Source organism: Helianthus annuus, chromosome 10, assembly GCF_002127325.2.
Source record: "Helianthus annuus cultivar XRQ/B chromosome 10, HanXRQr2.0-SUNRISE, whole genome shotgun sequence".
In the NCBI taxonomy this organism is placed as follows: Eukaryota; Viridiplantae; Streptophyta; class Magnoliopsida; order Asterales; family Asteraceae; genus Helianthus; species Helianthus annuus.
This window is the reverse complement of record NC_035442.2, coordinates 164,404,195-164,476,283: the sequence shown is the minus strand read 5'-3', so window position 1 is coordinate 164,476,283 and position 72,089 is coordinate 164,404,195. Positions and strand designations below refer to the sequence as shown.

The 72,089-nt window shown below is 38.7% G+C and overlaps 7 protein-coding genes and 2 pseudogenes across 8 annotated transcripts; 8 read left to right on the top strand and 1 right to left on the bottom strand.

The window, feature by feature from the left end:
* Positions 1-21,508: 21,508 nt before the first annotated feature.
* On the bottom strand, positions 21,509-21,898 carry LOC110883201. The gene has a single exon (XM_022131016.1). It carries the CDS (start codon positions 21,896-21,898, stop codon positions 21,509-21,511), a length of 390 nt encoding a protein of 129 aa, XP_021986708.1.
* A 1,767-nt stretch (positions 21,899-23,665) lies between these two features.
* LOC110886380 (probable receptor-like protein kinase At5g38990) lies at positions 23,666-26,091 on the top strand. Its single transcript, XM_022134165.2, has 3 exons — positions 23,666-24,714; positions 25,659-25,819; positions 26,014-26,091. Exon 1 carries the CDS (start codon positions 23,727-23,729, stop codon positions 24,465-24,467), a length of 741 nt encoding a protein of 246 aa, XP_021989857.1. The 5' UTR covers positions 23,666-23,726; the 3' UTR covers positions 24,468-24,714; positions 25,659-25,819; positions 26,014-26,091.
* Positions 26,092-27,441: 1,350 nt separating this feature from the next.
* LOC110883324 (LRR receptor kinase BAK1-like) lies at positions 27,442-29,111 on the top strand. 2 transcript variants are annotated; one of them, XR_002560431.2, is made up of 4 exons: positions 27,442-27,696; positions 27,768-28,002; positions 28,280-28,560; positions 28,687-29,111. XR_002560431.2 is itself a non-coding variant. In XM_022131112.2 (4 exons), coding segments are annotated over exons 2-4 (381 nt in total). In that variant the 5' UTR covers positions 27,442-27,696; positions 27,768-28,000; the 3' UTR covers positions 28,909-29,111. The 2 variants fall into 2 exon arrangements, 1 of the variants encoding a protein (XP_021986804.1); XM_022131112.2 differs by having other exon boundaries at positions 28,280-28,436.
* A 1,237-nt stretch (positions 29,112-30,348) lies between these two features.
* LOC110886381 lies at positions 30,349-32,285 on the top strand (annotated as a pseudogene).
* A 71-nt stretch (positions 32,286-32,356) lies between these two features.
* Positions 32,357-33,710, top strand: LOC118482746 (heterogeneous nuclear ribonucleoprotein A0-like). Its single transcript, XM_035978394.1, has 2 exons — positions 32,357-32,936; positions 33,558-33,710. The coding sequence occupies exons 1-2, from the start codon at positions 32,499-32,501 to the stop codon at positions 33,708-33,710; spliced, it is 591 nt and encodes a 196-aa protein (XP_035834287.1). The 5' UTR covers positions 32,357-32,498.
* A 207-nt stretch (positions 33,711-33,917) lies between these two features.
* Positions 33,918-34,337, top strand: LOC118482745 (protein FAR1-RELATED SEQUENCE 5-like). Its single transcript, XM_035978393.1, has one exon. The coding sequence runs from the start codon at positions 33,918-33,920 to the stop codon at positions 34,335-34,337; it is 420 nt and encodes a 139-aa protein (XP_035834286.1).
* Positions 34,338-40,424: 6,087 nt separating this feature from the next.
* On the top strand, positions 40,425-42,011 carry LOC110886384 (PKS-NRPS hybrid synthetase CHGG_01239). Its single transcript, XM_022134168.2, has 2 exons — positions 40,425-41,486; positions 41,569-42,011. The coding sequence occupies exons 1-2, from the start codon at positions 40,436-40,438 to the stop codon at positions 41,679-41,681; spliced, it is 1,164 nt and encodes a 387-aa protein (XP_021989860.2). The 5' UTR covers positions 40,425-40,435; the 3' UTR covers positions 41,682-42,011.
* A 7,048-nt stretch (positions 42,012-49,059) lies between these two features.
* Positions 49,060-55,576, top strand: LOC118482744 (G-type lectin S-receptor-like serine/threonine-protein kinase At1g61480). Its single transcript, XM_035978392.1, has 8 exons — positions 49,060-49,066; positions 50,908-51,068; positions 51,154-51,358; positions 51,464-51,546; positions 52,426-52,607; positions 52,872-53,010; positions 53,318-53,567; positions 55,494-55,576. Exons 1-8 carry the CDS (start codon positions 49,060-49,062, stop codon positions 55,574-55,576), a joined length of 1,110 nt encoding a protein of 369 aa, XP_035834285.1.
* On the top strand, positions 55,549-59,795 carry LOC110883203 (annotated as a pseudogene).
* Positions 59,796-72,089: the final 12,294 nt, after the last annotated feature.

Below are 72,089 nucleotides of genomic sequence, written 5' to 3'. Positions count from 1 at the left end.
TTTCCTAAAAAATTGATGATTAACCACTTTATAAACGGGTTGGGTATTGATTATAATAAGTAAGAGATTGCCAGCTTATGAGATAATTAGCAGTTTACACCTACTTGTATGTGGCCTGTAAGTAAACAGTTTTCATTGTTAAACCCATGTAATATCAACCCGTATAATACACAAGATTATAACCTAGTGAGATAACATTACGTGACATTGTTTGAAATACTAAAAGTTAGATTCTAACAATTTAAAAGATCTTGACATTTTTGGTTACTTTATAATCTTGTCTAGGAATATGTCTAAAACAATTGCATAGTGGATGTAGGATGATATTTTGTAGGATGATATTTTTTCATTGGAACATTCTTCTACGACTAAACACTACTTTATTGCCTAAAGGTATTAAAAGTTAATTGCAAACGGTTAAAGTCTTAGCAATTTATTCTTGGCTATTTAATAGTTGCTTTAAAAATATTGACATTATTCTTGGCTATTTACTAGTTGCTTTAAAAATATTGAAATACTTGAATCTAAATCTATAATATATAATTAAGAGTGAATTGGAAGTTTTGTCCTTTATTTTTATACACAATTTCAGACGATGTCCTCTATCTATAAAATTGATAAGTTTTATACTTAAATTTTAAAATGCAACACGTTATGCCCTTTAACTCTAACTCGGTTTACTTTTTCAATTAAAGTTAGTCATGTGAGTTACACACGAGGGCAAATCAGTCATTTTGTTCACCCTTTTCATTTTCCCTAATTTATACCCACCAAACCCTGGTTCATTACTTTATCCCCACCCCAACCACCCCCCACCCCAGCCACTGTTACAAACCACCAATACGATCTTCATAAACCACCACCACAACCTTCCACCCACCTCAGCCACTGTCACAAACCACCACTACCATCTTCATAAACCACCACCACAACCTCCACCTTCACAAACCACCACCACCATCTACTTCACCTTCATAAACCACCACCCACGCCTTCGCGCACCGCCATCACCACCGCTGGAACACGTCAGAATTTGGTTTACAGGTGAGACGGGTATGGCTTGAAAAACATCTCCAAAACAGATCAGATCTGAAAATCGCCTAAACAACGTCCCCCAGAAAAACGTGTGGATTGGAAACTTCATGAAACACATCACGGGAAAAATGTTGTGGGTTGATTCACCTTTTTCTTATGTTCATCAGACATAAGAGACGAGTGGCGGGGTGGTGCGATGGGTGATTGGTGGTGGGTGGTGCAATGGTATGGGTTGATTCACCGCCAGCCACTGACCTTGGTAAGCATTTAATTCTCCCATCCCACTCCTTTGTCAGCGGCCATGTTCAACACCATGACTCAAGTTTTGATTTTGACAAAGGGGCTTGATTTTATGGTTTCGATTTAACTAATGTTGGTTTATATTTCATGTTTCAAGCATTAATATATGGTTTTAAATAAATAAGATGTGATGAGTGAGATTTTGAATTAGATGAATTTGTAAAGAAAGTTCTGATCTTTGGGTTTCTTGAATTTGGGTGACCTGATGGAAATGACGAAGACGATGCTGTTGAGTTTTTAATTTGCTAACCGTAAATGTGAAGGGTGGGAAAAATGACTGTTTTGCCCTCATGTGCAACTCACAACTAATTTTAACTAAAAAACAAATTGGGGAGTAAAATGCACGGATAATCCCTGTGGTTTGCAAAATAACACCTATAGTCCCCAACTTTTGGAAATTACACTGCTGCTCCCTGTGGTTTGACAGTTTGTTACTCGGATAGTCCCTAGAGTGGATGACGGTTAGTTTTCTCCATTAAGTAGATGTGAAATGACAAATTTACCCTTCATCTTCTCCACTCTATAAAAACAAAACAACCCCACCCACCCCACCTTTCTCTCTGTTCCCCCGTGATGGAACGAAAGAACATCAGACCGAAACCGAGTTCGCTCGCCTTTATCACACTTAATCATTTAGAAATGTTAGGGATTACTAGTCCACCAGGATGCACAATGTCCCTACCTTCATCCTCATCAATTTCAATCAACGGATGATTCTGATTTTTATTATTACCATCATCCGAACAATAATCACCTTTCCTATATTTCAACTTCAGATAATGATATATCGTAACCACATTTGCAGCTTCTGTAGCCGGAAGCTTAAGCGCCATTTTCAACTCATTTTTGTTCAACAACCGTGAGTTTAATCGACAAATTCAACTCAATTGAATCGCAACATTTGTAGATTCGACACCTAAAAGTTTATATGCAATTTTCAATCTAAAATTGTTATAAAAACTGCGAGATAAATGAACAAATACGTCTGCTTCAATCTAGATGTGAACTTCAAATCGATTAATTCGCAACTCGAAATCATTCAAAAATCCGCGAGATTAATCGACAGATTCACATGGATTGAGTAACATTTGCAGATTCGACAGCTGGAAGTTTAAGCGTCATTCCAACTCGATTTTTTTTTGTCAAAAAAAAGTGGGAGGTGGGTAGTGGTTGCTGGTTAATGGTGGGGGAAACAGAGAGAAAGGTGGGGGTAGGTGGGTTGGGGTGGGGTTGTTTTGTTTTTATAGAGTGGAGAAGATGAAGGGTAAATTTGTCATTTCACATCCCCTTAACGGAGAAAACTAACCGTCATCCACTCCAGGGACTATCCGAGTAACAAACTGTCAAACCACAGGGAGCACCGGTGTAATTTTCAAAAGTTGGGGAGTATAGGTGTTATTTTGCAAAACCACATGGACTATCCGTGCATTTTACTCCAAATTGGGTTAGGGCTAAAGGGAATAACGTGTAGCATTTTAAAAAAATTAAATAAAAAACTCATCAATTTAAAAGACAAAGGACACTGTCTGAAATTGGGTATAAAGATAAAAAAAACTTGTAATTCACTCTAATTTAATCAAAGAAACGAAAACAAATAAGTTATAAAACCATATATTTTTATTAAAAAATTGTTAATTATTGAATTAAGAAAAAATAAAGTAATCGATAAATCAACAATGATATATTTAATTAATAAAATAAAAAGAAAGAAAATACAGAAATAAAATAAAACAACTTAAGTAAATTACAGGTCATGTCCTTTATAAATAAACTTCAGATTATGTCATTTGGGCAAAATGGCCATTAGAAGTTAAGATTGGTTAGCTTAAAGAACAAAAAATGTGCAAAACATAGAAATAAATGACACTTTGCGTACTTTTTAACGACAAAGGACAAAGAATACAATTTAGCACATAAATAAAGGACGATTTCTGTAATTTACTCAAACCTTTTTAAATAGAGGTAAGCAACCATTTTATTATTATTACTGTTACTGTTACCGTTACTGTTAGTGTTACTGCTACCGTTACCGCTACCGGTACCGTTACCGTTACCGCTACCGCTACCGCTACCGTTATTGTTATTATTATTATTATTACTACTAGGTTTTTATCAGTCACGCATTGCGGCGAAACATAGCAAATGGTAAAACAAACGTTATTTGAAAATGTAGCATGCTGTTAAGAAAGCCAAACCATTAGAATCGGTTCAGTTTATCACCGTATCATTGATAGCAAATAAATACTTTATTTTTTAATATAAATTCATTTTTAATTAAACTTATATTAATCGAGGTTAAAAATTAAGCTCAACTACGTACTTAAGTTTCTAGAAAATAAATTAATGAACATAAGTTATTAAAGAAATATCAAATTAATTGATAAAGTAAAGATAGATTTAAAAAAAGAAAAAAATATTATTAAAAACAAAATAAATGATAAAGGAAATATGGTTTTAGAAAAGTAAAAAATAAAAATACATTAAAAGCTAAAAGTAAATAGGAAAAGTTAAAATATCTTAAAAGTAAAAAGTAAATATTAAAAAAATATATTAATATAATAAAATATTAAAAAGCTATATAGTGTTTTAAATTTAAAATTACTATTCATGTTCATTCTTCATTCGAAAACTATATATAAAATTATTATTATTACTATTACTATTGCTATTACTATTACTATTACTATTATTGGTGAACTTGGGTTTATTTTTGTTGCTTATGGGTAAAATATTGAACTTCTGCGACTTCGGGATGAAATATAAACTTGCATTCTCATATAACTATCTGATGGTGATTAGGATTACAGCTGACATGGCATGTAGAGATGTCAGGTTGATGTGGCAAGAGATGAGATCCACTACCAGATCAGATAGCGGATTTAGAAGGTGACTTAGATTCAATGAGCACTTTAGATGGGTATAATCTCAAGTTAATATCATTGGCGCAGCTTTGAAGGGTCCGGGAGGGGCGCCCGACCCCCGAACTTTTCGCTTAGTAGTATTATATATGTAGTTTTCGTATAGAAATTTTTGGGTATATACGTTTTCGACTCCCGGGTTCTATAGAAACTTTTTGGTATATACATTTTCGACCCCCGTCGAAAACGTCAAGCTTCGCCACCGGTTGATATGAGATGTGCTATATTAGATCGCAATTCTTCTTAACACTTCGTCGCATTAGCAATGCCACATCATTGCTACGTGTAACATTGTTTACGTATATCAAAATATCCAAGAAACTAATATGCTTATGCATGTCGGGTACTATTACATGTTAAAGATATCCATGGTCACATCATTATAGGTGACGACGGGCCTGTGTGGGAGCCCACATTGCTCGCTTTGGGCCTTTTCTCTTTGGAAGCCCAAAGTACTAAAGAGTCCACTAAACGAACTATCCTTGCTCACCAAGGACCCTTCTAAATTTAAGCGGGAAACAGCTAAGAGGTTGCAGGCTCATTTAATGCCTGATAGGAGAGGCATTCGGTCACGATCACGGTACTTGTCCGGCGATGCATTAATGGAGACGGACATCACACCGTTGGGAGTCAGACACGTGTCTGACCTTCCCAAGGTAATGTAATTACCGTTAGATAGCATGAGAAGATCTCTCTTGAAGATAAGGGAGTGCTATTATATAAGAGGACACAAGAGTAAAGCAGAGGCAGGTATAATCATCTCCGACCATTACTCTCATTAACTACTCTCATTTACTTCCTCATTGACTCCGACCAAGAATCCTTGTATTTACTACACACAACACATTAATTAGATTCACACCAATATGGGAACTCTCCGGTGAATATCTTCATCGGAAACGTTCCTCTTCCTTATCCGGCAAGTTTACTTACTCTCACGCCGGAGCTTGGTCACGGATCCCCCTCCCGGGGTCCTCCTTGGCGAGGCTAACGGTTTGTTATTTTTGTAGCCAACAAGGACAGGAGCTCTCTACGTCAACGAAGATCCAACTGACGTCATTCGGAGGTTGGGTATTCGACATTGGCGCCATCCGTGGGACACAGGCCTGACCGGTGTTCCCACATTAACATTTGACGTCCAGAGAGCAACTCACCTTCCCAAAAAACAGCATGGCAACTCCACACAGTTCACGCATCACCCAAACGGCCCAAAATGACCTGGAGAAAGTCACCGTGGAGGATGTCACTCATGAAGAAGGTAATGAGAATCTGGTAGAAAACCTCGAAGAAACGGAGCATGTCACCCCTGGCTTCGTGGCCATGCACAGGGAAAAGATAACCAAGTGTCTTAATGATTTAGAGAGACAAGAAAAGTTGGACAGCCTCAGAGCCAGACTCTCTTTTGACACATCTCCTAATCAAGAAGGAACGGACCCCCAGGGTAAAAACGACAAGGGGGACCAACTGGAGACATTCATGACGGCCCTGAGGCAGATGTCTTCCGAAGAAAGAGAAGACTTAATCACCGGTCAGAAACGCAAGGAAAAAGAGAAAGACAACTCAGGTAACACTGGTTTGGACCAACCATACCTACCACGAGATTTGGCTGAAGTCTCAAAGTTCACGAGGAGAATATCAGAGGCACCCATGCCCCCCAAGACAAAGCTGCCTCCAGGCTTTGACCGCTATGACGGAACGAGAGATCCAGAGGATCATCTGCATGCTTTCCGGGGGGCAGGGCAACTGGGAAGGTGGCCCATGCCAGTGTGGTGCCACATGTTTGCGCAAACTTTAACGGAGGGAGCTCGGTTGTGGTTTGACAGCCTTCCCCCGGGAAGCATAGACAGTTACGAAGAGTTAAGCGAAAAATTCCTCAGGAACTTTGGCCAACAAAGGAAGGTAGTCAAGAATCCCAATGAAATCCTCCATATCAGACAAAGGGACAACGAACGGATAGATCAGTATATGGAAAGGTTTGTCAAAGAAAGCATGAGCATCAAGGATGTCCCGGAGGTCATGAAAATTAGCAGCTTCATAAATGGGCTGAAGGATGCACAACTATGTGAAAAGCTGGGAGAGGAGTTCCCATCCTCTTTTGACAATCTCATGGACAGGGTGAGGGCTTTCGTCCGGGGCAAGGATACGGTCAGCAAAGCTAAGGAGACAGACACCCCGTCCCGCAGGACCACTCCAACAAAGCCACTTGAGAAAGGTACCCCCTATACACGAAAGCCTCCCTTTGATAGAATGTTGCATGACAGGGCAAGACCCTCATACTCCCCCTACAGACCCCGAGGGAGGGGCCCTCCCCCTTACTCCGACAGCTTCACCCCCCTTGTCAAAACCCCAAGTGAAATACTGGCCACGGAAAGGGTGAAGAATTCGTTCCCTAGGCCACCCCCCATAAAGCCAGGACCCGAAGCACAGCAAAATGAATATTGTGAATTTCATAAGGGCTTCGGGCACAAAACCGATGATTGCATATACCTCAAGAGGGAAATAGAGGCGGCGGTGAAGACGGGAAGACTGGCGCACCTGGTCAAGGAAATCAAGGAAGGGGGAGGGGATCGTAAGGGAAGAGATGCAAGAGAGCCGGGGAGGGCAGATGTTGATATGATAAGGAGAAGAAATGAATGCGATGTTACCCAGAGTGTTAAGGCCAGAATCCTAGGCTCTCCAAGCTGCATGAAAGCTCCCATCCTCATGCCGTACTTAGAAGAAAACGAAGTACAACGGCTTCCGCTAAACATCTCAGCAGTGATAGCTGGACACAAAGTGTCCAGAATATACGTAGACGGAGGATCCGGCGTCGAAGTAATATATGAACATTGCTTCCTCAGGTTCGATAGAGATATAAGAGATAGACTGGAGGAGGACTCTATCCCGTTGGTAGGATTCAACAACAGTGTGTCACATCCTCTAGTCCTTAGAGCCAACGAGGCCAGTTTACAGGAAAACACCGGGAAGTTGGGACCCAACTGGGAAGGCCCATATAGAGTCACATGGGCAAACGGGAAGGGAGCGTGCAAGTTGGAAACATTGGAAGGAAAAGAGGTCCCCAGGACCTGGAACCTGATGCAGCTCAGGAAGTATTACATGTAAGGGGCAAGCCCCAAGGAAAAACGGCCAAGGGCCACTTTTGTTGTAGGGAAACCATATGTATGGGGACTTTCCCCTAGAAAGCAAACCTTTTGTAAACAATCTATGAAGGGAAGCATAAATCCCCCGAAGGTTTAATGAAAAGACGGACAAAAATGTCCCATTTTGAAAACTACGGGTAATCATGCCTGGGCAGACGTGCCTATAAACACCCTTTAAATCTATAACTAGAACAAACAAACACACGTGTATGAGGCATTCAAGACATGCCCAAAGCCCGGCCGTGGGGCTAATAAAGGTCTAGCTAACCTAAAAAACGGACAAAAGCAAGTCAAAAAACATAATATCACATTATAGGCTTGTCCACCGATTGGCCTCGAACAGACAGTCACAATTTAACAAAGCAAACAACAACAAACATATAATGCAAATACATTCGTATACCGAAAACTACGAAGGGGAACCTGCTTTATTTAATACAAATCATACGTACAAAAAGAAGCCTCAGTAACTGGGGCAAAAAGCCAAAAAGATTATTACAGACACGGCAAGACAAAGAAAAGACATAACTCTTCACCAAAGCAGCTTGAAAACCTCCGAGGGGCCACCAAGCTAGCTTCCGATATAAGCTCCTGCAAAATAAAACGAACAAGACAAAAAGCAGGCAACCAAGCCAAAGAGGAGCTATACATCACCATAAACCATACGATTAGCGGTCAACATGGTCCCCAACACGAAGGACCATCCAAAATAAAGTCAAGTCAAGCATACGAGCATCCTACGGTAAGTTAGAGTTATTACAAACATATCGAAACTTGTCAAATGTTCAGAATTTACCGGGGATCACCCCCAGAAAGAGACGGTGGAGACGAGGGACCAACGGAGGAAAACAAGGCCTTCAATTCAGCAATTGAGATCATGGGATATTCAAGAATCTTGGCAAGGACAGCTGGGGTCTTACGACCAAACTCCTCATTCAGTTTAGACAACTTCTTCTTTGCCTTGGAGTTATAAAGGGGAGTCTCTTTCCTGCCCAGGCCCTGGGCAGAGTAAGCATAGCCATCCTTCAACCCCGCTTGATAGCCAACATCCCTATAGGCCCTGTAAATCTCCTCCAAACCATTCTTAAAGTCTTCCGATTGAGCAACAGCGGTCAGGAAGGCTCCAAAACCTTCAGTGATCAACCAGTGCTTCTCCCCAGCCAACCGTTGGTTATCATCTGAAGTTATCCCATAGTCTGCATACATCGTGTTAAGCTGCTCCTGGGATGCGGAGCCAACCTCCTTCACATGCTTCAGTTCGGCAACAAGCTCCTCTTTCTCCGCAATCAAGGATGACATCTCCTGCTCCCAAGCCCGCTCCTTCCTCTCAAGTATAGCCCCAACTCCCTAAACAAAGAACCAGTGAACATGGCAACATGTATACATAAAAAAAAAAAGAGGGGGGAAGGGGAGAATGTTACGCACCTTCTCCTCCTGTAACCTCCTCTCAGCAGCAACCACCTGGCCCCTAAGTCCGGCAGCAACCGATTGGGAAGCTTTAAGTTCAGCCTTGAGCCCCTCATTCGCTTTCCTCAGATCATCAATCCTTTGCAGCACCCCGGCACCCCTAAAGAAGCTCTCACACAAGGACATGCTATATTGATCTTCAAAAAGATCATCCCTCAGGGCAGAATTAACAAACTTATGTAAAGGAGGGACAGCATGACTTAGAAAGTCCCGGGCAGCCTCAGGAGTCCCAATAACGGAAGAGCTGGTCACCTTCCATTTAGGAACATAAGTGCTGGGGAGAGCATCAGCAAATAAAGGGGCAAGGGGGGATCGGTGGGCAAGGCCTTCCTGAAAAGAGGGTTTGCTGGTCCCAGTAGCATGCAAAGGAGAAAGCTCATAGGCCGAGGAGAAACGGGCTACCCCCACCTCAGAGGTTTTGTCCCGGATTCGGGAAGGAGAAGGGCCAGTTGGAATTTCTATAGGTTCCCGGGAGCTCCCTTGAGAGAAAAGAGCAAGTCAAAAATAACAGGGATGGGAAGAAAGAGAAAAGGGACCACTTACCAATAACGGAGCACTCACTAAGCTTGAAGACTTCAAATGCTTGGACAAGGAACCCTTGACTCCAGCAGGAGGAAGGTCAGAGGCAGCCTTGGAAGGAGGAGGAAGCTTCTGACCACTTGCACTCCGGAGTCTCTGGCGAATGTTGCGGGGTGCAGGAGCCGGATGGGGGCTGACAGATTTTCTTTTACGAACCAGCTGTATCTCCACCTCTTCGTCGTCGCTTGGGCCAGAGGGATGAACAGGAGGAAGGTCGGGAGAGCTTTCCTCCCCACCAGAAAGATCCTCCTCGGATCCACCCCTGGCAGCAGAGCCCCCTACCTGAGCGGATTCCCCCACAGCCTGTGCCTCTGCATTTAGCCAGGGATCGATCTCGTTATCAACCACATACTTCACGTCCTTGGAATCACCTTGAAGAAGCCGCCACAAAGTTATCTCTACACAAGACACCAAAGATGACTGCGGGACCCCAAAAGCTTGAAGGAAAAAAGAAAATGACCATGAGAAACAAACATAGAACAAAAAGTACTTTTCTTGCCAAAGAAGGCTCTTGGATGAACTGGGTAGGAAGGACTCAAACCACCCATAGCAAGCATCCCCTCTGAAAAGGTAAAAGCCCTTGTCGGATTATCACACATTCTCTTCCACTGGACAGTCTCACTCGCAGAAAGGGTAGGGACCACATCCTCAATGGCAGCATCAAGATCTTTGGGAACAGGGGACTTCGGTAACATAGCCGCAGACACAAATATGAACCTGCACTTCCAATCTTTCGGGTAGGTCGAAGTGGGCATAAAGTTATAACAGGGCCTCGAGACGTTGTTTTGACGTTTAGCAAATGTAAACCAATCACCATCGGAAATCAGCCGGTAAAACATGCAGAACAGCGGAACAGAGGGTTCCCCCGAGATCGCGGCACAAGACAGCTCAAAGTGAACTACCCTCATAAACCCCAAAGGGTGAATCTGTGAAAAATGCACGCCAAAGTGACGGAGTAGGGAGATCTTGAAGGCAGAAAGGGGGTATCAGACCCCACAGGAAGAACAGGCAAGGGTATAGATGGGTATTCTGTCCGGCGTGCATTCTGCCGATTCGTTGGGACCGGGTAAAGAAGGGGAAAACTGATCGGGAATGTTGTATGCTTCGACAAAGGTTTTCAGATCCTTCATCGTTAAGATAGACCTTATTGATGACCGGCCACCGCGGCTCATGGTTGAGAAAAGTAGTGAATGAGGAGAGTAGTTGTAGAGAAAGGAAGGAGATGGAAAGGTTTGAATGAGGAATCGAAGGAAATTAAGGGACGTATTTAAAGAGATAACTGCTGACGTACAAGCAACTGTCACATCAGCAGTCCTTTCAAAATTCAAAAATGGACACGTGCAACTGGGGAGTTAACTCCCGCTACAGTTGATTCGGCGGTTTAATGATGAACCAAAACTGCAATAGCAACTGATCAGGAGTGGGCCCACCCAAAGAGAAACCGCCTCTCTTAAGCAGTTGTAATTCAGCCCCGGATCATGAGCCTCGGGTCTCAGAACCAGGGACTAAAGATGACTTGACGACGGGCCTGTGTGGGAGCCCACATTGCCCGCTTTGGGCCTTTTCTCTTTGGAAGCCCAAAGTACTAAAGAGTCCACTAAACGAACTATCCTTGCTCACCAAGGACCCTTCTAAATTTAAGCGGGAAACAGCTAAGAGGTTGCAGGCTCATTTAATGCCTGATAGGAGAGGCATTCGGTCACGATCACGGTACTTGTCCGGCGATGCATTAATGGAGACGGACATCACACCGTTGGGAGTCAGACACGTGTCTGACCTTCCCAAGGTAATGTAATTACCGTTAGATAGCATGAGAAGATCTCTCTTGAAGATAAGGGAGTGCTATTATATAAGAGGACACAAGAGTAAAGCAGAGGCAGGTATAATCATCTCCGACCATTACTCTCATTAACTACTCTCATTTACTTCCTCATTGACTCCGACCAAGATTCCTTGTATTTACTACACACAACACATTAATTAGATTCACACCAATATGGGAACTCTCCGGTGAATATCTTCATCGGAAACGTTCCTCTTCCTTATCCGGCAAGTTTACTTACTCTCACGCCGGAGCTTGGTCACGGATCCCCCTCCCGGGGTCCTCCGTGGCGAGGCTAACGGTTTGTTATTTTGTAGCCAACAAGGACAGGAGCTCTCTACGTCAACGAAGATCCAACTGACGTCATTCGGAGGTTGGGTATTCGACAATAGGCATATTAAAGTTTCTAAACATAGCAACAGAGAAAAAAAACCCGAAAAGGTCACTTAATCCGATTTTGATATATTCAAGCACGTCATCAAATTTTATCTAGTTTAAGGTGTAATAAGTTATTATTTTTGTACATTTTCAAAAATGTAAGTATTCTAGAAAAGTTTGGTAACCTTGATATAGTAAAATTAAGTTATAAACTTTTTTTTTGTTTGTTTAGTGACTTCATGTACCAAATTACTGAAAGAGGTTTACTAACTTGATCCTTCTCATTCATCTCTTAATAATTTATAATACAAGGTAAATACAAACTAGATCTCTTATAATGATGGAGATATCTATACAATAATAATCAAATCAATTGCCTAAATATACAAGATACTATTACACCCCCGCAGTTGAAGCATCGGGAGGACCGATGTTGAGACTGGAACGAAAATCATCGAATAAAATGCGCGTGAGACCCTTGGTAAATATATGGGCAATCTGATGGCAAGAAGGAACATGTAACACACGAATGTGACCACGTTGCACCTGTTCACGGACGAAGTGAATGTCGAGCTCAATGTGCTTAGTGCGCTGATGTTGCACAAGATTACCGGAGAGATAGACGGCACTAACATTTTCACAATAAACCAAGGTAGCACGAGAGAGAGGATTATGGAGCTCCAGGAGTAGATTATGTAACCAACAAATATCCGCAACCACATTTGCAACACCTCGATATTCCGCTTCAGCGCTGGAGCGAGAAATAGTGGACTGGCGCTTGGAAGACCAGGAAATAAGATTATCACCCAAATAAACACAGTAACTGGACGTAGACAGGCGAGTATCAGGGCATCCAGCCCAGTCCGCATCAGTGGAGGCACTCAGACGTAAGCTGGAAACAGTTCCGAGATGAAGCCCAAAATCAGTCGTGCCCTGAAGATATTGTAAATGCACTTTGGGTGATAAGTGCAGGCTCTCAAATTCAAGGGTCTTTTATGTAATTTGTTAAAAGTATTATGTTGGTCAGGGTCTTCATGATCAGGACTTAGGAATTCAACCTAGTCCGAATTTTGGTGGTTTGTTTAGTCAGGGTTTGTTTTGTATTGGGCTTTGGGCCTTTCCATATGTCCTGACTTTAGTAGTCAGGACTTCCCATTGTATATAAACTCTTAGTGAAATGTTATACTCGGCGATTTCTTTTGTGGAAAGTTTGCTCTTCAAGAAACCCTAATCCTTGTCACTGTGTGTGAATTGACGGCTACTGTGTGTGACGCCATTCATCATTTTCATCATTCTTGTTCTACACATTCTTGATCCAATACCATACAGTAGTGATTGCTAGGTGGATTCCGCACACCTGGTGATTGTTTTCTGAGTGAGATCCTTGGGTAGGAGACCTTACAAGTGGTATCAGAGCAGTGTGCTCATACTACTGTAGGTTTGGGTGTAGTGGTTTAGTTGAGAAAGATCATATTTTGATTGGGTGTTTGGTGTTGTTTGCTGGGTTTTAAGTGTTTTTCATTAATCATTCATGTGCTTACTCATTCTGGATGATGGATTGTGATTAGGAATGAGCTTTTTAGGATATACATTCATCTGGGTTTTTACAGAGCTTGAAGATCTTCATCAGGGGTTTTTGAAGGTTAGTAAAGATTCCGTGTTTGATCCATTTTAATTTGTTCAGAGTTTTCTTTTAGTGTTTTTCCTTCAGAGTTTTCCTTCAAATTTTCCATTCAGTGTTTGTGCTTCAGGATTATTGATGAACTAGTGTGAAGTCACACTTGTGAGATATTCTGAAGCAATTTACTCTTGTCCGAACTAAGAAGTCAGGGTTTACTTCTTTGAGAGGTCAGGACTTTGTGGTTTGGATTTGGAGGTCAGGGTTTTTCACTTCATAATATATCAAGTTTTAGTTACTACTAGTCAGTGTTTTTAACAGAGTCCGAATTTCTTTTCCTTTATTAGGATTCCGAGTTTAACTTTAAAACATAATCATCAGAGTTTACATTTTAATCTCAAGGTTCCGAGTTTAGATATTCAGAGTTTTTAGAATTCATTCAGAGTTATTATTTAGGTCCGAGTTTCCGAATTTTCTTGTTAATTAAACTTCTGAGTTTACATTAATTGGTCCGAGTATAAAAGGGTTCCGATTTCAATCTCATTCACCAGTCTGAATTTCTGTTGGAAGATCCAAATTTCCTTTTTTATTATTAAAAAAAAATTAAGTTTATTCCGAGTTTCTTGTTTACAAGGGATTTCTGATTTTTTAAACCTCACAATCTCTGAGTTTTTTAAACCTGATGATCATGATTGTTCTCTGTCCGAGTTTCCCTCATACGAGTTTAGTTGTAAGGTCTGATCAGAGTGTCCGAGTTTTTCAAAAAGAAGTTTAGTAATTCAGAGTTTAGTATAGTCTTTTATCATCAGAGTTTTTAAAGTGAGTCCGTGCTTCATTCATGATTTTTATCAGAGTTTTCAGAGTATAGTGTTTTTAAGTTGATCCGAGTTTCTTTGTTAGTTTCCAAATTTGTGTTTTGTCTCACTGTTTCTTTCACAAACACTCTCTCTTTCTTTCTTAATTCATTTGAAATGGCAAACAACAATCTGACCACAATGCTGCAAAACCTCAAACACAATGCTGAGGTAGGAAGTAACGACAAACCTCCTTTGTTGATAAACGAACTTGATTTTCTTAAGTGGAAGGAGCATTTCGAAAGGTATGTAAGAGCGAAAGACATCAAGATCTGGTTGTGTATCGTTAAAGGATGTGGAGCCACACCAGTAAGAACGTTAACGATTGATACTTATTTGGCACTCACCGACGACCAAAGGAAATTCTATGATTGTGAGGAGAAAGCAATGTCGATGATTACGATGGCTATGACGCAATCTATACTTCATACTTTCCGTAAGAGAAGTAATTCGAAGGAGTTGTGGGATAGCATGATTGAACGGGACGAGGGAAATACAATGTACATGAAACGACGTCTTGAACGATTGAAGACTCAATTTGTTGTGTTTAAAGCATTAAGGAATGAGTCATTTGATGACACGGTGAATCGATTTTATCATCTGTTGAGCGAACTTGATCGTAGTCAAGAAGGCATCTACACTGAATTTGAGAAAGTTGAGAAGTTTCTGAATTGCCTTCCCAGAGAATGGAATATGTACACCGCATTGATTAGAGAATGTGTTCTCTACGAGGAGCTCTCATTGGAAGAAGTTGTACAAAAACTGAAGGGTTATGCCTGGAATATGGAAGATCAAGCATCTGATTTCGAGAAGATCCAAGATCCTCATTTATATAAAGCTTCAAAACCGACGGATAAGGGTAGTAACGGAGGAGCCGGTGTTGCCCTATATTCAGAGAATGAAGTTCCTGCAAGTGAACACGCCTTTATAAGCAACAATGTCAGTTCAAGTGGAACAACAAATTCCAATCAACGAATGTACTCTTCCAGTGGAGCTCAGAAATCTCAAGCGACAAACTTGAACATTCCAAAGTTAGATGCAAGCTGCTTAAAGTTGATAGAAGAAAACATGAGCCTTTTGGCGTCCTTCATGACTGCCTACGAGAACTTCTGTCTTGGAAAGCTCGTTGAACCGTCAAGTCTCGATGAGGACTTTGACCAGATAGACCAAGATGAAACAGAAGAACTTGATCTACAACTCAATATGGCACTCTTAGTCCGTAGAGCGAAGAAATTTCTGTTGAGAACGGGTAGGAAGTTCATAGGAGGTCAGACGAAGACTCGAATGGGAGTCGACATGTCAAAGGTGAAATGTTACAACTGCGGCATCTACGGGCATTTTGCACGTGATTGTCGGAAGCCGAAGATGGAAAGATCTAACAGAGAAAGCAACTTTCAAGGAAATAACTCAAGACCTCATAACAATGCATCAACTACTTCAAACTCAAGTGCTCGTCCAAGTGGTTCTGAAAATCTTACACCTTCGACAAACAATGCTATGGTGGCTCAACCTCTACAAAATGTGACTGAGCCTTACGACTGGGGTTGTGCATTGGAAGACATTTCAGGAGCTATTGTTTCACAAGCCTTTATGGCTGAAATTGTCAACAAAGAAGTGTGTGAAGAGGTTATCGGAGAGGCTAGCATTGAGGAACTTGAAGTTACAGCCGAGGTTTTTAGGGAAGAGTTGGATTCGGGTAATGTTGCTGAGAATGAAGATAACTTGAATGAAGAGTCTATTGAAAAGTCTAACAAAACAGAAGATGGAGAAAAAGGAGAATGCTTTGAGTTCAAGATCTCCACAGCCGAAATGCAACAATTTGCGGATGCAGAAGCTAAAAGGTTGGAAGAAGACTCCGTAGGAAATGAAGCATGTGCATTCATGGCTGGCATTGAGGTAAAATCAACTTCTGTAGATAAGCGGTGTGCAAGATGTGTAGAGTTCATCACCAAGATTGACAGATATGCACTTCACAACACAAATCTGATTGCAGATTTAGAAAAATCCAGAGAACTCATTACTGTTTTGTCTAATTCAGATAAAGAACACCGAATTAAGATAAAAGCACTGAAAAATGATATCTTTGAATTTGAGAGACTTGTGGGCACAGGGAACTCTTAAAAATCATGAATTAAGATCTGAACTTGAAATGAACCAAAATTGTGTTTTGGAATAAGAACAAAATCATTTTGGAAAAGGATAATCTGATTTTAGATTTGCAACGAAAAATTGAAAAGTTTGGGGATTCATCTGATGTGATGAATTTCTGTATTAACAGCCAACGTCTCAAAGAATCTGAGGAAGAAATGTTCGGCATCAGTTATAAGAAAGTGCCTCCACCGATAAACCATAATTATACATCGATGCCAAGCATTGATCCTGAATTGGCAAATTTTGTGCCAAAGACCCCTCTAACGGTTGAACCGCAAAGTGAGTCAGAATCTGAGCCTGGTGAGGCTTCTGACTCAGAACAGTCGAAGGTGAGCGAAGTCACAAAGAAAAATGAGCTAAATTTTGATAACATTGAGAATTTGATAAGCAATCAAATTTTGGAAATTTTCAATCAAGTTCAAAATGCGAAGTCAAAACCAAAGTCACGTGGGAAACTCAAAAAAAAATTTGAAAAATATCCCTAAAACTGAGTTTGTTAAACGGGAAGATTTTGTCAAAGAGGAAGAGAAAATCGAAACAGGTTCAAACTCTGAATTTGTAAACCAAATTTTGAAAAATCCCACTAACGCATCATCATCTTCGACCAGTCAAGAGGAACGTCCAAAGAATGTTGCGAAAGTTCGCAAATGTTATAAGTGTCATGGGAAAGGACACTTAGCAGCAGATTGTCCAGATGACAAGGGTAAATCCCATGTTGATCCTGATCAAAAGAAACCTTTTGTTGAAAAACCGTAAAATGAAACAGTTAATGTTGAAAAGAAAAACGGTAAAAATCAGAAGGTTGAGAAAAACAAAGTGATTAAACTAGAAGTAAAACCGGTTGTCAAAACAAATGTTAAATCACAACAAAATCAGGATCATGGGGAGAAAACAGTTGTTATTAATCATGGTGAAAGATCGGAAAGTTCATCTCAAAGACATGATACTCGTGGGAAAACCCCTCAGAGACGACAAAATCATGTTACTTTCCAAACACACGAGAATGATCAACGTTCTGGAGGTTTGAACAACAACTATGTTAGACCTCATGCACAGAACAGATTCGTGAATGACCGAAATGCATCACCCCCCCTGATTTCCAAATCAAAGACAACATTCAGATAATCATCCACGATCATTCTCAAGACACCATGACGTTCCTAGATTTGGTAGGAATTTTGAACCACCCAGGAATCAAAATTACGGTTACCAAAACTATGGAAGCCGAGGTTATGGAAACTCTGGTTATACCAACAGATTGTCAACTCCGTATAATCCACGATTTGTGGGGAGTCATTCTAACAATTTCCGAAATGGAAATGGAGGACACAGAGGCGATTTCTTTTGTGGAAAATTTGTTCTTCAAGAAACCCTAATCATTGTCACTATGTGTGAATTGACGGCTATTGTGTGTGACATCATTCATCATTTTCATCATTCTTGTTCTACACTTTCTTGATCCAATACCATACAGGAGTGATTGCTAGGTGGATTCCGCACACCTAGTGATTGTTGTCTGAGTGAGATCCTTGGGTAGGAGACCTTACAAGTGGTATCAGAGCATTCCAATGATTAAGCCGAGGTGTGTGCATATGCCTGCAAATCTGCTGAGCAGCGTAAGATATGTCTGGTCGAGTAAAGGTCAGATACTATAATGCACAAGCAAGACTTCGATATCTCGATGGATCATCATGCAGCGGTCCGTGGTCAGCAGATAACTTTGACTGCGTAGCATTAGGTGTAGCAACCAGTTTGCAGGAGTCCATAGATGCCCGATGGAGAATCTCTTTAACGTACACCTGCTGAGATAAGAACATAGTATCACCGTCCCTAGTCACCTGTATACCCAAGAAATAAGAATGTGGCCCCAAGTCTTTCATAGCAAATTCACCGGACAACGTGTGTAGCAAGCGTTTACGAAGAGCCTCGGTGGACGTGGTAAGAATAATGTCATCCACATAAATGAGAAGATAAGCAATCTCATTACCATGATGATAAATAAATAGATAGTTGTCGGACTTGATGTGGCGAAACACCTGTAAAGTAACAAAATCAGCGAACCGCTGGTACCATGCTCGTGGAGCCTGTTTGAGACCGTATAAGGACTTCCGTAGCAGGCAAACATGACCAGAAAATCACGGTGTCGAAACCCCATGGGTTGATGCATATAAACCGTTTCTTCTAAATTGCCATGCAAAAAGGCATTAGTGACGTCCAACTGATGAATCTGCCAAGACTTGGACAATGCAAGAGAAAGAACTAGACGAATAGTAGATGGTTTAACAACGGGGCTAAAAGTTTCGCTACAGTCAACCCTCGTCTGCTGCTTACGACCATCACAAACCAAACGAGCTTTATAACATTCCAAACTGCCGTCAGACATAAATTTATGTTTAAACAACCAAAAGCTACGTATAATGTTCATGTGAGGTGTTCTGGGTACAAGCTCCCAGGTCTTGTTTTTAAGAAGTGCACTAAATTCATTGGACATGGCATTATACCACTCCGGAGAGGACAAGGCAACCTGAGGACTCCTGGGAACGGGGACAATATCGTAGGACGAGCTTTATAACATTCAAAACTGCCGTCAGACCTAAATTTATGTTTAAACAACCAAAAGCTACGTATAATGTTCATGTGAGGTGTTCTGGGTACAAGCTCCCAGGTCTTGTTTTTAAGAAGTGCACTAAATTCATTGGACATGGCATTATACCACTCCAGAGAGGACAAGGCAACATGAGGACTCCTGGGAATGGGGACAATATCGTAGGTGTGTAGGTTAAAATCTGCTTGGGTTTGACAATACCACTCATAGAACAACGAGTATGAATTATGCGAGTGGTGGGAGGAGGTGGTGTAGGCTGATCGGGTATGGTTTGGGTTGGGTTGGGTTGGGATCAGTGTGATGGAGTGATGATTGGGGTGGTGTGGTTTGGGTTGCAGTTGTGGAGATGGGGTGGGCTGAGGAGGGGTTGGATTGTTGAACAGTGGGTTTGGTGTGAGGAGCCGAGGACTGGGCTTGGGAAGAGTGTGACTGTGGGCCGAGGGGAGTGGAGACGGAAGGCCGGGTGGGGTTTTGGGCTGTGTTGAACGTGCTGGTGGGTGTAGTGGGTGGTGTTTGGATTGGACCAGTGAGTGTGATGGGTGGGTCAGCAGGAGGCGGAGGAGGGGATGGGTTAGGAGGTGTGGATTTGTGAGAGTTTTGTAAATAGTCCCACACTAAGGGGTTAATGGTCGAGTTTAGAAAGTCGTAGGAGGGTGGTTTAGAGGGGGATTGTATAGTGTATGGAAATATGAACTCCTCAAAGTGGACGTGTCCCTTGAAATAATTAGTTGATGAGATGTAAGGCCGAGACACTTGTAACAACGATGGTTTGAAGGATAGCTAAGAAACACACAAGGGTGTCACCGATAGTCGAGTTTGTGTATGGTTGTGGAAGGGGTGAGAGGGTAACACAAGCAACCAAAACACGAAGATGGTCGTGTTCGGGTGTGCAGTTGTAAAGCAAGGTTGTAGGGGATTTAAATTGGTGAGTTTTGCTTGGGAGAATGTTCAAAAGATAGGTGGCAGTTTCGAGAGCATGATGTCACATGTTAGGGGGAAGGGAGGCTTGGGCAAATAGTGAACGGACCATGTTATTGATGGTGCGGATTTTGCGTTCCGCTTTACCGTTTTGTGAAGACGTGCAAGGACAAGAAAAACGGAATTGCATGCCATTATGATTACAAAAATTGTAGAAGTTTTGGTTTGCATATTCTTTGCCATTGTTACACTGAAATTGTTTGATTTTATGCTCAAATTGGGTGTTAATTAAATTGTGGAGTGTGGTAAATGTGTGAAACACTTGGGACTTTGTGGCGATGGGAAAAGTCCACAAGAAGTTGGTAAAATCATCCAAATAAAGGATGTAATATTTGTGACCACCCGTGCTGAGTACGGGTGATGTCCATAGGTCACTGTGAACAATGTCGAAAGCCGAACGAGTACAATTAATAGAATCATAAAATGGCAACTTAACACTTTTACCAAAAACGCAAAATTGACAAAGTGTTTTATTAAATTTTCCAAAACAAACAAAAGAAGATAGTTTCAAAGACTGTAACAAATGTTTGCCAGGATGACCCAAGCGTTGATGCCAGCGATCTTGAGACACAGCCGCAAAAGCAGATGGTGAGGTAGGTTGAAGGGGGAGAGGTGTTGTCAAAGGATAACGATCGCCTGTGCTATTGCATCGTAGGATAGGTACCCGAGTTTTGAGATCCTTCACAAGAAAACCAAAAGGGTCAAACTCAACAGAAACTAAGTTATCGGTGGTAAGGCGACGAACAGAAATAAGGTTTTTGATTATGTTGGGTGCAAACAAGACATTGTTAAGGTTAAGTGGTGGATAGGGATGGGGAAGGACCTGGTTGCCTTGTGCCAAAACCGGGATAGTCATGCCATTACCAACGATTATATTTTTATTAGTGCACCTATTAAAATTAGACGGGGAGTATATACCTTGCTCGTTAGCCGAGTGAGAATGAGCTCTTGTATCCATCACTCCCTGGTCCGACTGGTTGAGTGCCAAGGAGTAGAGGGCCTGTTCGATGTCAGTGGGTGAATAACCGGTGTGATGCGCTTGATTTGGTCTTGGGCCCAATATGCCTTGAGAGGATGGAGGATTGGGTCTTGACGGGTACGGACAAGGGGGTTGGGCCGAGTTGTTAGAGTTGAGTAGGCTGGCCCACTAGGGGGTGGTCCAATTACTCGGGAAAACAATGTAGGGGTGGGCAGGATTTTGTTGCTGGTTGGAGTACCGGTTGGCGCCACAACCCGAGAAGGAACGGCCGCGGCTGCGGCCACGTCCGCCTCGATTCCGACCACGTCCCCTGTCGGACGGCTGAAAGAAGGAAGGCTGTTGGAAGGCATTGTTCGACGGGGTGGCTGTGGTTGTGGCGAGAGCAGTGGCAGCAACTTGAGAACCCCGAGTAACCTGCCGTTTCTTATTTTGTTCTTCCATGTTGAGACGTGACCGAACCTCATTGAAGTCCGGTAGAGGATCACAGTTTTGAAGCACTATGGAGATGCTATCGTACTGTTCAGTAAGACCAGTGAGAATCTTGATGACCAACATCCGGTCATCAACCGGAGAACCGACACTCTTGAGTTGTTTGGATAGGTGCTTCGCATGTTGACAATAATCAACCATGTTGGAGAAGTTCTCGAGAGATAGATTGGCAAACTCTTGGCCGAGGAAGATGGCTCAAGTATTTTTGTTGTCACTAAATTCACTCTTAACGGCAATCCAAGCATCATGAGCTGTCTGACCCGGTTGCAAGATGATGTGTAGAATAGGCGCAGAGATGGTGGCGTATATCCACTGCAGAACCACAACGTCCAGTTGGGTCCACAGGGTGTCAGCCGCACGAGCGGCAGCCTCGGCTTTGGCGGCAGCCGTTGCATCAGAATATTCAATGGCGGGTTTGATAGCAGGTTGTTTGGGAGATAAGTGGTCGAGCACTTCGTAGATTTGACAGTGCACCTTGAAGAGGGTTTTCCAAGTGGTATAACGTGTTGAGTCTTTTTTCAAGATAATGGGAACGTGTGTTTTGATGTTAGAAACGGTAAGGACAGGGTGAAGTTTGGACTCCATAGGTATAGAAGTGAGGAAGAAGATGCAGGAAGGAGGAGCCGATGGCCGGAGAAGAGAAGAAGCAGCCGGCGACGATAGGGTTTAGGGGGAGGATCGAAATAGGTTTGATACCATGAAAGAGGTTTACTCAACTTGATCCTTCTCATTCATCTCTTGATAATTTATAATACAAGGTAAATACAAACTAGATCTCCTATAATAGTATCTTGTATATTTAGGCAATTGATTTGATTATTATTGTACAGATATCTCCATCATTATAGGAGATTTAGTTTGTATTTACCTTGAATTATAAATTATCAAGAGATGAGTGAGAAGGATCAAGTTGAGTAAACCTCTTTCAATTACGTCCAGTGACTTGTATTTTAAGAAATGAGAATATATTATTTTTTCATAATTTTAAATGGAAGAGTTGATAGAATTAAAAAAAAAAGTAGATGCTTTAAGATCATTCACATTCGATCCTCCATGTTTATCTTTATCCGATTGAGTTCTCCATATATATAAGAGCATTCACATTCGATTCTTCATCTAAAATGGCGGTTTTGCTTCGACGGAGTGGTTGTGGCATGTGAGTGGAAAAGAGAAAATGTTAATCTTTATCGGTAAACCGTATTCACCTCTATAACTTTTTTAATATTTTTTAAAACTGGTTATGAATGGAGGGAAGTGAAATTTTAATTTGAAAAAGAGAGAAAATCTAATAATTTTTTGTGTAATCTAAAAAAAATTTAAACTTCCTTATCTGCCACCGTCTTTTGCCGTGTTTGTCGCTATGGTCTCAATGCATCAGAAATCCATGGAAGCAAACCCCCCCATTTTAGATGAAGGAGTTTGTGTGTTTGTTAAGTACCACATATGTAAACGGAGGTGGAGACAACTTCATCTCACCTTCAAGAGATTGATTGGCCATGTAAAGTAAATCCTACAATCGGGAATTCGGGGAGAGATTTGATGATGACTCAGTCAGGTCAAAGAGTTGAACACATGTTCTGCTTTTTTTCACATTCAAATCAAACCCCCTGTTATGGTGGTTAAAAACAGATTGTGGTGTTTTTCAGTAAAATGCACGGATAGTCCCTGTGGTTTGGTGAAATTTCACCTTTAGTCTCTGACTTTTCAGAATTACACTTTAGTCCTTGTAGTTTGACAAGTTGTTACTCGGATAGTCCCTAAAGCGGATGGAGGTTAGTTTTTCTGGTTAAGTGGGTGTGAAATGACAAGGACTATCCGAGTAACAACTTGTCAAACCACAGGGACTATCCGAGTAACAACTGGTCGAACCACAGGAACTATCCTAGTAACCTTCATCCGTTTTAGGGACTATCCAAGTAATAATTTGTCAAACCACAGGGACTAAGAGTGTAATTCTGAAAAGTTGAGGACTAAATTTGAAATTTCACCAAACCACAGGGACTATCGTGCATTTTACTCGGTGTTTTTTGTAAAATTTTAAGATTGGGTTCTGGTTTTAAATCCGAGGACCACAGACCGACCCTACTTGATGGAGAAAATACAAAACAAACAAGTCAATTTAGGGTATGTTTGGCTAAGCTTTTTTAAAACAACTTATTGACTTATTCCCCTCACATACACCCTCATTGTATCACTGCAACATTTCCTTTTTTTAATGTCAAAAGCCGCCCTGGGGTCTACGTCTCTTTCCGGGAAGAAGAAGAAGAAATATCAATCAATCAATGATGTGTTTATTTGATAAAAAAATATACTATTTGCTTGTTTTCACATCATTATCTGTATAGCTATGAATATGATCATATATTTGGTGATGATACTGTCCGGACTCTAATCCTAGTTCATACCTTTAACTATGTCTTTCGGTACCAGTCACTCGGTTGAATCTTCCTCCTCCTATTCGCCACAACCGTGCCGTCAATTTACCTTATCCGAGATTGAACTTGCAACCCAAAACTTTGATGAGTCGTTGGTGATAGGACGTGGGGGGTTTGGCAAAGTTTACAGAGGAACCATCACTTACGGGGAAACATATTTGGATGCTGCAATTAAGCGACTGGAATCAGGTTCTACTCAAGGAGCGGTAGAGTTTTGGGCTGAAATTGAGATGCTCTCAAATTTAAGGCACTCTCATTTGGTGTCTTTAATTGGTTACTGTAATGATGGGCAAGAGATGATTCTTGTATATGAACATATGCCCAATGGAACTCTTGCAGATGGTATCCACAAGCGTCGAGCTCCTCTAACTTGGGTGAGAAGACTTAAAATATGCATAGGGGCGGCTCGTAGTTTAGATTACTTGCACACTGGTACGGATATTAAGCATGGAGTTATACATCGGGATGTTAAGAGCACTAATATATTGTTAGATGACAATTGGGCAGCTAAGGTTTCGGACTTTGGTTTGTCCAAAATTGGTCCAACGAATCAGCCTTCAACTTATGTTAACACTTTGGTGAGAGGCACCTTTGGATATATGGATCCGGATTATTTTCAAACAGGTAGGCTGACTCGAAAGTCTGACGTGTATGCCTTTGGGGTGGTCTTGTTTGAAGTCTTATGTGGGAAACAAGCAGTGGATAGAAGTATTGATTAGGAGCAGCGGGGATTGGCAACATGGGCTCAAGACTCCATCAAAGAAGGAAGGGTAAAGCAGATAGTTGATTATAATTTAAGGGGGAGAATATCCCCTAAATGTTTAAACTTGTTTGCACTACTAGCTGATCGATGTCTACATAGCCGTCCCAAGCGACGTCCTACCATGGCCGAGGTTGTGGTGGGTCTTGAGTCGATCTTAGCCTTACAGGAAAAAACTGACAATACATTGCTCCACAAACTTTTAGGTATTTTTTCTGCTTGGATTTTCTGTGTCAATTTTACCTTCGGGTTTTTTCATTACCAAAGTTTCAATTAAATTAAAATATGATAGCTTGTAGTTGGAAAGAATTAAAGTTTGTTCTTTTACATACATGAACAGTACACAGGAATTTCCATGTCATGCATCTAATTGTTATGACAAAAGTTAGTATTAGATGGTTGGGTTAAGTGAGTTTGGTTGGGTAATGGTTCAACATGAGCTTGGTCGGGTCTGTTGGAATATTAATGATCAAGAAATTTAGTGAAATTAGAAAGTCCAAGGAGAAAGTCAAACTAGGCATATTTAGTGAACCAACATGTCTGTTGGTTGGTTAGTTAAACGAGGTTATTTGTAACTGTAAAACAGAACCTATAAACAGGTTCATATGTACAAAATTATGTGTGGAATGAAGTGTGTGCTTGTGTGTGTATTTTATTTTCTCCCCATCCCGGTTGGACCCAGTCCCCACACACATTCATGTGCATACTCATAATATAATCGTTCATCCAGATTTGATCATCGATCCCCGATCCTACAGGGTCGGGTCATGTGGTTGGGTAACAGTTCAAAATGGGTTTATGTTGAAAGAGGTAACCTTTGGTCAGACTGAAAAGGTGTTGGGTCGGTTCAGCTGGCCTGCATGAAATATTTGTTAATATTTACCAAATAATTAATAATTAATGCATTAATTAGTTTTGATTAAAGAACTATATTTTTATAATAATCAACTTACCCCTTTTTAATAAAATGATTTGAGAACGTTGATTCTGGATTACATATTTGTCAGCTTGATAGTTTTGCAACTTACTGTGTAAGATCTGAAGATTAAACATTACGGGATTTCCATTGACTGTATCTTTTAAATGATCTATCCTTTTCTTCCATCATATTCTTTTCTTGTTAACAGCTATTTGTTTGTGGAACTAGCAGCTGGAGGTACAAGTTTAAAATCCATGGATCGATACCTCTACACTGTTGGAGGTGAAGACCGGATAGTACAGCGGTTTGATCTTAATACTATTGTTTATGCAACTGAAAACTTCTCTGAAGCTAATAAGATTTCATCTGACCATAATGGGTCCATGTATAAGGTATCTATGTTCATGGTTTAAAAGTTTAAACCAATATATGCTCTAACGACCTACTTGGTTTATCTTTTCGTAAGGCTACAAAATATACAAGTAGATTTGCCATTTGTTGATCCTTATTATTCAATGTAAAGGGTATCCATAATTGCATGTTTCATAGATCTTACCAGTTTACCATACTTGATTTCTCTTTTCAGGGAAGGCTACAAAATGGACAAGACATAACAATCACTCAGTACTCCAATGCCAGCAAACATCGCAGAACAAACCAAGAAGGAAAAATTACAGTTTTCGTCCTTTATGTTTATAGGTAGTTGCAATGAATGACCTTTACCTTTAATAATTACAGCCACAGTCCTTTGTTTGGAAAACTCACTACACCTTAGGTCCTTTAACACTAACTTGGTTAAAATTTTGAGTTAAGTCTGATCAATCAAGGGTAAATTAGTCATTTTACCAACAAAATTAACAAAAAATAAAAAACCTAATTATCTCAAACTCTTCTTTTACATCATTTCCCTACCATTTTCTTCTTTCACCATCACCGCCACCACCATAACCATCAACACCACCAAATCTATTGCCACCACAACCACCGCCAAATCCGCCGCCACCAACACCAGATCCATCACACCACAACCTCCATCTAGTTCGTGACTTAACCACCACACTTCATCTAGCTCGTACTCGAATATTCAACCAAATCCCCAAATCAAAACACCACCATCAACCATCGCTTTGATTCTTAACGACCATCATTCCGGCTTCATTTACTCGAATATTCAACCAAACAAGTTCAATTTCAACACAAAATTTAGGGCTCGAATACGTTACCGGGGAGTGCCGGAGGTGCTGTTGAGAGTGGTTCGGTTGATCGGTGACAATGATGTGGAGGGAGTGTCGGAGAGGTTGTTGACAGTGGTTAGGTTGATACCGGCGTTACTTCCCGGTGAGAAAAGGTGGGGGTTTTTTGATGAACTGGAAGTTGAGCAGATCGGAGGTTAACGTCTACAATAGTTTCAGATCTATGGGTTTGGGTGGTGGTGGTGCTCGTGGTTGTCGGAGGGTTGGGGTGGTGGTGGTAATGGAGATGGGATATGGTTGTGCTTTGAATCTGCAGGTTTATGTTGTGCACCACAACAACCACAAAAGCCCCCCAATTTATACGATAATCTTAATACTCAATCTCCAGATCCTCCTTTTTGATTTTCATCTTCTAATTTTGGTGCTTTTTCGCTTTTATCATCAAATGCGATCCTGAATCATCTGCCTTTTTTGTGAATTTTGATCCAAGGTTTTCCTTAGGGTTCTTTGATGTAAATTTATGAGAGAGATGGCTTTGTGTTTTTTTATATATACTGTATATTTGTTTAAAATCTGATTTCTTTTATTGTTTAATTTTACTTTAGATAAATAAATGAATAAAATTACCAGTTTACCCTCATGTGCAAGGCACATGCCAACTTAACTGAATTTTTTTAACAAGGTTAGGGCCAAAGGACGTAAAGTGTAACGAGTTTTCCAAACAAAGGACTGTGGCTGTAATTATTAAAGGTAAAGGTAAAGGTCATCCATTGCAACTGCCTACAAACATAAAGGACGAAAAGTGTAATTTTTCCTACCAAGAATGTATGAATGATGCATCAATACTTGTAAAGTTTCAACATGAAAATGTGATTCAGTTGCTTGGATATTGCATTGGCAGAACAACGGTGTACCTCCTCTATGACTTTGCAGTTAATGCAACTCTGGCTAGCTTTAATTTGGTAACTTTTTTCAATTTGACAGGCATTCATCTTAATTAAGGTTATTAATTGCTTGGTTCAACACAGAGCACATTGCAACTCTTGGGAACTTCTGATAGAGTTATATAGTACACAGTTAGTGTTGTTACTTTTTAATCTGAACTTTTTTTACCTATAAATGTCTGATCTGTAATCTGCATTTGTAGATCCTACGTGTAATCTTTTGGACTGGAATAAACGGTGCAAAATAATTCTTGGTGTAGCTAGGGTACTTGCATACCTTCACAATCATGCTCCCATTCGGATCATTCATCATGATGTAAAACCTGCAAACATTCTTTTAGATGAAACTTTTGACCCCAAACTGTCACGTTTTCGGATCGCAATTGCAGTTAACGAGGAGACAGACATCTTTGAGAATGTTTCGGTTGCGGGGACTATGTAAGTACTTAATAATTTGCTTCAGTACTGTCATTTTTTATCTCATGCGCATCTGTTGAAGTCTTATATTTTTGTAACGAATCCATTGCATCCAGCAAAGGAGTCTCTTATTGGAATTCTGCAAGTGCAATTGTGACAACAAATTAGTCAAGGGAAATTGCATCCTAGATTAGAGTTTTCCACCTACATGCATGTTTCTGTTCCTATGTTTTTGTTTTGAAATTCTTACAATTATGTTGTTGATCACTCATGGTTAATACATGCGCACATGTGGCAGGGGATTTATTGCACCGGAATATCTCAAACAATTACGGCTGTCAACCAAGGCAGATGTCTATAGTTTTGGTGTGTTGGTTTTCGAAACTGTAACTGGACAACAAGGATTCGATTTAGTCCGCCTAGCTAACGACAAGGACGTTCTGCTTGTAGATTATGTATGTATGATTAGATTCTATGATGGTACTTCTTAAATCAAAATCATCGCTTTCTAAGCACATGGATTTTAACATCGATCAACATATAACCAACTTCTCTTCAACTTACAACAAACTTTTTAATGTGAGTTTTCAGCTTCAGAAAAAATGCTTAATCAGTGGAAATGCATTTTGTTATTTAGTATTTTTATTTTGTAGGTCTAATAAATAGTTATATACATGTTGAATTGTGACTATTTATAATTGTTAGGTGGAGAGAAATTGGTTGGAAGGAACACTGTCAGATATAATTGATCCCAGAATTGATGTGGATTCAATCTTGGTGACAAAATTAATCGAGATTGGGTTGTTGTGTGTTCAAAGAGATGATGCAGTTAGGCCAACTATGGAGGAAGTTGTTGACATGTTGCTTGGCACCTCATCTCTGACTCTCCCTGTGTCGGAAATGCGAGCAAGGATGATGATTGTTTAGCCTCCAGATTCGCCTGCAGATTTCTTCACTGAAGATTATGATACTAGTGCAGTCGAAGAGTTTATATCAGAGTTATGCCCAGGATAGTGCATTCAAGTTATGCAAAGTGCATTTCTTAAAATACCATACATGTAATTGTTGATCAAATTTTTAGTGACAATTCTTCTTTTTGATAGTGGAATTGACAAGTGCCAAACCAACCATGGTTAGGGCCCTCATTTTTGTTATCGTTCGCATGTAAAGTTCCATCTCTTGTTTTAAGAAATTTCTAAATCGTCTTCGGCTAAAAGGATTATTGGATTTTATCACTCTCAACTATTGGGTATTGGCCATTGTCACCCCCAACTATCACTTTGACTCCCACCATTCCTAACTTAACCTTTTGTGTGTGGTGTCACCTTGCAGGTGAACATTTCTTAGTGTTTGACTAGTGTTATTGGTGATATTAGGCTAACATTTTGTGAATTACTAAAGACTACAGGTGCGTCTGTTCCTAAAAGACAAAAGAGGAGCCAAAACCACTCAACCTGAGTGACAGAACACACAAAGTGTAAAACTGGGAGTGGTGGAAGCCGAAGTGATAGTTGGGAGTGACAGCAGCCAATACCTATTAATTAAGGGTGATAAAATCCAATAACCCCGGCTAAAATTGTAAAATTTGTCTTCCCATCCACTATCAAGTTGAAAGGATTAGATTAATACTACTCCTATGTTTTATCACAGTAGAATCCGCAGCTAAACAACCAATAACACAAAAAAATTCTCCTGAAAACTCTGAAACAACTTGAACATATACTAAGCATTTGTTGAAATATTCAATCATGATCACCATCTCCGATATTTGAACTCGTTATGTTTATATATAGCTTGTTCTCCAAGAATCTCAACATTGAAAGAATTTGTGACATTAGTTCTCTCATGTAGAATGTGAACAATTGAAGAAAAGATTATTCCTGCATTATATCTTCAAATAAGAACTTTTAAATTGTCGTGTTTCCTTCCTAGACTGCAACAGTTACCACATAGCTGTTGTCTTGGAATGAAACGACAGGGAGGCAAAATACAACAAAAATGTAGTTTGGGGTGTCAAAACTAAAGTTTATTAAATTGGGAAGCAAAATGAAATTTACCCCTAAGCACATAAATTGTAATTTACTCTAAAAAATGCGACTATTGTTTGTGGCAATCTTACCGTCGTCTGTCGTCATTATGGTCTGGTACCACCGGCGCCACAAACCGCCATTCTCAATGCACCCGATCCCGAAATCTCTCCACATAAAAACCACAGTTTTAGATGTAGGATTTTGTGTGTTTGTTAAGTACCACCACATGGATGGTAATGACAGAAACCCTCATGCAAACGGAGGTGGAGACAGCTTCATCTCACCTTCAAGACCAAGAGATTGATTGGTCATGTTAAGTGAATCCTACAACTGGTAATTCAGGGAGATATTCAATGATCAACCGGGTAAAAAGGTTTAAAACTTGATTTTGCTTTTTTGCTTACCCAAATAGAACCCCTGTAAATTGGGTTATGGTGGTCCAAAACAGGTTGTGGGTTTCTGTAAATTTCAAGATTGTGTTTTCATTTTTCAAATCCAAAGGACCACAGACCCTACTTTATGGAGAAAACACAAGTACAGGTCAATTTATATCATAATTGCGTAGAAACCGTGTTCCCAAGCTCCAATTTGACTACTTCACTGCAACATTTCCTTCTTAAACGTCAACAATCGCCCTGGGGTCTACGTCTTTCTCTGGGAAGAATCAGTCAATAGTATATTTATATCACAATCAATAGGCTATTTGAATGTTCTCATACCTTGATCTATATATATAACACTAGGATCATATATTTGGTGATTATTCTTTCCAGACGATTATTCTAGTTTATACCTTTAACAATGTCTTTCCCCACAAATCGCGCGATTGAATCTTCCTCCTCCTATTCGCCACAACCCTGCCATCAATTTACCTTTCCTGAGATTGAACGTGCAACCAGAAACTTTGATGTGTCGTTGGTGATCGGACGTGGGGGGTTTGGCAAAGTTTACAGAGGAACCATCACTTATGGGGATATTTGTTTGGATGCAGCAATTAAGCGGCTGGAATCAACTTCTAATCAAGGAGCAGTAGAGTTTTGGGCTGAAGTTGAGATGCTCTCCAAAATTAAGGCACTGTCATTTGGTATCCTTAATTGGTTACTGTAATGATGGACGAGAGATGATTCTTGTATATGAATACATTCCCAAAGGAACTCTTGCAGATCAGCTCCACAAGCATCGACCTCCTCCCACTTGGGTGAGAAGACTTAAAATATGCATAGGGGCGGCTCGTAGTTTAGATTACTTGCACACTGGTACGGGTATTAAGCAAGGAGTTATACATCGGGATGTTAAGAGCACAAATATATTGTTAGATAATAATTGGGCAGCTAAGGTTTCGGACTTCGGGTTGTCCAAAATTGGTCCAACGAATCAGCCTTCAACTTATGTTAACACTTTGGTGAGAGGCACCTTTGGATATATGGATCCAGATTACTTTCAAACAGGTAGGCTGACTCGAAAGTCTGATGTGTATGCCTTTGGGGTGGTCCTGTTTGAAGTCTTATGTCGGAAACAAGCAGTGGATAGAAGTATTGATGAGGAGCAATGGGGTTTGGCAACATGGGCTCAAGACTCCATCAAAGAAGGAAGGCTAAAGCAGATCGTCGATTCTAACCTAAGGGAGAGAATATCCCCTAAATGTTTAAAGGAGTTTGCACTGCTAGCTAACCGGTGTTTGCATAACCGTCCCAAGCTACGCCCTACCATGGCCGAGGTTATGGTGAGTCTTGAGTCTATCCTAGCCTTACAAGGGAAAAGTCAGGTAATATGTTCTCTTTAGACTGTGTGTGTTTATCTTACGTTAGGGTTTTTACATTATGCAATAGTGTTCACTTAAGTTAAAGTGTGATAGGTTGTATATAGTTGGGAGGAGATTGTACTTTTACCAAGGCTCTCACTATCTGCACACCCAGTTTGCCTATCTACACACTTAGGGTTTACATACGCTGCGTATTTGTCAATACGCAGCATATAGGGTTTCCTCAATACGCTGCGTATAGGCCTCTACGCAGCGTATGTAAGAGGTAGGTACACGACCAGACAGTCAAACCTAGTAGCATGTCAAATCAGTCTGACATATGGTGCGTATGGGTCAATACGCAGCGTATGTCAGAGTGATTTGACACCGATACGATGTTATCCAGGCACGTGAATAAAGTAATACGGGGAGTAGAGAGCAATACGCTGCCTATTGAAGTGTCACATGAAAGTCTATTTATCCATCCATTCTGTTCACAATTCGAATTCACTCTCTGCTTTCTTTTTCATCTTCTTCTTCAGTAAACTAAAATCATTTGTTCTGTGTTTTGTTCAATCTTGTTAAAATTCCTTCATTTTGGAACAATAATTATTTCGGTAATCGATATTCTAACGACACATGGGGAGCAAATGCTGCCAATGAGGAGGAGGAGGTTGTGTCTGGAGTCCCTGTTGATCAAAAAACACAGTTGTCAGACTTGAACAAGACTCCCACTCCACCTGTTGATGAACCAAATTACCCGGCACATCAAGTGTATCAAGATTACGGATACGGGTATGAATCTCCGTACGTGCAACAAAGTGGATACGGTGCTGAGAATGCACCTGTTGATGTACCATATTACCTATTACCTGACGCAGCAATCGTATCCGGGTTACGAGGTATACGGGGATGAAGGTGGATACGGAAGTTACAGTGGATACGGCGGTGAAGGTGGATACGGGGGTGAAGGTGGCTGCAGTAGATACGGGGGTGAAGGTGGATACATTGGATACGATAGATATGGGGGTAAAGGTGGTTACAGTGGATACGGGGGTGAAGGTGGATACAGTGGATACGGAGGCTACGGTGGATACGAAGAACATGGTGGATATGGTTATGAGTCCCGTAACACATCACATTATGAACCATCTACCCCGGGCAATCCGTTTCAAATAAATGAGGTATCACATTAAAATAATTACTATTATTATTGTTAAAAATATTATTATTATAATTATTATTATTATTGTTATTATTGTTAAAATACTATAATTATAATTATTATTGTTATTATTATTGTTATTATTATTATTATTATTGTTTAAAATATTATAATTATAATTATCAAGCTTACAACACATAATCACATATAAAACAATCAAAATTACCAAAATAGTCCCTGAAGTTTCGAAAATTGACACAAATGGTCCCTGAAGTTTCAATTTTGACACAAATGGTCCCTGAAGTTTTGAAAATTGACACAAATGGTCCCTGAAGTTTCAAAAATTGACACAAACGGTCCCTGAACTATTCAGTTAAGTATGCTAACGGAGTTAGTGTTTAAAGAAGAAATCTTTATATGAAAGTTAACCTGGTTAAACCATTCAGTTAAAATAGTTTCAATAATGACCATATTAGTCCCTGAAGTATGAGTTTCAATTATTATTATTATTATTATTATTATTATTATTATTATTATTGTTATTATTATTATTATTATTATTATTATTATTATTATTATTATTATTATTATTATTATTATTATTGGAGTTATTATTATTATTAACGTAACTTTGTTTTAGCGTTTCATGTCTCTAACTGATTTGAAGAATTGGGTACAAGAAACGGGAAAGGAGTATGGTTACGTAATTGTTACCCGCCGATCAAAAAATATTGGCGGTACTACTGGGATGGTATGGCTTGTGTGCGACCGTAGTGGTGAGGACCGTAGTTAAGCAACAGTTAGGAAAGCTGGTAGGAAAAAAATCGGATGCCCATTTTCATTACTCGCCATCCGGGACGTGATGAATGACACGTGGGAGTTAAAAGTGGACTGTGCGAACCATAACCACGAACCTACGACGAGTCTGTTGGGCCACGCTTTTGTGTGAAGATTTACTAAAGCCGAATACAAGCTAGTGGAGCAGTTAACTGCTCAAAACATGGAGCCACGTATCATATTTCAAACCCTAAGAAAGCAGTTCCCCGACAGCATGCACGTTAAGAAAGACGTGCAAAATGCGGTACAAAAAATTAGAGCGACAATAATGGACGGAAAGAATCCTATTCAGGCACTGGAAAACCTGCTGCATGACCGCCGATTCATTTACGACACCCGACAGGATCCCAAAACAGATGTCGTAACAGTGATTTTCTTTGTTCATCCTTATTCAATCACTATGTGGCGTGCATTCCCGCACGTGATGTTGATCGACGCGACCTACAAAACAAACCTCTACAACATGCCATTTGTCCAGGTTGTGGGTATGACGTCGACTGGGAAGTCTTTTTGTATCGCACATGCCGTTATTTGTAAAGAACGAAGGGGTAACTACGTGTGGGTGCTTGAGAATATTACATGAATGTATGATGCCGCGTGTGATAGTCACGGATAGGGAGCTTGCCCTAATTAACGCGTGTTCTAAAGTATTCCCGAACACAACCAGGCTTCTATGCCACTTTCACATCCAACAAAATATAGCTAGACAGTGCAAGAAAGGGTTCGATAAAGAAGATTGGGGAAATTTATGTCGTACTGTTGGAGATTGTGCGAATCTTCATCAGAGCCCATGTATAAGTACAACTTGGAGAAAATGTATAACCGACTCGTGGTTACCAACCGAGAAAGTAAGTGTTCCTTCAACAAACGACTCACCCAATCTATTATATTTTACACACGCTTTTACATTTCATTATTTTATTTTTGCAGGTGTCTATGATTACGTCTACGAAAACTGGCTCAAAGACTATAAAGAAATGTTCGTTTATGCGTGGACCGATAAGTGTCGCAACTTTGGTCAGCACACCACCAACAGAGTTGAGAGCCAGCACGCAAATTTAAAAAGATACATTACGCGCGGGAGTTCATTGGAGCGAATAGCAAGATGCATCATTGATATAGTTGAAATATATTGCTAGATAATAATTGGGCAGCTAAGGTTTCGGACTTCGGGTTGTCCAAAATTGGTCCAACGAATCAGCCTTCAACTTATGTTAACACTTCGGTGAGAGGCACTTTTGGATATTTGGATCCAGATTACTTTCAAACAGGTAGGCTGACTAGAAAGTCTGATGTGTATGCCTTTGGGGTGGTCCTGTTTGAAGTCTTATGTCGGAAACAAGCAGTGGATAGAAGTATTGATGAGGAGCAATGGGGTTTGGCAACATGGGCTCAAGACTCCATCAAAGAAGGAAGGCTAAAGCAGATCGTCGATTCTAACCTAAGGGAGAGAATATCCCCTAAATATTTAAAGGAGTTTGCACTGCTAGCTAACCGGTGTTTGCATAACCGTCCCAAGCTACGCCCTACCATGGCCGAGGTTGTGGTGAGTCTTGAGTCTGTCCTAGCCTTACAAGGGAAAAGTCAGGTAATATGTTCTCTTTAGACTGTGTGTGTTTATCTTACGTTAGGGTTTTTACATTATGCAATAGTGTTCACATAAGTTAAAGTGTGATAGGTTGTATATAGTTGGGAGGAGATTGTACTTTTACCAAGGCTCTCACTATCTGCACACCCAGTTTGCCTATCTACACACTTAGGGTTTACATACGCTGCGTATTTGTCAATACGCAGCATATAGGGTTTCCTCAATACGCTGCGTATAGGCCTCTACGCAGCGTATGTAAGAGGTAGGTACACGACCAGACAGTCAAACCTAGTGCCATGTCAAATCAGTCTGACATATGGTGCGTATGGGTCAATACGCAACGTATGTCAGAGTGATTTGACACCGATACGATGTTATCCAGGCACGTGAATAAAGTAATACGGGGAGTAGAGAGCAATACGCTGCCTATTGAAGTGTCACATGAAAGTCTATTTATCCATCCATTCTGTTCACAATTCGAATTCACTCTCTGCTTTCTTTTTCATCTTCTTCTTCAGTAAACCAAAATCATTTGTTCTGTGTTTTGTTCAATCTTGTTAAAATGTCATCATTTTGGAACGATAATTATTTCGGTAATCGATATTCTAACGACACATGGGGAGCAAATGCTGCCAATGAGGAGGAGGAGGTTGTGTCTGGAGTCCCTGTTGATCAAAAAACACAGTTGCCAGACTTGAACAACACTCCCACTCCACCTGTTGATGAACCAAATTACCCGGCACATCAAGTGTATCAAGATTTACGGATACGGGTATGAATCTCCGTACGTGCAACAAAGTGGATACGGTGCTGAGAATGCACCTGTTGATGTACCATATTACCTATTACCTGACGCAGCAATCGTATCCGGGTTACGGGGTATACGGGGATGAAGGTGGATACGGAAGTTACAGTGGATACGGCGGTGAAGGTGGATACAGGGGTGAAGGTGGCTGCAGTGGATACGGGGGTGAAGGTGGATACATTGGATACGATAGATATGGGGTGAAGGTGGTTACAGTGGATACGGGGGTGAAGGTGGATACAGTGGATACGGAGGCTACGGTGGATACGAAGAACATGGTGGATATGGTTATGAGTCCCGTAACACATCACATTATGAAGCATCTACCCCGGGCAATCCGTTTCAAATAAATGAGGTATCACATTAAAATAATTACTATTATTATTGTTAAAAATATTATAATTATAATTATTATTATTATTGTTATTATTGTTAAAATACTATAATTATAATTATTATTGTTATTATTATTGTTATTATTATTATTATTATTATTATTATTATTATTATTGTTTAAAATATTTTAATTATAATTATCAAGCTTACAACACATAATCACAAATAAAAATAATCAAAATTACCAAAATAGTCCCTGAAGTTTCAAAAATTGACACAAATGGTCCCTGAAGTTTCATATTTTGACACAAATGGTCCCTGAAGTTTTGAAAATTGACACAAATGGTCCCTGAAGTTTCAAAAATTGAGACAAACGGTCCCTGAACTGTTCAGTTAAGTATGCTAACCGAGTTAGTGTTTAAAGAAGAAATCTTTATATGAAAGTTAACCTGGTTAAACCATTCAGTTAAAATAGTTTCAATAATGACCATATTAGTCCCTGAAGTATGAGTTTCAATTATTATTATTATTATTAACGTAACTTTTTTTTAGCGTTTCATGTCTCTAGCTGATTTGAAGAATTGGGTACAAGAAACGGGAAAGGAGTATGGTTACGTAATTGTTACCCGCCGATCAAAAAATATTGGCGATACTACTGGGATGGTATGGCTTGTGTGCGACCGTAGTGGTGAGCACCGTAGTAAAGCAACAGTTAGGAAAGCTGGTAGGAAAAAAATCGGTTGCCCATTTTCATTACTCGCCATCCGGGACGTGACGAATGACACGTGGGAGTTAAAAGTGGACTGTGCGAACCATAACCACGAACCTACGACGAGTCTGTTGGGCCACGCTTTTGTGCGAAGATTTACTAAAGCCGAATACAAGCTAGTGGAGCAGCTAACTGCTCAAAACATGGAGCCACGTATCATATTTCAAACCCTAAGAAAGCAGTTCCCCGACAGCCTGCACGTTAAGAAAGACGTGCAAAATGCGGTACAAAAAATTAGAGCGACAATAATGGACGGAAAGAATCCCATTCAGGCACTGGAAAGCCTGCTGCATGACCGTCGATTCATTTACGACACCCGACAGGATCCCAAAACAGATGTCGTAACAGAGATTTTCTTTGTTCATCCTTATTCAATCACTATGTGGCGTGCATTCCCGCACGTGATGTTGATCGACGCGACCTACAAAACAAACCTCTACAACAAGCCATTTGTCCAGGTTGTGGGTATGACGTCGACTGGGAAGTCTTTTTGTATCGCACATGTCGTTATTTGTAAATAACGAAGGGGTAACTACGTGTGGGTGCTTGAGCGGATCAAGTCAATATTGCATGAATGTATGATGCCGCGTGTGATAGTCACGGATAGGGAGCTTGCCCTAATTAACGCGTGTTCTAAAGTATTCCCGAACACAACCAGGCTTCTATGCCACTTTCACATCCAACAAAATATAGCTAGACAGTGCAAGAAAGGGTTCGATAAAGAAGATTGGGGGAAATTTATGTCGTACTGGCGGAGATTGTGCGAATCTTCATCAGAGCCCATGTACAAGTACAACTTGGAGAAACTGTATAACCGACTCGTGGTTAACAACCGAGAAAGTAAGTGTTCCTTCAACAAACGACTCACCCAATCTATTATATTTTACACACGCTTTTACATTTCATTATTTTATTTTTGCAGGTGTCTATGATTACGTCTACGAAAACTGGCTCAAAGACTATAAAGAAATGTTCGTTTATGCGTGGACCGATAAGTGTCGCAACTTTGGTCAGCGCACCACCAACAGAGTTGAGAGCCAGCACGTAAATTTAAAAAGATACATTACGTGCGGGAGTTCACTGGAGCGAATAGCAAGATGCATCATTGATATAGTTGAAATATATTGTTAGATAATAATTGGGCAGCTACGGTTTCGGACTTCGGGTTGTCCAAAATTGGTCCAACGAATCAGCCTTCAACTTATGTTAACACTTTGGTGAGAGGCACCTTTGGATATATGGATCCAGATTACTTTCAAACAGGTAGGCTGACTCGAAAGTCTGATGTGTATGCCTTTGGGGTGGTCCTGTTTGAAGTCTTATGTCGGAAACAAGCAGTGGATAGAAGTATTGATGAGGAGCAATGGGGTTTGGCAACACGGGATCAAGACTCCATCAAAGAAGGAAGGCTAAAGCAGATCGTCGATTCTAACCTAAGGGAGAGAATATCCCCTAAATGTTTAAAGGAGTTTGCACTGCTAGCTAACCGGTGTTTGCATAACCGTCCCAAGCTACGCCCTACCATGGCTGAGGTTGTGGTGAGTCTTGAGTCTATCCTAGCCTTACAAGGGAAAAGTCAGGTAATATGTTCTCTTTAGACTGTGTGTGTTTATCTACGCAGCGTGTGTAAGAGGTAGGTACACGACCAGACAGTCAAACCTAGTGCCATGTCAAAACAGTCTGACATATGGTGCGTATGGGTCAATACGCAGCGTATGTCAGAGTGATTTGACAACGATACGATGTTATCCAGGCACGTGAATAAAGTAATACGGGGAGTAGAGAGCAATACGCTGCCTATTGAAGTGTCACATGAAAGTCTATTTATCCATCCATTCTGTTCACAATTCGAATTCACTCTCTGCTTTCTTTTTCATCTTCTTCTTCAGTAAACCAAAAGCATTTGTTCTGTGTTTTGTTCAATCTTGTTAAAATGTCATCATTTTGGAACGATAATTATTTCGGTAATCCATATTCTAACGACACATGGGGAGCAAATGCTGCCAATGAGGAGGAGGAGGTTGTGTCTGGAGTCCCTGTTGATCAAAAAACACAGTTGTCAGACTTGAACAAGACTCCCACTCTACCTGTTGATGAACCAAATTACCCGGCACATCAAGTGTATCAAGATTACGGATACGGGTATGAATCTCCGTACGTGCAACAAAGTGGATACGGTGCTGAGAATGCACCTGTTGATGTACCATATTACCTATTACCTGACGTAGCAATCGTATCCGGGTTACGGGGTATACGGGGATGAAGGTGGATACGGAAGTTACAGTGGATACGGCGGTGCAGGTGGATACGGGGGTGAAGGTGGCTGCAGTGGATACGGGGGTGAAGGTGGATACATTGGATACGATAGATATGGGGTGAAGGTGGTTACAGTGGATACGGGGGTGAAGGTGGATACGGTGGATACGGAGGCTACGGTGGATACGAAGAACATGGTGGATATGGTTATGAGCCCCGTAACACATCACATTATAAACCATCTACCCCGGGCAATCCGTTTCAAATAAATGAGGTATCACATTAAAATAATTACTATTATTATTGTTAAAAATATTATAATTATAATTATTATTATTATTGTTATTATTGTTAAAATACTATAATTATAATTATTATTGTTATTATTATTGTTATTATTATTATTACTATTATTATTATTATTGTTTAAAATATTATAATTATAATTATCAAGCTTACAACACATAATCACAAATAAAAACAATCAAAATTACCAAAATAGTCCCTGAGGTTTCGAAAATTGACACAAATGATCCCTGAAGTTTCATATTTTGACACAAATGGTCCCTGAAGTTTTGAAAATTGACACAAATGGTCCCTGAAGTTTCAAAAATTGACACAAACGGTCCCTGAACTGTTCAGTTAAGTATGCTAACGGAGTTAGTGTTTAAAGAAGAAATCTTTATATGAAAGTTAACCTGGTTAAACCATTCAGTTAAAATAGTTTCAATAATGACCATATTAGTCCCTTAAGTATGAGTTTCAATTATTATTATTATTATTATTATTATTATTATTATTATTATTATTATTACTACTATTATTATTATTATATTTATTATTATTATTATTATTATTATTATTATTATTATTATTATTATTAGAGTTATTATTATTATTATTAACGTAACTTTTTTTTAGCGTTTCATGTCTCTAACTGATTTGAAGAATTGGGTACAAGAAACGGGAAAGGAGTATGGTTACGTAATTGTTACCCGCCGATCAAAAAATATTGGCGGAACTACTGGGATGGTATGGCTTGTGTGCGACCGTAGTGGTGAGCACCGTAGTAAAGCAACAGTTAGGAAAGCTGGTAGGAAAAAAATCGGTTGCCCATTTTCATTACTCGCCATCCGGGACGTGACGAATGACACGTGGGAGTTAAAAGTGGACTGTGCGAACCATAACCACGAACCTACGACGAGTCTGTTGGGCCACGCTTTTTTGCGAAGATTTACTAAAGCCGAATACAAGCTAGTGGAGCAGCTAACTGCTCAAAACATGGAGCCACGTATCATATTTCAAACCCTAAGAAAGCAGTTCCCCGACAGCCTGCACGTTAAGAAAGACGTGCAAAATGCGGTACAAAAAATTAGAGCGACAATAATGGACGGAAAGAATCCTATTCAGGCACTGGAAAGCCTGTTGCATGACCGCCGATTCATTTACGACACCCGACAGGATCCCAAAACAGATGTCGTAACAGAGATTTTCTTTGTTCATCCTTATTCAATCACTATGTGGCGTGCATTCCCGCACGTGATGTTGATCGACGCGACCTACAAAACAAACCTCTACAACATGCCATTTGTCCAGGTTGTGGGTATGACGTCGACTGGGAAGTCTTTTTGTATCGCACATGCCGTTATTTGTAAAGAACGAAGGGGTAACTACGTGTGGGTGCTTGAGCGGATCAAGTCAATATTGCATGAATGTATGATGCCGCGTGTGATAGTCACGGATAGGGAGCTTGCCCTAATTAACGCGTGTTCTAAAGTATTCCCGAACACAACCAGGCTTCTATGCCACTTTCACATCCAACAAAATATAGCTAGACAGTGCAAGAAAGGGTTCGATAAAGAAGATTGGGGGAAATTTATGTGGTACTGGCAGAGATTGTGCGAATCTTCATCAGTGCCCATGTACAAGTACAACTTGGAGAAAATGTATAACCGACTCGTGGTTACCAACCGAGAAAGTAAGTGTTCCTTCAACAAACGACTCACCCAATCTATTATATTTTACACACGCTTTTACATTTCATTATTTTATTTTTGCAGGTGTCTATGATTACGTCTACGAAAACTGGCTCAAAGACTATAAAGAAATGTTCGTTTATGCGTGGACCGATAAGTGTCGCAACTTTGGTCAGCCGCACCACCAACAGAGTTGAGAGCCAGCACGCAAATTTAAAAAGATACATTACGCGCGGGAGTTCATTGGAGCCAATAGCAAGATGCATCATTGATATAGTTGAAACTCAGTACGATGAAATACAAAAACGTTTCACTGAGAGCATCGAAAATACGGTGAACCACCACAGACACCGAATGTTGGACAACCTACGTGGAAAGGTTTCCCATGAAGCACTTGATTTGCTGGCAAAAGAGCTATTGAGGAAGATGGAGGTGTTGTGGAAACTTAACGCATCATGTGGTTGCCATATGTGGCTTAGCAATGGATTGTCGTGTGCTTGTAGGCTGGAAAACTACAAATGTACAGGTAAAAAATATTAAAACTACAAACCTTTTGTTATTTTGTACGATTTAGCTGTTTCTCACACCGTATTAACTTAACTGTGCAGGGCGTATGATACAACTCGACGACATAGATGTATTCTGGCGTAAGATTGACTTGCTCCCGTGTAAACTGGTAGACGAGGAGGTCGATGTTGTAGCAGAGCTAAGTAATGTGCGGCAACATTTAGAGGCGCAGTCCCCCGTTCAGCAAAAGAGTTTGCTTTCAAAGATAAAAGCGGTCTTCAACCCGAAATCGTCAACCAAGAAACCACCGATCGTCCAGCAAAATACTCGCGGTCGGCCTACATCAAAGAAAGTACAAGAAAGGCTAGATGAAGCTGTGAGGTTAGACGAAGCTGCGAGACACGGCTCCTATGGTGAGGACAGCAACGTATATACCGCTTCCCCCAAACATAGGTACGATTTACCCCGACACAGCTCATACGTACCGTCAGAGGGCTCTCGTGGAACTGGTTCGGTTATAAAGTCTGAAAAACCTAAAATGCAACGAAACAGTTCAACGAGTTATAAAAACAAGGAGACGCGGGATGATAAGGGTTTTCCATTAATGAAGGGGGACGAGCACTTGTTAAGCAATCAAATTCCCTCAGAGTTTCACTCTTACATATCGCGTATACAAGATGTGACCCCAGACGGTCATTGTGGGTATAGGTCTGTGGCTGTCGGGTTAGGTTTTTCGGAACACGCATGGTCCAATATTCGAAGAGATTTACTACTGGAGATTGACCATAACAAGGCGCGTTGGAAGCATATATTCGAAACATATAACAAAGGAGACTTTGAATGAATACGTAAGAAAATTGAATGGCATTCATTGAAAGCATGCGATCCAAGTCACTGGATGGAAATGCCCCAGGTAGGGCTTCTCGTAGCGCAAAGGTATAATATTGTCCTCCACGTGCTAAGCATCGAACGGAGCACTACCATCTTCCCATTAACGGATGCCCCACTAGATCCACGACCTCAAGCGATAACGCTCGTACATGTTGACAGGGGACACTTCATACATGCTAAGTTGGAAGGAGACTACCCCATGCCTTTAGCGACCCCGTTGTGGTTGACACATCGATCAATAGCTGCGGAACGGTGGGAAGAAATGTATAGACCGCGGTTACAACACTACTACGAGTTAATCAATCCTAAAGCAGACAAAGACAAAGAACCGAGTATAAATGAAATCGAAGATTAACCGGAAACTTGTATTTTTGTAAATTGTAGAATTTTTTTAATTTATAAAGTTTGTATCATTTTCAATTTTTATAATTCATAATTTTTGTATTATTTATCAAAGGAAAACACAAAAAAAAAATGGAACTTTATATACGCTGCGTAGGGATCCGTACGCAGCGTATGTAGTGCAAAGGACAAAAAAGCCCCTGTTTTTGGCTTCGTATTGCCTCAACACAAGGGCAAAACAGTAAAATGAGCATTGTTATACGCAGCGTATGGATCCATACGCAGCGTATGTAAAAGGCGGACAATTTCCCCCCAAACCAAAATTTCAAAACCTATATATGTTAAATTACTAGTTTGCCCTTGTGTTTGGGGCAATGCGAGGCTAATTGTAAGGGTAAAAAGGTCATTTTACAACCTTTGTCTACGCTGCGTATGGAGCTCTACGCAGCGTCTGTAAATTTCAGGAGAATAATAATAATAATAATAATAATAATAATAATAATAATAATAATAATAATAATAACAATAACAATAACAATAACAATAACAATAACAATAACAATAACAATAACAATAACAATAACAATAACAATAACAATAACAATAACAATAACAATAACAATAACAATAACAATAACAATAACAATAACAATAACAATAACAATAACAATAACAATAACAATAACAATAACAATAACAATAACAATAACAATAACAATAACAATAACAATAACAATAACAATAACAATAACAATAACAATAACAATAACAATAAAAATAATAATAATAGTAAAAGGCAGCGTAGAGATCCATACGCAGCTTATATGGGGTTAGTAAATGACTTTTTTACCCTTATTGTCAGCCTCGTATTGCCCCAAAACAGAAGGGTAAAATGGTAAACTGATTATTCTTATACGCTCCGTAGGGATCTCTACGCTGCGTAGAGGTACTGATTTAAATCAGGGAAATACCTACGCAGCTCTGTTCTTCCCCAAATCTTAATACGCACAAAGAAGAGAGGCGACTGACAAAATCGACCGTATACGACCCGAATTCGAAGTATAAAACAGGTATTTGGTCAACCTATTCAAGTAATTATGATTTTTTTTTGTATTTTATCCGTAAATTAGATGTTTTTAGGTAAGTTAGGGTTTGGTTAGTGATTGAACTTTCGTAAATTAGGGTTTGGTTAAGCTTGGTTCAGTGGAATAAACCTGTTGTTTCAGCCAAAGAATCCCGTATGTATTTCTGTGCTGAAGATATGAATCTTCTGTATGTATGATTTGTAATGGTATAGATTTAATTATTGGAATAATGGTTGAAGCTATTTCCTAAAGGTGCTGTGTGTAACTGTCAAAGAGAATAGATAAAAGAGAATGAAGATGGTTGTGTAAACTAGCATTCTTAGCTATGCACAACCTTAAATGTGTTAAAACTTACACCACTTCACTAGAATAAATGTGTTAAAATACATAGAGTATCCTAGGTTAGTTATCCTTCTAGTTAGTTTGTATATTCTTAGCAATTCAAGTGTATTCTCCATTAGAAAAAAATTATAAAAAAAAAACTGAAGGAAAAGCACCAAAGTAGGGTTCTGAAGGAAAAACTTCAATGTATAAGTTATAACTAGAGTAATGCCACCATTCACCATATTACAAACATGTAACCCACAAACACAAATTGATTATATTTTTTATTATTTAGTCCATGTCGAACCGTAAGTCGCGTAGGTCCCTAACGAGCGTCAAAACTAAGTTCGTCGTTAAAATATATATATTTTTTATTATTTAGTCGAAGTTGAACCGTAAGGCGCGTAGGTCCGTAACGAGCGTCGAAACTAAGTTCGTCGTTTTATATTTTAACGACGAACTTATTTCGACGCCGCAAACGGGTGTTTAAACGTCGCAGAAAACTATTTTATATTAAAATACAGTAAACAATCATTGGTTTATATAATAATTTTTTTGGTTTTCAGGACGAGAAAGATGGATGCTGAAATGGAAATAGAAGAAATTAATCCGGAGCAGCCGCAAAAGCAGAAGCGTCCACAGGCGGATCCTCTCCTGAATCACCTGTATTTGGAGTTTCCTCCGGAGTCCGACGCTGCTCTCCATTGCGACAAGCTTCGGAAGATGCACGTCGGTGCCCATTTTGCGGTTTCTTGGAAAACCCTCCGGGAGCTCGGGGCGGAAGATTGGGCGTGGGAGTTTGTTCCCCGTGATTCACCATGGGATCGACTGTTTGAGCTAGCGTTTACGCCGAGCTACAGGGAGATACTGATCGAGTTCCTGTCGTCGTTCGAGTTTCATCCTCGTCGGCCAAATGAGGCTGTGGACCCCGCGCAGCCGGCCGAGGTTTCGTTTCGCATGGCTGGTCAGGCGCGTTCTATGTCACTTGCAGACTTTGCGGTGCATAGCGGTTTGTATACGGAGGCTGAGATCGCTACGGATCTATATAGGACGGTACGTTTAACACAAATTTTTTATTGTTATTATTATTATTTTAATATATAAAATTTAAGATTTAATATTAATTTAACGTTTAATAAACATTCGTGTAAACAGGGGTTGGTAATTGTTGATAAACCCACGCTTTTATGGTTTTGGGCTCTGATCACGGACATCGTTCAGTGGGACCACCACCAATCTAAGGGGAGGGTTACGACGATTAAGGATCCGCTTCACAGGTACGTTAGTTAACAGATTTTTTAAACCCACGCTGTTTTTTTCTAAACAGAAAACTGTTTCTTTTTAAACAGAATTTTTTTTAACAGATTTTTTTTAAACAGAATATTTTTTTAAACAGATTTTTTTTGACGATCTAAGTTTTGACGCTCGAACGCGCGTACGGTCCTAACGAGCGTCGAAACTAAGTTCGGCGTTAAATTTTTTTTTTTATTATTTAGTCGAAGTCGAACCGTAAGGCGCATAGGTCTCTAACGAGCGTCGAAACTGAGATCGTCGTTAAAATATAAAACTTCGATCTTAGTTTCGACGCTCGTTAGGGACCTGCGCGCCTTACGGTTCGACTTCGACTAAATAATAAAAAAATATAATTTAACGACGATCTTAGTTTTGACACTCGTAAGGCGCGTACGGGCCTAACGAGCGTCGAAACTAAGTTCGTCGTTAAAATATACATATTTTTTATTATTTAGTCGAAGTCGAACCGTAAGGCGCGTAGGTCCCTAACGAGCGTCGACAGAAAACTGTTTTTTTTTAATAGATTTTTTTTAAAACTTAAATTATTTTTTTAACAGAAAACTGCTTTTTTTAACAGAATTTTTTTTACAATTTTTTTTTTAAACAGATTTATTTTTTAAACATAATTTTTTTAATTATTTAGTCGAAGTCGAACCGTAAGGCGCGTAGGTCCCTAACGAGCGTTGAAACTATGTTCGTCGTTTTATATTTTAACGACGAACTTATTTCGACGCTCGTTAGGGACCTACGCGACTTACGGTTCGACATGGACTAATAAAAAAATATAATTTAACGACGATAAAGAAATGTTTTAATGCTCGTAAGGCGCGTACGGGCCTAAGGAGTGTTGAAACTAAGTTCGTCGTTAAAATATATATATTTTTTTTATTATTTAGTCGAAGTCAAACCGTAAGGCGCGTAGGTCTCTAACGAGCGTCGAAACTAAGATCGTCGTTAAAGTATAAAACTTGGATCTTAGTTTCAACGCTCGTTAGGGACCTACGCGCCTTACGGTTCGACTTCGACTAAATAATAAAAAAAAAATATTTTAACGACGAACTTAGTTTCGACGCTCGTTAGGCCCCTACGCGCCTTACGGATTATTTAGTCGACGTCGTCCGTAAGGCACGTACGGGCCTAACGAGCGTCGAAACTAAGTTCGTCGTTAAAATTTTTTTTTTATTATTTACTCGAAGTCGAACCGTAAGGCGCGTAGGTCCCTAACTAGCGTCGAAACTAAGTTCGTCGTTTTATATTTTAACGACGAACTTATTTCGACGCTCGTTAGGGACCTACGCGACTTACGGTTCGACATGGACTAAATAATAAAAAAAATATTATTTAACGACGATAAAGAAATGTTTTGACGCTCGCAAGGCGCGTACGGGCCTAACGAGCGTAGAAACTAAGTTCGTCGTTAAACTATATATTTTTTTATTATTTAGTCGAAGTCGAACCGCAAGGCGCGTAGGTCTCTAACGAGCGTCGAAACTGACATCGTCGTTAAAGTATAAAACTTCGATCTTAGTTTCAACGCTCGTTAGGGACCTACGCGCCTTACGGTTCGACTTCGACTAAATAATAAAAAAAAAATATTTTAACGACGAACTTAGTTTCGACGCTCGTTAGGCCCGTACGCGCCTTACGGACGACGTCGACTAAATAATAAAAAAATATTATTTAATCGACGTCGTCCGTAAGGCGCTTACGGGCCTAACGAACGTCGAAACTAAGTTCGTCGTTAAAATATTTTTTTTTTATTATTTAGTCGAAGTCGAACCGTAAGGCGCGTAGGTCCCTAACGAGCGTCGAAACTAAGTTCGTCGTTTTATATTTTAACGACGAACTTATTTCGACGCTCGTTAGGGACCTACGCGACTTACGGTTCGACATGGACTAAATAATAAAAAAATATAATTTAACAACGATAAAGAAATGTTTTGACGCTCGTAAGGCGCGTACGGGCCTAACGAGCGTCGAAACTAAGTTCGTCGTTAAAATATATATTTTTTTATTATTTAGTCGAAATCGAACCGTAAGGCGCGTAGGTCTCTAACGAGCGTCGAAACTGAGATCGTCGTTAAAGTCTAAAACTTCGATCTTAGTTTCGACGCTCGTTAGGGACCTACGCGCCTTACGGTTCGACTTCGACTAAACAATAAAAAAAATATATATTTTAACGACGAATTTAGTTTCGACGCTCGTTAGGCCCGTACGCGCCTTACGGACGACGTCGACTAAATAATAAAAAAATATTATTTAACGACGATCTTAGTCGATGTCGTCTGATTATTATTTACTAACTGGTTTCCTTTTGTGCAGGTATTTATACAAAATGATTTCCACTTCGATCACTGCTCGAAACAAAAGCCGGGAGTGGTGCACCGGTGGTGATTTATTTTTCTTATATTGCCTCTTATACAAGAGGTCGTGCGCTCTCGCCTACGGGTTGGCGCAATACTTCGCCTCCGCGCATCATCGACAGGAGCGCGGACAGTTATTCGGCAGAGCCTACGTGACTAGGATAGCCCTTTCGTTGGGCTATCATCCGGAGACTGACCGTGACAATGTAGGCCCGCCGGCACAGCCGAAGCGGATGGGGAAGAACGTTATATCCAGAATGCACGTTACCAAAGACTTCCCAGACAGGAAGCGGTTTAAGAACCAGGACGGCACGCAATATCAGCTTCAACAGCTGCCGGCAGAGTTCCCTCCGTATTATCCCCCGCACGATCCAGAGACGCCGGAGCCGTATGAGCCGACCGTCGTCATTCCGCAGCCACCACCGCCGCGTGGACCACCAGGGGCGCCTCAGTTCCCACGCCATGTTTGGCACGGTGCTGACCCATCATATCAGCGGCAGCTTCGGTTATCTGAAAGGAACAATTATCTGTTGGAGTGGGTGGCTGCGGCGCTGCAGCAACAGCGACAGCATGACGGGTTACCTCCACTACCCTTCATTACGGATGCGGAATGGGATCAGCATCGGCAGCAGCAGCAGCAGGAGCAGCAGCAGTAGTATTTTATCATTTTGTTATGTATGCACAAACTTTTATTGTATATATCAAACTCTTGTATATATCATTATGTTATGTATGCACAAACTTTTATATTGTGGTGTACATATAAAATTATGGCAGGTTATATAACATGTTCTGTTGTATCGATAAAGTTCTCGAATATAACATGTTCTGGAATATAACAAGTTATTTAACAGGTTCTGGAATATAACAGGTTATTTAACAGGTTCTATGTGCAATTAAAATTCAGAAGGTTATATACGCTGCGTATTGACCTATACGCAGCGTATATAAGTGTTCATATACGCTGCGTATAGGTCAATACGCAGCCTATATAAAGTGTTCATAGACGCTGCGTATAGGTCAATACGCAGCGTATAAGATAACTAGTACATATAAGGATTAAGTTTCATATTCTAACAGCTCCGAGACGGAGGATAAACTGGTTAAGGCGTTGCGGTTCTAAACGATAGGTCACGAGTTCGATCCATGCAAGGGCCGGTTCTTTAAAGAAGACCCCCTTTTATACAGATTTTACATATATTTACACTTTGGTCCCTGAAGTTTCAATTTTTACACAAATGGTCCCTGAAGTTTCGTAAAGTGACAAAAACGGTCCCTAAAGTTTCATAAATTTACAAAAATGGTCCCTGATGTTTCCAGGAATTACAAAAATGGTCCCTGAAGTTTCAAAAATTGACACAAACGGTCCCTGAACTGTTCAGTTAAGTATGCTAATGGAGTTAGTGTTTAAAGAAGAAATCTTTATATGAAAGTTAACCTGGCTAAAACATTCAGTTAAAATAGTTTCAATAATGACCATATTAGTCCCTGAAGTATGAGTTTCATAAAATGACCAAATATTAACGTAACTTTTTTTTAGCGTTTCATGTCTCTAACTAATTTGAAGAATTGGGTACAAGAAATGGAAAAGAAGTATGGTTACGTAATTGTTACCCGCTACGCAGCGTATATAAAACAGCTGCAAATTTAGGGTCATTTTGGTAGGTTTGAAGTTACAAATTTTTGCCAGGTTTGTATACGCTGCGTATAGGTCAATACGCAGCGTATACAAACCTTGCAAAAATTTGACACTTCAAACCTACCAAAATGACCCCCAATAAGCAGCTGTTTTATATACGCTGCGTATTGACCAATACGCAGCGTATAGGAACATTGTTTTCTGTGCAATGATTGGTTATCAGGGCACTGAGATCTATGGTCTATCTACGCTGCGTATTAGTCAATACGCAGCGTATAAGGTTAACCCTATACGCTGCGTATTGATCAATACGCAGCGTAGATAAACCCTAATTTTGCTAGGGTTTGGTGTGCCAATAGGCACTTTAGTGTGCCAATAGGCACACTCTTTACCAAACACTATACTACAGTGGGATTTCTTTGTCATGCATTTAATTCGAGGGTTTAATTAAACGATCGGATGGTGTATTCATTAAAAGTTGACTGGGTGACTTTCAATCCATTTGATCCGTTTGCACTTATTATTATTATTATTATTATTATTATTATTATTATTATTATTATTATTATTATTATTATTATTATTATTATTATTATTATTGCTGCTGCTAGTATTATTATTATTATTGTTATTATTATTATTATTATTATTATTATTATTATTATTATTATTATTATTATTATTATTATTATTATTATTATTATTACTGACCAAGACAAGTTTGAGATACAACACAACCCAAATTAACCCTTTCCCAAGTGTAGATCTAAATTTCTACCCATTCTTAAGTTATGTGGAATGATTTAGCTGATTGTTGTTACTGAAGAAAAGTTTATCACCTTATGGTCTATCCAAGAAATGTTTTGAATATTCAATTTATGTTAACTCAAAACAAACACAGCTTCTTTTACATGATCAATTCCCTTTCTTCCATAATATTCATTTCTAGTTAACAGATATCTATTTGTGGAACTTGCAGCTGGAAGTACAAGTTTAAAATCCCTGGATCGATACCTCTACACTGTTGGAGGTGAAGACCGAATAGTACACCGGTTTGATTTTAATACAATCATTTATGCAACAGATAACTTCTCTGAAGCTAATAGGATTTTGCCGAGATATGGGGTCACCATGTACAAAGTATCCATAATTACATATATACTTTCACTTTTGAAAGGTTTAAACCGTTATTTGCTAGAAACTCCTACTTAATTTCCTATGTCAGGGACGGCTACAAAATGGACAGGATATAACAATCACTCAATATTCAAAAGCCTTCACATATAAACAGTGTATGAATGAAGCATCAATACTTGTAAAGGTTGAACATCAAAATTTGATGCAGTTGCTTGGATATTGCATTCACGGAACAAAAGTGTACCTCATCTATGACTTTGCACTTAATGCAACTCTGGCTGACATGATTTATGGTAATTTTTTCTTTTCGAAATTTGTTTCTCTTAGTGTTCTAAACCTTATTTTATCTGAATTTCACACTGACAAATGTCTGATTCGTCATCTGTATGTGTTTGTAGATCCCATGTGTAATCTTTTGGACTGGGATAAACGATACAAAATACTCCTAGGTGTAGCCAGGGCACTTGCAGGGGCGGACCTAGTGTGGTCCGAGGCGTAGCCCGGGCTACGGCTCAACTTTTATCCGGTAGTGTAAAAAAAGTTTCTTTTTTCGATTTTTATACTAAGGACACCCCTCAACAACAATTAGGACACCCCTCAAAAAAAATTACAAACTGAAATTAAGCCCCAAAAATACTTATTATATTGTCCCAAATAACCATGGAAGGAAAACAAAGAAGAAAGATGAAGTTGGTAAAGTTTCTTTGTTAGCGTTGAAGTGAAATAAAAAAAAAAGTTGCAGGTTTTGATACAAGGAAGAAACGTTTCTTTAGGAGTACATCTTGGGAAGATAAGTCTGAAAGTCAAAAGTTAATTTAATTTACCTTTCAATTCCAAAAAATACATTTTAATTCTTTCTTTAAAAAAACAATTTAATATAACCTGTTAGGTGGGGTGGGGATGGACTATTAAGGGATTTGTGTTGTGTATAAATATTGAGAAGCAGTTTCATTATATTCAACAATTAGTATGTCTTCTAGCGAAATTCGGTTTACAATCTTCTTGCTCCAATGCACAGTCTTCATTCTTTGCGTAATCGATCGGCCCCTTACATAAAAATTAAAAATAAATCTAGCCCGGTTTAAAACCTAAAAACTTATTGTCAATATTGATTCATAAAACATAGCTCAAATGTGAAATGCTCAATATGGATTCATTAACCTAAATACTAATAACATTAAAAAACTAGTTTATAAAATTTAATTCTTTAAGGCCTAAGTGTCTTTTTTTGGCTCGACCAGGGCACTTGATTTTCAAGATTGGCCCTGCCCCGTAATATAGGTAAAAAAAATTCTCCATTCTATAAATTATATAAACACACGGTAAAAAAAATTTGGATACCCCTGAATATTTCTTCTAGTTCCGCCACTGGGCACTTGTATATCTTCACAGGCATGCTCCCATTCGGATCATACATCTTGATGTACAACCCGCAAACATTCTTATAGATGAAAGTTATAACCCCAGGCTGTCAGGTTTTGAGGTAGCAGTGACAACCAGTGAGACAGATTGCGTTTCTCTTGATAATGTCTTTGGGACTGTGTAAGTACATGATACTTCACTTAAGGGCTGTCATATTTTTAATCTCATGCTCATCTGTTGCAGTCTTTACAAATTACAATATTTTTAACAAACCCATTAACACTTCCAAGAAAGGAGTTTCTTATTCACAATTAGTGAAGCAATTATATTGCATCCCAGATTAGAGTTTTCCATCTACATGCATGTTTCTGTTTCAATGTCTTTCTTTTGAAATTCTGATAATTTGTATTGTTGACCCATGACTAATACCTGCACATATGACAGGGGATACATTGCACCTGAATATCATATGACATTACGTTGCTCAACTAAGGCAGATGTCTATAGTTTTGGTATGTTGGTTTTCGAAACTATAACCGGGAAAAGCATTTGGAATTTATCACCCCTTCGTCCTGTAGAATATGTAAGCATGATTAGATTCTATGATGCTACAGTTGTGTTTGTATAATATATATGTATTTATATCCTAACAAGAAGATGCATTTGCATTCCTACTTAAATCATGCTCACACTTTCTAAGCACACTGATCTTAAGATCAACATATAACCGACTTCTTTTTTCCTTACAACATACTTTTTTAATGTGACTTGTCAGCTTCTGAAAAAGTGTTTGTTTAACGGAAATGCATATTGTTATTATATTATTTTTGTCTTGTAATCTAATTGATAGTTATATACATGCTGAACTGGGAAATGCATAACCGTTGTAGGTCCACAAAAATTGGTTGGAAGGGACATTGTCAGATATAATTGATCCCCAAATTGATGTTGATCCAGTTTCGATGACAAAATTCGCGGAGATTGGGTTGTTGTGTGTTCAAAGATTAGCAGCGGATAGGCCAACAATGGAGGAGGTTATTGGCATGTTGCTTGGCACCTCCCCTTTAACTCGCAAACTTGCACGTATTATCGTTAAATGGCGTAAAAGCCCTAAATGGCCAATATTAGGCATTCCCGAGAGTATGACCGAACATCATGAAGCTCCCGATTCGTTAAAAGGTCACTCAGAGGTAAGAATTAACATGTTGATGCTTTTAACCCTTTGACGCACAAACTTTCAAACAATTACGCAAACGACTCCTCTCGTCCAACAAGTGGCTTATTTGAGAATACGGACACCGTGTAAGGTCATTCAGAGGCTTAGTTTAAGCATGTTGACACTTTTAGTCCCTCCACATTCATAGTTTTCAATTTTGACATAATTAGTCCTTCTTAGCCAACTTTTAGGCACGATTAAGATTAGGGACACGTGTCAATACATTATTGGACACGATTTTACGAGGTGTTAGATGTATGTGGCATCTCGTATTGAAGAATACAAGGCACATGTGTGTATGGTGCCGGTGTTGGTCCTCCGGCCTGCTGCATGCCCGCGTAGGCATGTACATAGGCTGTGTTTAAAAGAGCTGTTGTTGTATGTAATAGGAGTGAAGATCGGCCCCTGGTGGTAAAGCAGGTGCAAAATGGGGAATCTCCGGCATATTCGCCGAGAGATTACCCATTTGCGCAGATGTGCCAATATGGCCTATTGGCTGGCTGGCTGGGGGAGGTGTTCCATGTTAGCCCGGCACTTGGCGGGATGAAGGGTTCCCCCATGGTAAGATTCTGCTGATCAGACATGATCGTAGAAAAGAAGAGAGGAGTGTGCTAATAGAAATAGCGGTGGGCGCCAATGATGAAACAGTGGTTAACTAAGAGGTTAGTCCACGGGTCGAGTCTCGTCAAGTAGGGTTAATACCTCCTTTACTCGATCTATGGTTGGGTCGTCCTCTAATCCATCTCCTACACAATGAAAACACACCGTGACTCGTAATAAGGAGAATGGGGCGGGGGTTGCTCCTTGTTACCACCCTCCTGCGTGAGAATAAGTATTTGCTTGGGAGCAAGATAAGTATTTAAGTAGTAATTGTGAGAGAATAGATTAGCGTTACCTCAAACCTGGTTCAGGATGGGTATTTATAGCTGAAGAGTGAAGGAGAAGGGCCAAAGGGCCGCTTGATGGGCCTAGGGCCCAACTGACAATCTTGCAGCTTTTTGTAGACGTGACAGCTGTACGGGTCACGAGAGTCTTGGGCGCACGCGGAGGTGTTGCCATGTGTCCTGCTGCATCGGTTGCACGAAGGAACACCCGCCACGTGGCCTGCTGGGGTTGTTAGTCTGTTCACCAGCTATATGCACGTGGGCTGGGCAGCTGCGCATTGCGCGGTCAGCTGACCGCTGCTGTTAGTACCCGGGCATACCACTTGCTGGTTCGGTCACGGAAATCAAAGTGACAGTTCCACTTGTATAACAATAGGATGCGGTTTTGCACCGCATCGCTATGTGCGGTAAACTGAGCACAAACCATACATTTCTATTGCCGCTCTACGCGCGCCCGCACAGGACCGCAGCCTGGAAATATGTTTGACAGAAAGTGAATGTAGTAAGCTACTATCATTCTTGGTAGTAATTACCGCATCCCTTGAATGTTGACAAAAATGGGCATTTTCATATACAATGTGAGTCTTCTAATCTTTCCCCAAGAGGGAAAGCAAACCAGGTTCGTGCGTGCCTGTACGAACGGAGGTGAATCCTGTTGGTAGGGACAATGAGCCGGGTGATGATCACTCGCACCCAAACCTAATACAAAATTTGAGACCATACGCCTTGAGGGTTGAACTGCTTTTTTTCGCATTCAAATCAAACACCCGGGTAATGGTGGTCGAAAACAAGTTGTGGGTATTTATAAATTTCAAGATTGGGTTCTGTTTTTGAATTGAGGACCACAGACTGACCCTACTTAATGGGGAAAATACAAAAAAACAGATCAATTTATATTACAATTTCGTAGGAACCGCGTTCCCCTTGACTAGTTCACTGCAACATTTCCTTTTTAAATGTCAACAGCAGACCTGGGGTCTACATCTCTTTCCGGGAAGAAGAAGAAGAAGAAGAAGAAGAAGAAGAAGAAGAAATATCAATCAATTTGATAATGATAGACTATTTGATTGTTCTCACACCATGGTCTAAGTATCTATATGATCATATATTAATTTGGTGATGATACTGTCCAGACTATAATCCTAGTTCAAAACTTTAACTATGTCTTTCCGTACCAGTCACCCGGCTGAATCTTCCTCCTCATATTCGCCACAACCGTGCCGTCAATTTACCTTTTCTGAGATTCAACTTGCAACCCAAAACTTTGATGAGTCGTTGGTGATAGGACGTGGGGGGTTTGGCAAAGTTTACAGAGGAACCATCACTTACGGGGAAACGGATTTGGATGCTGCAATTAAGCGACTGGAATCAGGTTCTACTCAAGGAGCGGTAGAGTTTTGGGCTGAAATTGAGATGCTCTCAAATCTAAGGCACTGTCATTTGGTGTCTTTAATTGGTTACTGTAGTGATGGGCAAGAGATGGTTCTTGTATATGAACATATGCCCAATATGGAACTCTTGCAAATCGTCTGCACAAGCGTCGAGCTCCTCTAACTTGGGTAAGAAGACTCAAAATATGCATAGGGGCCGCTCGTGGTTTAGATTACTTGCACACTGGTACGGGTATTAGGCACGGAGTTATACATCGGGATGTTAAAAGCACAAATATATTGTTAGATGGCAATTGGGCAGCTAAGGTTTCGGACTTTGGTTTGTCCAAAATTGGTCCAACGAATCAGCCTTCAACTTATGTGAACACTTTGGTGAGGTACCTTTGGATATATGGATCCGGATTATTTTCAAACAGGTAGGCTGACTCGAAAGTCTGACGTGTATGCCTTTGGAGTGGTCTTGTTTGAAGTCTTATGTGGGAAACAAGCAGTGGATAGAAGTATTGACGAGGAGCAATGGGGTTTGGCAACATGGGCTCAAGACTCCATTAAAGAAGGAAGGGTAAAGCAGATAGTTGATTATAATTTAAGGGGGAGAATATCCCCTAAATGTTTAAAGGAGTTTGCACTACTAGCTGACCGGTGTTTGCATAGCCGTCCCAAGCAACGTCCTACAATGGCGGAGGTTGTGGTGGGTCTTGAGTTCATCCTAGCCTTACAGGAGAAAACCGAGAGTACATGGGTACCAACATTTCTCTTTCCATCCACTTGGGAAAAGTCAGGTATTATGTTCTCTTTAGATTGTGTGTGCTTATCTTACGTTTGGGTAGCATAAGTGTGATAGCTGGGTAAGTGAGTTGGGTAACAGGTGTAAATGGTTCCTTTTGTCTGGTTAAAAAGGCACTGGGCTGGGTTTGCTGGTCCACAAGCATTTTTTTTCATATCTCATAAATAATTAATGCGTTAATTTTGATTTAAACAATAGGTGTCAATACATAACTTAATTCTTAATAGAACGATTTAAGGATGGTGTATGCATTAAAAGTAGACTTGGGTGACTTTCAATCCATTTGACCTGTTTCCCTAAGTACGTACACGTCTAAATTTCTACCCTTTCCTAAGTTATGTGGAATGATTTAGCTGATTGTTGTTACTGGAAAAGTCTATCACCTTATGGTCTATCCAAGAAATCTTTTGAATGTACAATATATGTTAACTCAAAACAAACACCGCTTCTTTTACATGATCTATTCCCTTTATTCCATCCTTTTCATGTCTAGTCAACAGCTATTTATTTGTTTAACTGTCTCTCAGTTGGAGGTACAGATTTAAAATCCCTGGAACGATACCTCTACAATGTTGGAGGTGAAGACCAAATAATACACAAGTTTGATTTTATAACGATCCTTGATGCAACTGAAAACTTCTCTGCAGCTAATAAGATTTGGCCGAGATATAAGTTCAGCATGTATAAGGTATCCATAATCAGGGGTGGACCCACATGGTGCGGGTCGGGGTCCATGGACCCCAATGTTATTTAAAAAAATAGTAGAACCGATATGTTAAATTTTTCAATGACCGCATAAAATAAATTAGTTGGACCCCATAGTATTAAAAACAAAGATGGTATGATGGTAAATCTCTTTGTGTTCCAACAAGTAGTTCTCAAGTTCAAGTCTTACAAAATTTTGAAGTTATGTGAAGTAGTTGTGTTGTTTAGGTAGCTATTGGTTTCAAGCAACTTATGAATCGCCACAATTTGATAACTTGATTCTTAAAAATGGTTCTTAATAATGTAATGGTTTCATGTCGTACTAAATGTTTCTACATTATTTCCTAGCCGTGACCCCACCCGACTACGATGATTGACCCAAAAATTTTAATGTTTGGTTGTGAAAAATTCTAACACAAAAAAATGGACCTCAATGAAAAAAAAAAAATCCTGGGTCTGCCAATGTCCATAATTACATATATAATTTCACTTTTGAAAGGTTTAAACCGTTATTTGCTAGAAACTCCTACTTAATTTCTTATTTCAGGGACGGCTACAAAATGGACAAGATATAACAATCACTCAATTTTCAGAAGCCTCCATATATAAACTGTGTATGAATGAAGCATCAATACTTGTAAAGGTTGAACATCAAAATTTGATTCAGTTGCTTGGATATTGCATTGACGGAACAAAAGTGTACCTCATCTATGACTTTCCACTTGATGCAACTTTGGCTGGCTTGATTTATGGTAATTTTTTCCTTTCGAAATTTGTTTCTCTTAGTGTTCTAAACCTTATTTTATCTGAATTTCACACTGACAAATGTCTGATTCGTCATCTGCATGTGTTTGTAGATCGCATATGTAATCTTTTGGACTGGGATAAACGATACAAAATACTCCTAGGTGTAGCCAGGGCACTTGTATATCTTCACAAGCATGCTCCCATTCGGATCATACATCTTGATGTAAAACCCGCAAACATTCTTTTAGATGAAAGTTATAACCCCAGGCTGTCAGGTTTTGGGGTAGCAGTGACAACCAGTGAGACAGATTGCGTTTCTCTTGATAATGTCTTTGGGACTGTGTAAGTACATGATACTTCACTTAGAGGACACGGGGTGGTCCCGTGATAATATAACGGTCCAAACTATAACGCGTGGAACTTTCTAAAATCCCACCGCCGGTCCAAACTATAACGCGTTATAGCATCACGCATTCCATTTTCGTTATTTTTATCACGCCGTTATTTTTTTTTTTTTTTTTGTGAGTGGAATTGTTGGTTGGGGGGAAATTGTTGGGTGTGGTGGTGAGTGATAACCACCCTCACTAAAAAAGGTTGTGAGTGATGGAAAAATGGTCGATGACATGGCGGAACTTGATTGGTGCTTGTGAGTGATAAATTCTATCACTAGTGAAACCCCCCCCCCCCCCCCCTCCCCTTAAGGGCTGTCATATTTTTAATCTCATGCTCATCTGTTGAAGTCTTTACAAATTACAATATTTTTAACAAACCCATTAACACTTCCAAGAAAGGAGTTTCTTATTCACAATTAGTGAAGCAATTATATTGCATCCCAGATTAGAGTTTTCCATCTACATGCATGTTTCTGTTTCAATGTCTTTCTTTTGAAATTCTGATAATTTGTATTGTTGACCCATGACTAATACCTGCACATATGACAGGGGATACATTGCACCTGGATGTCTTACGTCATTACGTTGCTCAACTAAGGCAGATGTCTACAGTTTTGGTGTGTTGATTTTTGAAACAGTAACTGGGAAACGCATACGGCATTTATCATATCTAGCTTTAGACAAGCACCTTGGTTTTGCAAACTATGTAAGTATGATTAGATTCTATTATGCTACAGTTGTGCTTGTATAATATATATATGCATATGTATCCTAAAAAGTAGATGCATTCCTACTTAAATCATGCTCAAACTGTCTAAGCACACTGATTTCTATATCAACATATAACCGACTTTTTTTTTCAATTTACAACATGCTTTTTAATGTGATTTGTCAGCTTCTTGATGCCGATATAATTGATCCCAGAATTGATGCCGATTCAGTCTTGATGAAAAAATGCATTGATATTGGAATATTGTGTGTTCAACCAGCAGAGCATAGACCAACCATGGAAAAAGTTGTGGAGATGTTGCTTGGCACCATGTCTTCAAATATCGGTATGTCAAAAATGCGACCATGGATGATAAATCAACCAACTTCTTTTTCAGAAATGTATCAGAGTCCCACTATTGATCTTGAAGATTATGATGAGAGTGCAGTTGAAGAGTTTATATCAGAGTTATGCCCAAGATAGTGCGTTTCTTAAAATACCATATTGTTGATCAAAGCTTGCCGAGTCACTAGTCTTCTTTTTTCTTATAGTGGAATTGACGACAAGTGCCAAACCAACCAGGTTCTCGGTCATGCTTTGGCACTGGGTGGGTTGACCTTCAAAGACCTGCCTTTCTCACCTATCATTTTTTATGGGTTGACCTTCAAAGACCTGGCTTTCTCACCTTTAATTTTTTTATTTAAAATTTAATGTGTTAATTAGTTATGATCACTGGAACAATATTTTTTATAATATTAGTCTGACCAGTTTTAATTAGTTATGAGTTTATATGCTTAAAGTTTTGACTTTGGGTGACTTATCAGTTTGTTTGACCATTTGAGTCATAAAACACATTGCGCTCTACTTATTTTTTTAGGAAATTTTATTGTAAATTAAGTTTTGATTATAATTTTTAGTTACTATTCTCCAAAGTTACCCCTATAAATTTTAGTTTTCTTTGCATTCTATTTATATCTCCATAACTACCATCTTTCATTCTTCAAAAATAGATAAGTTATCAAAGGTCATATAGATGCACATGTGCATTTCTAATTTTGGTAATGTAAAAAGTAGTGTATTATATATGTTAGTGTAAATAAAAGTGCAATTGTCTAATATTTGTAATGAATTACAAAATTTGTCAAAGAAATGACAAAAATGCACATGTGCATGTTTGTGTATTATTGATGGAATGATAGATGAAAGAAAAATTGTATTTAAACTAGTGTACTAAAACACCTTATTTCATGTTAATACATATAGATGCACATGTGCATTTCTAATATTGTTAACGTAAAAAACAGTGTATTACACTTGTTAATGTAAATGAAAGTGCAAGTGTCTAATATTTGTAATGAATTATGGAATTTGTCAAAGAAATGATACATATGCACATGTGCATGGATAACTAACTGTTACTCGGGAAAAAAAAATTTGAAATTTTTTTTATTATAACGAAATATAGCGATTTTTCCAAAAAAAATTGTAAAAAAAATTTTTTTTTGGTGTTTTATATATACATACTTATATATAGGAGAAGGATCAGTTAGGAACCACTCTTTATAGTGAGAACCGCGAGAACCAATGTGAACACAACCAAAAATACCTAAAAGTAGCTAAAAAACACACACAATTTCTTTTTTTAATATTTTTTATAAAAAATCGCTAGATTTCGTTATAAATTTTTTTTTTTGCTACTAAAAGTAACGATTTTAATGTAAAAAATATTTAAAAAAAAATTGTGTGTTTTTTTATTTTTTTTTTAGATTCTTTTAGGTTAGTTGAGGGTTTAGTTTTTAGCATTTTAGCTTGAGTGGTGGAGGGGGGGTTTACTTTTTTGCGTTTAGCTTGCGGGGTTAGGTTTTTTTTTTTTTGGGTGGGAGTTAGGTTTTTTTAGGTATTTTTGGTTGTATTCACATTGGTTCTCGCAATAAAGGTGGTTCTCGCATGAACATTACCCTATACATATATATATATATATATATATATATATGTAGGGGGCTGCTAGAATGAAAACCACCCCGAGTTGTAAGAACCGCGAGAACTATACCCCACGGAGCGCCGTTCGCCATGATTTTTTTTTACAAGTAGATGTTTGTATTATAAACACAGCCGTAAAAAATCATGGCGAACGGCGCTCCGTGGGGTGTAGTTTTTTACACCACAAGTTTGGTGGTTTTTAATTTTTTTTCTTTTTTCTTTTTTTTTTCACCAAACTTGTGGTGTAAAAAACTACACCCCGCGGAGCGCCGTTCGCCATGATTTTTTACGGCTGTGTTTATAATATACACATCTACTTGTAAAAAAAAATCATGGCGAACGGCGCTCCGTGGGGTGTAGTTCTCGCGGTTCTTACAACTCGAGGTGGTTTTTATTCTAGCGGCTCCCTATATATATATATATATATATATATATATATATATATACATATATACATATATATATATATATATATATATAGGGGAAGGTTCATTTGAGAACAAATCTAATGTGAGAAGAAAAAGAAGAAAGAGTATATTAGTAAAATACTATTTCATTTATAACTCATATCATTAATTTTTCTCTCTTTAATTAATTAGTCATCTAATCATTAATTATCCTACATATAATCTACCAACCTACACATATCAAAATTTTCCTACATATACCCTACACAAAATAGAATTTTATCCTACACACCTCGAAATATCCTACACAACTCGTAATTTATCCTACACAACTAGTAATTTATTCTACAATTTAAATTAAGTTATTTTTTTAATTTGGAAAAAGTATATACTTTGAAAAGGAGTTACAAATTTAATTTAGTTAGTTATTAAAGGGGAAAAATACAAATTAATGATTTATGTAAGTTTACCAATATACCCTTATATTAAAATTAAATGCAAATATTAAATGAAGTAAAATGAAGACTTCTTATTGGTTGAAACTTCTTCTTTTTTCTTTTTACAATATATATAGGGTAAGGATAGTGTAAAAAGGGCGTAAAGTGTGAGAAGTGTATTATAACACTATATATAATACTATATAACACCATATAAACACCGTATAACAATATGTAACACCATATAACACTATGTAACAGTATATAACATTATATAACAAATATAACACTATACATCTATCATAGACATGCTATCAGACAAACTATAGTGTTATATTTGTTATATAATGTTATATAGTGTTACTTAGTGTTATATGGTATTTTATGGTGTTACATATTGTTATACGGTGTTTATATGGTGTTATATAGTATTATATATAGTGCTATAATACACTTCTCACACTTTGAGCACTTTTTACAGGATCCTCTATATATATATATATATATATATATATATATATATATATATATATATATATATATAGGGTGGGGTTCGGCTACAAAGTCCATTTTTCCTATAAAGTCATAAAACACCACAATTTCAAACACACTCAAAAGCCACAAATAAGAGAGTGAAGACCACTAAAACACAATATTCAAACCCTAACAGTCCATAAAAACTTCAAACACACCATCGTAAAACTATGAGTATAAAACACAACATGATAATCAACGAAAAACACACTAATGTTAGTCATTCGATAATCAAAGCCTTACCATCCAAAACACAACACAAAACCCACAAATATGGCGTTTTAGTGATCTTGACTCTCTTATTTGTGGGTTTTGAGTGTATTTTATGGTTAAAATTGTGGTGTTTTAAGACTTTGTACACTTTGTAGGAAAAATAGACTTTGTAGCCAACTCTCACCCTATATATACATATATATATATATATATATATATATATATATAAGTTTTGTTCTTCATGTTAACACCCTCTTCTAGACGGTGTTCTTTGACATAAATTTAACAGGTTTTGTACTTAACGTTTCAAATTAGTACACGTTATGTCTTTTATTCCTAACCCAATTAAATTATTTGGTTAAATCTGATCACATAAGGGTATTTTTTGTCTTTTTACCCATTTATTTGATAATATTTAAAAAACATAACAAATACTTTTTAAAAATGTTATATATATAGGATAAAGTTCTTGTACAAATAATCTTAACATACTAAACATTCAAATTGAAGGAAAACTCAAAAAGACAATGTGGCATTTTTGTAATTATCAATAACTATCAAAGTTACTCTACAAATATACCTAAAAAAACCTAACCCCTCCTCCCCCCCTCCCCCCCCCAAAAAAAAAAAACCTAAACCCCCCACCCCCCAAAATCCTAAAAAAAAACCTAACCCCCCCCCCTACCCTCCAAAAACCTAACACCCCCACCCAAGCTAAAATGCTAAAAAACTAAACCCCAAAAACCTAAAAAAATCTAAAAAAATAAAAAAAACACACAAATAATTTTATTTTATTTTATTTTTTTAACATTTTTTATTAAAAAATCGCTACTTTTAGTAGCAGCAAAAAAAATTTTTGCTAACAAAATGTAGCGATTTTTTAATAAAAAATGTTAAAAAAAATTTGTGTTTTTTAGGTATTTTTTGTTGAGTTCACATTTGTATAGTAACTTTGATAGTTGGTGGTAATTACAAAAATGTCACCTTGTCTTTTTTAGTTTTCCTTCAATTGGTATGTTTAGTATGTTAAGATTATTTGTATTTGATCTTTTCCCTATATATATATATATATATATATATATATATATATATATATATATATATATAGGGTAGGGATATGGTAAAAAGTGTTTAAAATGTAAGAAGGGTAAGAAGTGTTTAAACCATTGGATATTTGATCTAATCGTTGAGATCAATAGGGTATAAAAATGTAAATTGTGTTTTAATTAGAGGGACCTTATGTAAAATTGAAGGGCAATAGTGTCCTTTTCAATGTTTGAAATATGGTAACCGTAACCTACACAACCAAAAACACCTACATTCACTCCTTTTCCTTAAATATCGGAATTAATGATTCACCTTAATTGTAGGAAGTCTTTGGTTGCATATTCTTCATACGTTATCACCAAGAGATCTATAATCAGATTCATGGCGTGGTGTTTTAAAACAACTGGATAAATTAACTATGATTCAAGTCATGGTGTTTTATCTGGAGACATTGTTCATGGCGTGGTGTTTTAAACATCTATGATTCAAGTCATGGTGTTTTATCTGGAGACATTGTTCATGGCGTGGTGTTTTATCAATACAAAACATTCCCAGATTTTAAAACACCATGACTATGATTCAAGTCATGGTGTTTTATCTGGAGACATTGTTCATGGTGTGGTGTTTTAAACATCTATGATTCAAGTCATGGTGTTTTATATGGAGACATTGTATAATCAGATTCATGGCGTGGTGTTTTAAAACAACTGGATAAATTGCCTATGATTCAAGTCATGGTGTTTTATCTGGAATCCAGAAAACATTGTATTGTGATTACATTCATGGTGTTTTAACATCTGGACAATCAATACAAAACATTCCCAGATTTTAAAACACCATGACTATGATTCAAGTCATGGTGTTTTATCTGGAATCCAAAAAACATTAAACCACCAATTCAAGATCGAAGCTTTATGTATATAACCCTTTAATATTATAAAACCTCACGAGTATACTTGCATCACCACGATCCGTTGTGTGTATTCCGAGAATTAAATAAAACTTGAGAATTGCAGTGATCAAAATCCTTATGTTCATAAATTAAATAATGGCGTCGATTTTATGATGAGAATTACGATCAGTATATATGAGATCATGTATAAACCAAAAAGATATGTATCTCCTAAATTAACTCCAAAAACGGTAACACACAATTAATAGATAAGAAAAGGTAAATTACTAATGTACCCTTTTGAATTAATTAAGAAAAAGGACACTTGTCATCCCCAAATTATTTCTTACACTTCTCACAAAAGTAGGACTTTTTACAGGATCCTCTACCTATATATATATATGGGAGCGCTAAAATGAAAACCACCCCTAGTTGTAAGAACCACGAGAACCACTCTCAACCAATCAGATTATGCCAACTAAAAGGGTATTTTAGTCTTTTACCCTAAATGTCGAATCCCTCCTCTCTCTCTCTCTCTCCATTTAATGCCACCATCTCTCTCCTCTTTTTATATCTGTCTCTCTCTTCTCTCCTCATTTCTTCAAAATAATAGAGCTTCTTCATCTGCAGTAACCCACCACCGTTCACCACCTGCAACCCACCCACCATCGTTCACCACCTGCAACCCACCCCCCTCCGTCAACCACACTTCCGGCGCCACCAACCATCGTTCACCACCACCCAACTGTCACAAAACCACCACCACACCTCCGAGACCACCAACAACTGTTCACCGCCACCCCGTTCACCACCAACCACCGCCCAATCTTGGATCTGAGAAAGATGATGGCGGCGGTGGGATGCCGGCGGTGGGGATGCCTTTGAAGGGTGTTTCTCTCTCTAGTAAGATATGCTCTCTCTCTCTCTCTCTCTCATCTATCTCTCACCAAGGAGAAAGAAAGAGGACGGCAGTGGGGAGGTGTTGGTGGGGAAGACGTTGGTGGGAGGTGGTGGGAGGTGGCGGAAGACGGTGATGAGGGTGGGGTGTTCGGAAGTCGGTGCTGGTGTAGGTGGTTGGTGGGGGTCCAAAGGTTCGATCTTGTTTCTGTTGTTTTTGCAATCCTACAGTTTGTTTTTGAATGAGTTTTGATTTGATTATGTTTGTTTGGTGGTGGGTCTGTACAGCATGTTTGTTTGATTATGTTTGCTGGGTTTTCCTTTGATTTGGGTATTCTACATAAAATGGGTGTTGGATGTTTATATTAGAGATGCTTTATGGGTCTGTACAGCATGTTTGACAGTGATGATGCAAAAAAAAAAACCTAGATTTTGATGACGATGGCGCGGCAACGATGGTGGACGGTAGGTTTTTGAACCTGCAACCCCACTTTGCAGCCTTTTGATTATCAAAAAATCTAAGCCAAACCCTGTTTTTTTCGAGGTACACTTTGTTTTGATGTTGTTGGTTTTTAATATTTTTCCCCAGTCGATGACGATAACAATCTATCTGAGACACCTATCGAGTTTGCGATTTCTGGGTGCGTTCGTTTTGCGTAAAAAAGTTTTTGTAAAAAAAAGTTAAACCGTAAACTTCTTAACGTAAAACGTAAACTTTTTAATGTAAAACGTAAAAACATAAAACGTAAAAACGTAAAACGTAAAAACCTAAAAACGTAAAACGTAAAAACATAAAAACGTAAAATGCAAAAAGGTTAACGTAAAAACGTAAAACGTAAAAAGTTAAACGTAAAATGTAAAACGTAAAAAGTTTAACATAAAACGTAAAACGTAAAAAATTTTAACGTAAAAACGTAAAACGTAAAAAGGAAAACGTAAAACGTAAAAACATAAAACGTGAGAGGTTTAACATAAAACGTAAAATGTAAAAAGTATAAAATGTAAAAAGTATAGAAAATCTTTTAAAAAATCTGAATTTAAAAATGATTTTAATAAAAAAATTATGTTTAAAAAAATAAAACTAATATAATAATACACAAAAGTAATAAAAAACAATAAAGACAAAAACACAAAATAGAGTAATTTTAACAAACTACACTTTTGGATTAAAATATTAAAGACATAATAAGACAAAATGTATTTAATATTAATATTAGTTACTTTTAATCTCATTCATCCATCTTCTTAATCTAATGACTAGAAAGTGGTTCTCTCGGTTCTTACAACTGGTGGTGGTTTTCATTTTTAATTTCAGATTTTTTTAACAAGACAATTTTTTTCGCGTCGGTTTTTGCACGCCGTTTTTACGCCCGGCTTTTTCACGCATCGTTTTTTAACAGGGCCGTTTTTGCACGTTGTTTTTCTGCCCGTCTTTTTCACGCGCCGTTTTTACGCAGGGCTTTTTCAAGCGTCGTTTTTTTAACACGCCGTTTTTACGCATCGTTTTTTGCGTTTTACAATTTACATAAAAATTTTTTTACGTTTTACATTAAAAAGTTTACATTTTACGTTAAAAAGTTTACGCTTTGCAGTAAAAAAAATTATGTTTTACGTTAAAAACTTTACGTTATACGTTAAAAATTTACGTTTTGCGTTTTACGTTAAAAATTCTACGTTTTACGTTTAACGTTAAAAATTTTACTTTTACGTTAAAAAGTTTACGTTTTACGTTTTACGTTTTTACGTTTTACGTTTTTACGTTTTACGTTTTCCGTTAAAATTTTTAAACTTTTTACATTTTACGTTTTACGATAAACTTTTTACGTTTTACGCTTTACGTAAACTTTTTTACGCTTTACGTAAATTTTTTTACGTTTTACGTTAAACTTTTTAAACTTTTTATGTTTTAAGTTTTACGTTAAACTTTTTACGTTTTACGTTTTATGTAAAACTTTTTAAGTTTTACGTTAAAATTTTTATGTTTTACGTTTTATGTAAAACTTTTTACGTTTTACGTAAAACTTTTTACGTTTTACGTAAAACTTTTTACGTTTTACGTAAAACTTTTTACGTTTTACGTAAAACTTTTTACGTTTTACGTAAAACTTTTTACTTTTTACGTTTTGCGTTAAAACGAACGCACCCATAAATCGCAAACTTGGTAGGTGTCTCAGATAGATTGTTATCATCATCGACTGGGTGGAAAAAATTAAAAAACCAACAACATCAAAACAATGTGTATCTCGAAAAAAAACGGGGTTTGGCTCAGATTTTCCAATAACCAGAGGCTGCAAAGTGGGGTTGCACGTTCAAAAACCTACTCTCCACCATCCTTGCCGCGCCATCGTCACCAAAATCTACGGTTTTTTTTTTTTTTTGCATCATCGCCGCCCCAATCCAAACAGATCAAAACCCACAGAATCAAAGAATACAAAATACATCATTCAAACAACCTACATCATTCAAAAAAACATTCAAAACAGTTGCAACTCAATATTTCCAGATCCTGATAAATAATTCAAGCTTTTAATAATAACTCAAAGCTAAATATACTAATCTTGTTGACAGTATATGTTATTAAAAATCCATTTTGACCTTACTCACATAAAAATTTATGTAGATGCCAAACAGAGTTCCAATAAATAATGGGAAAACCCTTTGTTCAGTGCCACCAACATCCAAGATCGGGATAAAAACAGAGACACAAGATCAGAACAAAAAAATCAAGAAAACCATCGCTACCTTGTCGGCATCCCACCGCCATCGTCGTCTTTCTCAGCCGGAGCAACAACGCTACCGCCGCCACTGCAACGCCACCGCCGCCGTCCTCTTTCTCTCTCCTCGGACTATCTTTCTCTCTCTACAATGAGTGTGAACGAGTGTGAGAGAGGGACAAACAGGGGTGGGTGATGTCGGTGGTGAACGAGTGTGAGAGAGTGAGAGAAACTGGGGTGGGTGATGCCGGCGGCGAGTACATCTGAAACGCCGGCGTCAGTGTGGTGCCGGTTTGGGTGTGATGCCGGTGTGGGTGGGGTTCAGAGGGCTGAAGGTGACGAAGATGATGATCTCTTCATCTTCATCATAGATGAAAGAGAGAAATTCTTTGGAAGTTTCAAAAGAGATGAGAGGTTTGGTGTTGCAGGTTTGTTTCTCTCTAGATAAGAGATGAAAATAGAAGATGGGGTTGAAGTTTAAAGAGAAGAGATGAGAGATTAAAAGTCTGCAGGTATTAATGAAGAGAGATAGGGAGATTAGACGACCAAAACACCCTTTGTGTTGGTGTAATCTGATTGGTGGAGAGTGGTTCTCACGGTTCTTACAACTGGAGGTGTTTTCATTTTAGCGGTCCCCTATGTATATATATATAGAGGAACGCTAAAATGAGAACCACCTCGAGTTGTAAGAACTATGAGAACTACACCGTACGAAGCGAGGTGGACCAAATTTTTTTTCATAAACGTAGATGTGTGTATTATAAACACATTTGTAAAAAAAATTCAAAAAAAAATTGTCGTGTGCATAGTTTTGAGCACCACAAGTTTGTGTTTACGGCTACCGTAAATCTTACCGGAAAATTTACGGTACCCATAAACACAAACTTGTAGTGCTCAAAACTACATACACGACATTTTTATTTTGAATTTTTTTTTTACAAATGTGTTTATAATACACGCATCTACGTTTATAAAAAACAATTTGGTCCACCTCGCCCCGGATCAAAAAGTTCTCACGGTTCTTACAACTCGAGGTATTTCTTATTTTAGCGCAATTCTATATATATATATATATATATATATATATATATATATATATATATATATAGGGAAAATTCTATAGAATAGTAACCAATTTTCAATTTTGTTCCAATTAAGTCACTCATATTTCTATTTGTGCTAATCAGGTCACTAAACTTTCAAGTGGTGTTCTAATACTATGTATTTTACCTATATAGCAGGTTAACATGTCTATATGACATTTTTTTTCCTTTTTTTTAATATATGCTTATGTGGATTATCAAAATAATAATTATATTATTGGATAATCCAACAAATTGATAAACTATGATACCAAAACCGTCGTTAATTTTTAACCAGACCTCCTTTGTTTCACCACCGACACCGAACTCCGGTCCCAACCCTTCCTCACCTGATAATTCAAACTAAACCTTCTACCATTTCCCCTAATCACCAACTAATCGCTCGAAATAAAATCGTTCAGATCACCAACACACGCTTTCGGTCTTAGTATCAACTTGATATCAAGAACGTCGTCACGTGGTACGATTCCGGTGACCTGGATGAGTGGAGAGCGATGGTCTCCTACGAGTTTAACGGTGGGTTTTTCAAGGGTTTGGAGGTTGAGACGAATTTAGCACTGGGAGTCGGAGACGATACAGACAGGGGCGCAGCTTTGAAGGGGCCGGGGGCGTCCGACCCCCGAACTTTTCGCTCAGCAATGTTATATATGTAGTTTTCGTATAGAAATTTTTAGGTATGTACGTTTTCGACCCCCCGTCGAAAACGTCAAGCTTCGCCCTTGGACACGGAGATGAAACAACGGTGAGTCAACCTTGGTACACGTTGATGGACGTTGAGTGTGGGGATGTAGGATGTTATATCGTTGTTGGAGAATGAAAATTGAAGGAAAAGAATCTCAAAAGGGGCATTGGATTAATTAATGGAGTTATATATATCAAATGGGGATGCCAGCATCAACGACGGAAAGTTGCAGGTGGGTTTTGATATGAGTTTTGTTTTTTTATTATTGAATATATAATTCTTTTATAACCTACATCAGCATAAAATAAAAAATGAAATTTAAAAATAATGCCACATAGGCATGTTAACCTTCTATCTAGGTAAGAAACATAACATTAGAACATCTTTGGAAAGTTTAATGACCTATTTGGTACAAAAATATGAATGAGTGACCTAATTAGAACAAAATTGAAAGTTGGTTACTATTCTATAAAGTTACCCCTATATATATACATATATAGTGGAGAGTTCAAATGAAAAGATTTTTTTTTGTAAGAAGAAAAAAGAAGAAATTTCAACCAATAAGAATGTTTTATTTTACTTCATTTAATATAAGTATTTAATGTTAATATAAGGGTACATTGTTAAATCTACATAGGTCATTAATTTGTAGTCTTCCTCTTTTATAGCTAACTACATTAAATTTTTTGTAACTTATCTTCAAAATATATATTTTTTCAATAAAATAAAATAAAATAATTTAAAGTGTAGGATAAATTACGAGTTGTGTAGGATAAATTACGAGTTGTAGGATAACCTTTGATCTGTGTAGGAAAAAAAAGTTAATGTGGGGGATAATAGTCTTTATGACTAATTAATTAGTAAAAAATGATAATAAATGAGATAAGTGAAAAAAACTATTAAGTGTTTTACAAAATTTCCCTTTGTTCTTTTTTTTTTCTCAATTAAATTTTCTTCTTAAATGAACCTTCCCCTATATATATATATAATATATAGGGCTTAGTTAACGTACAATTGCCCTTAACGTACGATGCGTACGTGATTAGAAATCCTCACATTATAACCCTCAAAAGACGAAAACCCGCATGTTGTATTTATGAAACCCAGACTTCACAAACGCGGACTTCCACAAACTCGGAAGCCAAAAAATACAAAATCCGCATGTTATATTTATAAAAACCCGCATGTTATATTTATCGAACTCGGACTTCACAAACTCAGACATGTTCATAAACTCGGACTTCACAAACTCGAAAGCCAAATTGTACAAAACCTGCATGTTATATCACTCAATCTGCATGTTATATATTAAATGCGTACGCAACGTACGTTAAGGGATATTATACAATACACTTTCTTTCTCTCCCTCTCTCTCTTTTTCTATATATATATATATATAGAGAGAGAGAGAGAGAGGGGAAGGTTAACGTACATTACGGCTTAACGTACATCACATACGACAGATAATTACGCACGTTCATTTGAAAATCACGCACGTTATAAACTCAAAAACCTAATCACGCATGTTGAAAACAATAGTCACGCACGTTATCACGCATGCCCTACCTCCCAGTTCAAAAATCACATCCCTTGTTCTACGATCTGAAACCATTGTTACTGCCCTCTGACTCCAATCGAATAAAAGCTTGGTCATGTTCCTACATCCTCTATTCTACGGTCTGAATCAAAGCTTGGTCATGTTTCTTCATCCTCTACTCTACGGTTTGATTTCTAGGGTCGACATTTTGATGATACTTTTCAAAATCAACAATGAATTTGAACCCAGTTCGATGAAATTGACAGAACAATAGCCAATTTGAAGTGAAACGAAAAGAATTGAAACGAATTAGACGAAATTAATCAAACTCAGGCTAAATGAAAATTTGATATAATCACGCATGTTATATCAAATAATCATGCACGTT

Bases quoted from the DNA above. Each gene is read 5' to 3' on its own strand.
- LOC110883324 (XM_022131112.2), top strand. The intron at 28,437-28,686 runs GTATGTATGATT...TATAATTGTTAG, and splicing joins ACGTTCTGCTTGTAGATTAT to GTGGAGAGAAATTGGTTGGA.
- LOC110886384 (XM_022134168.2), top strand. From the start codon at position 40,436: ATGTCTCTAACTGATTTGAAGAATTGGGTACAAGAAACGGGAAAGGAG. The intron at 41,487-41,568 runs GTAAGTGTTCCT...TTATTTTTGCAG, and splicing joins CGTGGTTACCAACCGAGAAA to GTGTCTATGATTACGTCTAC.
- LOC118482744 (XM_035978392.1), top strand. The intron at 51,547-52,425 runs GTGTGGTCCGAG...TATTTCTTCTAG, and splicing joins CACTTGCAGGGGCGGACCTA to TTCCGCCACTGGGCACTTGT. The intron at 53,011-53,317 runs GTAAGCATGATT...TAACCGTTGTAG, and splicing joins CCCTTCGTCCTGTAGAATAT to GTCCACAAAAATTGGTTGGA.
- LOC118482746 (XM_035978394.1), top strand. From the start codon at position 32,499: ATGAACCAAATTACCCGGCACATCAAGTGTATCAAGATTACGGATACG. The intron at 32,937-33,557 runs GTATCACATTAA...ACTTTGTTTTAG, and splicing joins ATCCGTTTCAAATAAATGAG to CGTTTCATGTCTCTAACTGA.
- LOC110886380 (XM_022134165.2), top strand. From the start codon at position 23,727: ATGTCTTTCGGTACCAGTCACTCGGTTGAATCTTCCTCCTCCTATTCG.
- LOC110883201 (XM_022131016.1), bottom strand. From the start codon at position 21,898: ATGGAGTCCAAACTTCACCCTGTCCTTACCGTTTCTAACATCAAAACA.
- LOC118482745 (XM_035978393.1), top strand. From the start codon at position 33,918: ATGGAGCCACGTATCATATTTCAAACCCTAAGAAAGCAGTTCCCCGAC.